Source organism: Rosa chinensis, chromosome 7 (assembly GCF_002994745.2).
Source record: "Rosa chinensis cultivar Old Blush chromosome 7, RchiOBHm-V2, whole genome shotgun sequence".
In the NCBI taxonomy this organism is placed as follows: Eukaryota; Viridiplantae; Streptophyta; class Magnoliopsida; order Rosales; family Rosaceae; genus Rosa; species Rosa chinensis.
Window position 1 is genome coordinate 23,364,378 of NC_037094.1, and position 72,089 is coordinate 23,436,466.

The 72,089-nt window shown below is 38.3% G+C and overlaps 3 protein-coding genes and 1 long non-coding RNA gene across 19 annotated transcripts; 2 read left to right on the forward strand and 2 right to left on the reverse strand.

Moving 5' to 3' along the window:
* The first annotated feature begins 4,680 nt into the window (after positions 1 to 4,680).
* Positions 4,681 to 7,643, forward strand: LOC112175410 (OVARIAN TUMOR DOMAIN-containing deubiquitinating enzyme 1-like). The gene is made up of 7 exons (XM_040511375.1): positions 4,681 to 4,791; positions 5,902 to 5,970; positions 6,060 to 6,143; positions 6,278 to 6,400; positions 7,035 to 7,087; positions 7,202 to 7,251; positions 7,332 to 7,643. Exons 1-7 carry the CDS (start codon positions 4,681 to 4,683, stop codon positions 7,388 to 7,390), a joined length of 549 nt encoding a protein of 182 aa, XP_040367309.1. The 3' UTR covers positions 7,391 to 7,643.
* Positions 7,644 to 13,156: 5,513 nt separating this feature from the next.
* LOC112180815 lies at positions 13,157 to 19,847 on the reverse strand. Of its 15 annotated transcripts, none has more exons than XR_005804237.1 (12): positions 19,593 to 19,847; positions 19,312 to 19,486; positions 19,072 to 19,181; positions 18,078 to 18,164; positions 17,337 to 17,378; positions 16,887 to 16,955; positions 16,732 to 16,803; positions 16,553 to 16,624; positions 16,315 to 16,421; positions 15,674 to 15,840; positions 13,562 to 13,865; positions 13,157 to 13,484 (listed from the first exon to the last, which is right to left on the reverse strand). It is a non-coding gene; the product is annotated as an uncharacterized LOC112180815 (long non-coding RNA). The 15 variants fall into 15 exon arrangements; XR_005804240.1 differs by having other exon boundaries at positions 13,796 to 13,865; positions 19,593 to 19,846; XR_005804242.1 differs by having other exon boundaries at positions 13,698 to 13,865; positions 19,593 to 19,846.
* A 10,669-nt stretch (positions 19,848 to 30,516) lies between these two features.
* Positions 30,517 to 32,689, forward strand: LOC121050577 (protein hunchback-like). 2 transcript variants are annotated; one of them, XM_040511190.1, is made up of 5 exons: positions 30,517 to 30,784; positions 30,872 to 31,192; positions 31,598 to 31,777; positions 31,868 to 31,951; positions 32,539 to 32,689. In XM_040511190.1, exons 1-4 carry the CDS (start codon positions 30,770 to 30,772, stop codon positions 31,925 to 31,927), a joined length of 576 nt encoding a protein of 191 aa, XP_040367124.1. In that variant the 5' UTR covers positions 30,517 to 30,769; the 3' UTR covers positions 31,928 to 31,951; positions 32,539 to 32,689. The 2 variants fall into 2 exon arrangements, with proteins under 2 accessions (XP_040367124.1, XP_040367123.1); XM_040511189.1 differs by having other exon boundaries at positions 31,868 to 31,923.
* Positions 32,621 to 54,595, reverse strand: LOC112179805. The gene is made up of 35 exons (XM_024318286.2): positions 54,321 to 54,595; positions 52,956 to 53,049; positions 52,258 to 52,352; positions 51,641 to 52,143; positions 51,338 to 51,548; positions 50,938 to 51,246; positions 50,376 to 50,529; positions 50,115 to 50,252; positions 49,322 to 49,403; positions 47,910 to 48,187; positions 47,677 to 47,790; positions 46,224 to 46,480; positions 45,783 to 46,031; positions 45,529 to 45,690; positions 44,854 to 44,991; positions 44,476 to 44,712; positions 44,029 to 44,156; positions 43,567 to 43,690; positions 41,861 to 42,022; positions 41,429 to 41,576; positions 41,229 to 41,329; positions 40,619 to 40,780; positions 39,041 to 39,088; positions 38,619 to 38,726; positions 37,822 to 37,896; positions 36,566 to 36,616; positions 36,349 to 36,492; positions 36,121 to 36,251; positions 35,407 to 35,494; positions 34,759 to 34,818; positions 34,444 to 34,687; positions 34,026 to 34,177; positions 33,855 to 33,925; positions 33,219 to 33,375; positions 32,621 to 32,816 (listed from the first exon to the last, which is right to left on the reverse strand). The coding sequence occupies exons 1-35, from the start codon at positions 54,495 to 54,497 to the stop codon at positions 32,652 to 32,654; spliced, it is 5,517 nt and encodes a 1,838-aa protein (XP_024174054.1). The 5' UTR covers positions 54,498 to 54,595; the 3' UTR covers positions 32,621 to 32,651.
* Positions 54,596 to 72,089: the final 17,494 nt, after the last annotated feature.

Below are 72,089 nucleotides of genomic sequence, written 5' to 3' on the forward strand. Positions count from 1 at the left end.
CAAACCCTAAAACCCACATCAGTTAGCACAAACACAGATCTAGCCTATTCTCACATCAGTTATAGCCAAGGACATCAAGAACAAAAACCCAGAAAATGCCAAAACACGAACAAACGCACTCAACCCAGATTCGGCCATCTAAATCCCTAACCACTAACGCTTTGCCAACCGCAATTCAACCCCAACCCAAAAATCTCATTTTACACCTCAGAACACGCCCAACAAAACCAGCAATCATTCCAAAAAAAAAGACAAAAACAAGACCCAGAAAGTAGCAGATCCAATGAAACAGGAAAAATAAATCCAGATACCAACCTCGGTGGTGAAGCCTACGATGCGATGATACACGGTAATCCTAGGGGGCCGCTATCGCCGTTTCTCCGGGAACGATATCTCCAAGCTCCGGCAACCTCTTTCTTCAGTCTCGGACAAGTAGAGAGATAAGAACACGACTGTGGGTAGAGCGATAAGAACACGACTGTGGGTTTGAAGCTTTTACCAAAGTGTCAAATCTCGCTAGCTTTCCCCCCCTTTTATGTCAACATCAGTGCGTCCTCCGCCGTCCGCTGCAAAACGACATCACACGACAGCCGTACACGTGTCACAGACCTCCACTTACTACCCGGATTAACCGAGGCGTCGCTTCGATTGCGAAACCCGTAATTACTATCATTTATGACAAGCAGACGGCCAGGCTTAGGGGACAGGCCTCCGCACGCTAACCCCCTGCGGGTTGGACACGTGTCTACTACCACCAGACGAAGCGTCTGGTGGAAGTAACCACCGCGATAACTTCACCAACCGTCCGAGTCTCGGCTGAGCGAAACCCCGCCAGCGGAAACTTCTCCCTTGTCATCCTCCAAGCGACGAAGCCTCCGCTGAGCGAAACCCCGCCAGCGGAACTTCTCCCTTGTCCTCTTCCAAGTGACGAAGCCTCCGCTGAGCGAAACCCCGCCAGCGGAACTTCTCCCTTGTTCTCTTCCAAGTGACGAAGTCTCCGCTGAGCGAAACCCCACCAGCAGAACTTCTCCCTTGTCCTCTTCCAAGTGACGAAGTCTCCGCTGAGCGAAACCCCGCCAGCGGAACTTCTCCCTTGTCCTCTTCCAAGTGACGAAGTCTCCGCTGAGCGAAACCCCGCCAGCAGAACTTCTCCCTTGTTCTCTTCCAAGTGATGAAGTCTCCGCTGAGCGAAACCCCGCCAGCGGAACTTCTCCCTTGTCCTCTTCCAAGTGAGGAAGTCTCATAGCGGAACATCTCCAAGTGAGGAATTCTCACAGCGGAACTTCTCCAAGTGAGGAAGTCTCACAGCGGAACTTCTCCCTTGTCCTCTTCCAAGTGAGGAACCCCGACAGCGGAACTTCTCCACAGCCATCCTGCAAGCGGGGTGTCTTCCGCTATACATCTCTGGCGGAACCCCCTTTCATCTTGCAAACTGCGTGCTTTGCTCAACGCAATATCGTTCAACAAAATACCGCCAGCCGCGTCTACAGGACGCTACTTCCTGCTACATTTAGCGGGGGGATATCCGCCAAACTGCGAATCCCGAGGCCACGCCTCACTCTGACAACGACCGCCACGCGGCGTTACCGTCAGACCGTCCCTACGGGACACGGGGACTAGTCAACAGTCTACGACGGCCCTGATCAGGCACGTTGACCCCCGTCATTTGGGTGTCACATTGGGCTCGCTACCCAACACCCTCTGCTCCGTGCAGCTCCCCCTCAACAAACAATTTGCCGACCATCCGGAGGTCTATCTTCGCCGGGGAGTGGGGGACTCCCTAGGGGGCCCAGCAGGGGCCCGCCCGAAAGGGTATAAAGCGTTTACTCAGTAAAACCAACGGTTGACAACGCACTGACGCTAATTATGCTCTTGCAAGTCTAGCGGAAGAAAACGCTTCAAACCGCCGAACAACTCCCCAACCAAGATTGCCCTCCTTGACTGGGGACTTGGGGACTTGTACATACATGTACATTTGCAAACATAATTAGCTATAATGGGCCACGCTCATTGTACCACCGAAGGTACTAATTCCAACTAAAGGAATGACACGCAGACACACCGCCAGGCAGGCTACAGCCTCAGCGTCGGACCATCTCTAGATCACCGTCGACGCGCCGCCACGCGCCACGCCAAGATGGCGTCAGAAGCTTCTGAAACTGGGAACTGAAGCATATCAGTCCCACATCGAAAACAAAGAGAAGATCAACCTCTTCCTCACCTATAAAAGGTTCTCTCCTCTCTCCTCATTAAGGACGCATTCAATACTCATCTACTGTTACTCTGTCAACACAAATACATTGACTAACTTAGGCATCGGAGAGCAGAAGACCGCCCGGCGCGGTCTCCCTCTGACGTCCGTTGTGGTTCACTTGACAGGTAACGGGAGCCTCGAGAACAACACAAGTACCGATCCGCCCACCGGATCAACGTTAGCTAGGGTCCAGCTACCGTTGGACTTTCAGACATCAACACTACTAATTCAACAGAAGGAGAGAAGAAATGTGAAAAGTGCAACATGACAAACCATAGCACGAAAAATTGCAGGGCACATCTCAAATGTACCTATTGTAATGGCAAAGGGCATACCTACGAATATTGTCGTAGGAGAAAAAATGCAATGGAAGGAGGGCAACGAGCAAGGGTCAACCATTCAGCTTCTTCAAGTGACAACAAAGAAGGAACGACAACCTTTCCCTTTTCCCAAGAGGAGTGTAATCAAATGCTTGGTCTTCTAAGCAAATTTAAGACCGTTGTTAACAACCAAGATGAGTATCACCAAATGCTAGGAGCCTTGAACAAGCCTAACTCATCTGCAGTCAACCTTGTTGGTAAAAGTTTCAGGTAAAAGTTTCAGTCTTTCTCATGCTAATAATGGACCAACACTACTACAAAAATTGAATCAGACGACACATCATAGTTTTCTGTCGTCTGATTGATTTTTATTTTTTTGTACATCGCTTTTATAAAACCTGTCGTCTGATATGGTATAATGAACTAGTTCAAAAGACGTTTAAGAATAAAACTGTTGTATGACCCTAAAATAATTGAGCGGCAAGTTTCCCACCATTTCTGTGATGCCAAACCCTATCTCAAACCCAAATTTGTTCCCTTAACATGTAGTAATAGTACGACGAGAAACAATAAAACTGTGGTCTGATTAATATGTTTGGAAGAAAGCAAGAAGATTTCCCATCATCATTTTTCTCCAACTCCCCAACGAGGGAAGTCAAATTGATAAGAGACAATTTCAAATTTAAAACTCATGTACTCAGACCACATTGTTATAAAATTCTGTTGTGTGAGTCTTTGTAGGGCTTGTCCAAATTCATAGGACAGAGCTGCTTGAAACCCACATTTAGGCAAAAAAAAAAAAAACTTTTCACCCAAAAACCAAAACCCTCACTCCTCACTCTTGACAGCTCCCCACTCTCTCTCGACACAAAGCCAAAACCAAAACCAAAACCCTTGCTCTCTTCTTCGACATAGCTCTCTCTCTCTCTCTCTCTCTCTCTCTCTCTCTCTCTCTCTCTCTCTCTCTCTCTCTCTCTCTCTCTCTCTCTCTCTCTCTCTCTCTCTCTCTCTCTCTCTCTCTCTCGCTTTCTTTATCCCCCCTCGACAAACCCCGACCTCTCTCTCTCTTTGACAAACCCTATCTCTTCTTCCACAAACCCCAACGAAAGCTAGCTCTCTCTCTCTCTCCCCGACAAACCCCGACCAAAACCTAATGGGTTTTCGACCTGGGAAATAGAGAAGGCCTTCATTGACGACCACTTTGAGCTCGTCGTTGACCTCTACACCCAGGCTATCGCCGTCGACCCCAACAAATCTGAGTTCTGCTCCGACGGCGCTCAGGCCAACATCAAATCCAACAATCTCATCGGTAACAACCCCCTCTCTCTTGCAATTTCTGACTCCGGTTCTTCGTCGTCTTCTTGTTTCGTTTCTGAGACCTAAAATTGAAGGAATTAAATTGCGTTTTTTATGTGAACTGATTGGTTTGGGGTTTACTTGTTCAGAGGCTGTAGAAAACCTACTGGGTAGACCTCTAGTGTTCTTCAGATCTTTCGGCAGTGGCGTGTTGCTTTCGGCGGATTCGAAATTCAGCTATGGGTAACAAAGATTTGAATTCGAACATTGGAGCTGTGGATTTGGGATTGAAGCAGGCAAAAATGTCAGAATTGGAGCTAAGAAGATAACTAATAAGGTTTCTATGTAAGTTTTGATTCAAAGTTTTAGTCTTTTGTTCTCATGATCTTAGGTGAAGGATGCACAAATTTATCAGTTTTAGATTTATGTGTTTCTTCTTTTCTTTGATTATTTGGGTAGACTTGTGATCAATTAAAATGGCCTTAGAAGATTAATCATGTGATTCTTGGTTAGATTCTCTGTTGAAATAATCTTGATTTGGATTGGTCTGGCTTTTTTCTACAATATTCTTTTCCTTGTTTTTCCTTCACAGAACATGATTTTGCCTTTATATCAGGACTTTGCTCTGTAAGGCTGTTCTTTGGTGGAAGATATGGGGGTCGAAGATTTGGGATTTGAGAAGGTCCAAGGACCAGTTGGGACTAAAGGAGAGAATTCCGCAAGGAAAATGGGAAACTGGAAGAAGGGTCAGGCCATAATGGCCCATAAAATTTGGATCACATGGTGATGAAATGGCTAAAAAGGAAAGGAATGGGGTCAACAGCTATGGAACTTGTGAGAATTCTCCCTAGTGCAGAAGATGAGGTCAACGTAGCTTGTTTTCATCCTTCTGTCGGAGGTGGCCTTGTTTATGGAACTAAGGTAAGCAACTGGATTTGGTATCCTCCTCTGTTAACATATCTATAGCACATGTTTCCTTGTGTGGTAAGTTGGTGGGATAGGGTGAAAGTGCTTTCATGTTCTAGCTTTTGTGAGAAATAAGCTTTGACAACCATAACTCTTAGTACATATCCCACAGTTCTGGAGTAGATTTATGTAACTTATCTTTTTACCTATATTGACTTGATCTTGTCATTCTTCTTGATTATATCATTCAAATGGGTTTTGAAATGATGAATTATGTTTGTTTGCTTTTTGAAAAATCCAAATTGTGGCCTGTTAGTTGAAGATCATATACTCTTATTAACTGGAACAAATAGTACAAGCCTCAGAGAACTCTGTGGCCATATCTAGTCATTCTTTATACTGCCCAGTAATGTAGGACTTAAAAGTTTGTTCTGGAATTTGCTAGGCCAAACATTCTGCATTTCTTTGCCAGTATTGAGATCCATTTGACAAAATATAGTGAGCTTGATTGATTTTTAAATTTCAGAATTTCAATCTTTTCATTTCATCATAATTTGCCTTTTTCTTTCTTGAATGCATATCCATCGATAGTCAACATCACAACCTCACAACTTGCTTGTTTTGTTTATTTTTACCATGCTTACACTTTCCTTTTTTGTTTAGTGTATGTTAGTAGTCAAACTTCACAACTTGCTCATTTACTTAGTGAGTTTGGCATGTACGTTCCGGTTTGAACTATGAAAGTACTCTTATTTCAGGTTGCTAGTAAACTTTGAATTGCATATGTGGAACATAAGTTGTAGCTGTTATTGGCCATGTTATGTATTGATGTTTTGCTCCAATTTGGATTGTTATTGCAACAATATTGTTGACCTTATAAGCACTCAAGTCTTGATTGTCTCTGTCTCTGTTTTTCCCTTGTTCTTTTCAATGAGAAAAATGATTATGTCAACTAAAATGGATAGGTATAAATGCATGGGACAAGATGCCCACTGCTCCTTGATCATACTGTTTTTAAATGACTGAATCAACCATTGATTCTATCTTTGGGATGGTGCATCATCTCACTTATTTCAAATTCTTGCAGTTGTTTGTATCATGCAATGAAGTTTGTGATTGAATGAACATGAACCACTCTCATCGCTGGCAGCTGAGTATCAATCAGGCAGCACTATTTTGTTGGAGAAAATAAAGGTTATCTTTGTGCTATGTATGTTCTCTAGTGTTTGTTTCATTGATTTTAATATGAGATTCTTAAGGAAGAAATTTTAATGCCCATGCAGGTTCTTGGTGAACAATATGCTGCCATTAGGAGAACCCGGGGCGACGGGAACTGCTTCTTCCGAAGCTTTATGTTTTCATACCTGGTATGCTGTTGTATATATTCTTTGGAACAATTTTGGTTTTTGCATAATGGGAAGTCTGTCTTTAAGCTTCATGTTGGATGCAAGTACCTATTCTAGCTGCTAAAAGAATTAGTTTGTGGGACCTCTATATGTAGGAGCATATTTTGGAATCACAAGATGTAAGTGAAGTTGATCGTATCAAGGCTAATGTTGAACAATGTAGAAAAACACTTCAGACCTTGGGTTATGCAGACTTTACCTTTGAGGACTTCTTTTCGGTAATTATCTTCACTCATACACTCTAAATACTTGGTACCTTTATTTCAATTGTTAATCTTTTAGATGCAATTCTGGTATTGAGAAAAGCCCCTGACTCTCCATGCTAGTCAGCTTTCATATGAGCACAGGTTGACAGTAGATGCAATATGTTTCCTATGTGAACATCATATTGATAGATCTGCATCATGTATTTCTGGCATATGAACTGCAAAGCACATCTTTCTTTTTCTTCATCCATTTTCCATAGCTGTTTTAGACCAAATACTGTTGATATATGCTAAGACATTATGTGAGTATGTCATTGCTGATTAATTAATACATTAGGTGAGGGAAAAAAAATAGTTCATCGGATCATGGTTGTCATTCGATGTTCGCTTGCATCGACTAAAAACTACTAAAGTAATGCATGCACTGAGGTAAATGGAACCTGTCTTAACTAGAGTTGGTGGTCGTTTTATAAATACATGGTTCACATACTGAAATCAATGCATTGTTAATGTTTTTTTCATTTGGATTTCTTGTTCCCCATAACGTTTTTCCCTGCTTAAATAAGAGTTTTGAATATTTAATCCCTTTTATTTTATATGAAGACAAGGTCATATGAATCTTTTTTCCATGTGGAAAATGTTTCAGCTATTTCTTGAGCAACTGGATAGTGTTCTTCAAGGAAATGAAGAATCCATTAGGTACTGATGGTTCCTTTACCTTTTCTTTTTATTGATAGTTCAAAATTGAAATTGTATCCTACTTTTGAGTTCTATGCCTGACTACAATGAACATGATTTTATTATTTTTCAGAGTCATGATGAGCTCATACTTTGGAACCGTGATCAGTCAGTATCCGACTATGGTGAGTGACTTTAATTGACACAAAGTTCTTCATGTGCTGTTTTTCTTCCCTCTGTTACTTGACACATTAGGTTTTGTTAGTTGTGATGTTTTTCAGATTTGTTACCTCTGGTGAAATAAGGAAGCACAAGCATAGGTGATGGTATAGATTCTCATGGCACAAAGAGCAAAGTAAATGAAAGCAAGTGCAAAAAGGTCCTACAGAATTAGTGCTCGGAAGCTTCCAAAGCTAGACTCCAATGAGGTCGTGAGAGCAGCAAAACTTGCAAAGCTACTCTTTTATGTAAATTTCTGGATATACGAATACTATTAGATGTACTTCTTTTGTGGACAAAAAATTACCTTTGTACAATCCATTTTAATGCATGATGTGGATTGTAACAATTTCTTCTATATATTGATCAGTTACTGTTAATTTGGTCATTTTTGATTCCGCATGGATTGAATCATTCTTTTAGTACAACAATAACCACACAAAACTGTCATATATATGTACACAATATTTACAATAGCTTCAAAATTAAAACTGTCGTCTGAATGCAAAACAGATCACGGATGCTATGAAAAAACTGTTGTGTGAATAACAATCACACAATGGTTATTAAAAAAAAAGACTTCTGAATTACAATCACACAACGGGTTTTTAAGTTGCCCGTTGTCTGAGTAACGTTCACACAACAATTAATGTTGTCGACATGGATGCCGAGTTCTTCAGACAACGGTTCTCTAAATCATGTTTCATCAGACGGCAGCGAGATATACGACAGTCAGCTCCATATCAGACGACAGTTTTTAGCCGTCGTCTGATTCAATTTTTGTACTAGTGCAACCTGGATATTAGATAGTGGTGCAAGCGATCATGTCGTTTGCCATTCTCATTTTCTTACATCACTCAAGCCTGTTCATAATCGTCTTGTAAAATTACCTGATGGAAAATCTGCTCCTGTCACTCACATTGGGACTGTTGTTTTTTCCCAACATTTCATCCTCCATAATGTTCTTTGTGTACCATTATTTTACCTGAATCTCATCTCTGTCAGCAAACTTGCATTCGATTCTTTTTATATCACCATTTTTCTTAGACAAGTTTGCTTCATACAGGACCTACGATCGGGGAAGACGATTGGGACGGGAACTAAGAGTGAAGGACTTTACTGCCTTAATCTACCACAAAAAGGAGCATGTAATATGGTGCCCAGCAAACCTCAAAATTTATGGCACCGCAGACTAGGGCACCCCTCCAGCAAAGTATTTCCATTATTTCCTTTCCTTGCAAATAAAACTTGCGATGCAAGTACTTGTTCTGTTTGTCCTGTGGCCAAACTAACCAGACAACCTTTTCCATTAAGTGTTACATTGAGTGAATCTTGTTTTGATCTCATACATGTTGATATCTGGGGTGGCTATCATGTCCCAACATTTTCTGGTGCACAATACTTTTTAACTATTGTTGATGATCACTCCAGAAGCACATGGGTCTATCTAATGAAACACAAGTCAGATACACGCACTCTTCTTGTACACTTTGTTCATTTAGCCGAAAATCAATTTGGGAAAAGAGTGAAGGTTATTAGGAGTGACAATGGGCCAGAGTTTAAACTCACAGAATTTTACTCATCCAAGGGCATTTTGCATCAAACTAGTTGCATCAACACGCCACAACAAAATGGTGTTGTTGAGCGCAAACATAGACACTTGCTAAATATGGCTCGAGTGCTGCTCTTCCAAGCAAATTTACCTAAGCCCTTTTGGGGAGAAGCTATCCTCACTGCTGCCTATTTAATTAACAGAACACCAACCCCACTTCTTCAAGGCAAATCACCCTTTGAAAAACTTTTTCACAAAGAGCCAACCTATTCACATTTACGAGTTTTTGGGTGTCGGTGTTTTATGTCAACTCATCCTCTTCATCCTTCCAAGTTTGATTCTAGATCCACTGAGTGTATATTCATCGGATACCCACGTGGGCAAAAGGGGTACAAAGTTTACAACTTGGTCAGTAAGAAAATTCTTGTATCAAGAGACGTGATTTTCTTTGAAGATGATTTTCCTTTTCAAAACAATTCTCCACGATTTTCTCCTTCCCATCCTGTCCATAATAATCCCTCACATCTCTCACCGTTTTTTCCTTCTTCGGGTCCCTCACCACCGTTTGACTCTGACATTATTCCCACAAATCTCCTACCTAATCCCTCAAATCTCTCTCCACCACATTATGAGATTTTCCCTTCTTCGGGTCCCTCACATTCCTCTCCTCCACACTCTGCGTCACATGGCCTCTCATCACCATGTGAATCTGACACTCTCCCCACTAATCTCTCACCTATTTCTCATCACAAATCCTCCTCTTCCGTTGACATGAATCGCACGGTCCCACCTTCTCCACAAGATCATGCCCTTGTTCCATCACCAGATAATATTCTTTAAAACCCATCTTCATTCCCACACAGTCCAGAAGCTTCACATTCCAGTACCTCACCACCACCTCCACGCCGGTCTTCTCGTCCAACCAAGCCTTCCACCAAGTTGCAGGACTTCCATATTGAGGCGGCTCTTCCCTCACATACTGTCCCGTCGTCTTCTTCAAATGAGGTCACGACTCCTTCCTCAGGTACCATTCATCCTCTCTCCACTGTCCTTGCTTATGATAAGCTTTCCCCTGTTCACAAAGCCTTCACTGTCAAGCTTACTATGCAGCGAGAACCCACTTCTTTTTCACAGGCTGTTCAAGAACCAAAATGGCGAGAGGCCATGCAGAATGAGATTAAAGCCCTTACAGAAAATCGAACATGGAGTTTGGTCCCTCTCCCGGCTCACAAGAAACCTGTTGGATGTAAATGGGTGTACAAAATCAAATACAATCCTGATGGCACAGTTGAGAGATATAAGGCACGCCTCGTTGCTAAAGGGTTTAGTCAAGTTGAGGGTGTTGATTATAGAGAAACCTTCGCTCCAGTTGCTAAGCTAACTACAGTCCGTGTTCTGTTAAGTCTTGCAGCTCTACGAGGTTGGCATCTCCATCAATTAGATGCCAATAACACTTTCCTGAATAGCGATCTCTATGAAGATGTCTACATGCAACTTCCACCTAGTTTCGGATGAAAGGGGGAGTCTCGTGTCTGTAAACTTCATAAGTCCTTATACGGCTTGAAGCAAGCCTCAAGACAATGGTTTTTGAAGCTCTCTACAGCCCTCAAGTCTGCCGGTTTTCAACAGTCTTGGTCAGATTATTCTCTCTTCGTCCGAAACACATCAGGTCACTTCACAGCCTTGTTAGTTTATGTGGATGATGTTATTTTGGCAGGAAGCAGTTTGAAAGCCATCATAGAGACAAAAGAGTTTCTTTCGAAGCAATTTAAACTCAAGGACATGGGGCAACTTCGATACTTTCTTGGAATAGAGGTAGCAAGATCTAAACAAGGGATTGCCTTGTGTCAAAGAAAATATGCTCTGGAAATTCTTGAAGATACTGGATTCTTGGGGGCCAAGCCTTCACGATTCCCACTTGAACAAAACCTAGTTCTTACACAAGGAGACGGAAGCTTATTGAAGGATCCAGCACAGTACCGAAGGCTAGTAGGGAGGCTCATCTATCTCACCATTGCAAGGCCTGATCTTGTGTATCCTGTTCATATCTTGAGTCAATACATGGGCACACCGAGGCAGCCCATCTTGAGGCAGCGCATAGGGTGCTGAGATATATTAAACAAATACCAGGATAAGGTATACTCGTGCCTTCGACGGGAACATTAGAGCTTAAGGCATATTGTGATGCAGATTGGGCTCAATGTAAAGATACAAGGAGGTCCACAACCAGTTACTGTATTTTTCTTGGACAAGCACCCATTTCATGGAAAACCAAGAAGCAAAGCACAGTGTCAAGATCAAGTGCAGAAGCAGAATATCGATCCATGGCCACCACTTGCTGTGAAGTAACGTGGCTGAGAAACATACTCAAGGATCTGAATGTTGGACATACACAACCGGTCAAGCTATTCTGTGATAACCAAGCTGCCATCCACATCGCTTCTAATCCAATGTTCCACGAGCGTACAAAACACATTGAAATAGATTGTCATGTTGTGCGTGAGAAGGTGCAAAGAGGACTGATCAAGACAATGCACATCCGAACCAAGGAGCAACCCGCTGACTTGTTTACCAAACCGTTGAGCTCAAACCAGTTTACTATGCTGCTGAGCAAGTTGAGAGTGATCAACATACACTCCAACTTGAGGGGGAGTATTGAGGGAAAGAATCCCGTGTAATTAGGAATGGAATAATTGTAATATCCTAGATTAGGATTGTAGTTATTCTGATATCCTAGATTGATAGTCTGAGTTGTATTACCATACTGATTCCCTAGAATTGTGGATCGAGTATTAGTATAGTGTGTATAAGTTGTAGATAACTACATTGAAGAATGACACAACAAAATTACTTTCTTCACCACATTGTTTTCTTTTAACATATGCTTTGATACACAGCAATTATCTTTACATGATATGGTAGTAATTGATCACCAGCTACGTGATAAATATATTTCAGGTACCTTGCTGGAAAGATAAGTGGGTATAGGTATCGGTTTATGTGGAGAGGCCAAAGAGAACGCTAGCTTCGTCAACTCATCACCACTACCACCACCACCATCACCACCATCATCATATATATTCATCACACCATCAAGCGAGAGGTTATTTCTCATAGGGATGGTGCTGGTGGCAAAGGCTTTACTACTAGTAGGAGAGCTGCGCTCCTTCAGTACTCTCAACGCCTTCGCCAATCTGCTAGAACAGCTCTAGCATCACCATCACCATCACCATCTATACCCTCTGTTCCAAATCCAAGCCACACCAGCAATCCTCAACCTCAGGCTGAGGTATCTTATTACTAGTCCCTGGTATTGGTGTTGCTCAATACAACTTTCTTGAAGTAACTAGGGTATAATTTACCTGCATAACTAATGGTGTTTGAACAGAAGGTTATTCTAGTATAATGATTAAGCAAAAGAATACAGAAAAGAGTGAGATTGTATAAAACTTGAACTAAAAACTATTTAAAGTAATTTGTTTAGGGTATTCTGTGTACTAAAAAGAAAATTTACATACTTTATTTCAATTTGTAGCCTCTACAATCAGCAATGAACTTCAAAAAAAAATTATTTTTTTATTTTTTTTTATTTTTATAAATTAGGCCTAACGAAGCTACAGAATGCTTACATTTGAACAGTAGTTTGGATAGGTAATGATAGGTCAGATTGATTATGCAATACATTCTCTAATGAAGTTTAGTTGTTAGATTGTCACTGTCCCAACAAAGCCAAAGAAAGCAAAAGCTCCACAACCTGCTTTGGCAACTGCAGAGCACCAACCATATTTGGGCATCTTACAAGTTTCCACGCTAAGAAAGAGAGGAATACAAGAAAGAAACGTCACTACTACAATAATATGATTTAAGGACACGGGAAATGAGTCCTCTATTACATTTAAGGACACCCAAAAAAATGTGTTCTCTATCCGGGTGTCATTATAAGTCACATACAAGAACACTGAAAAAGTGTCATCTTTTCCTTATAAGGACACTTAAAGTGTGTCCTTAAATAACAAAGTAATGTGTCCTTGTATCTAATAGAGGACACATAAAATGTGTTCTCACATTAATAGAAATGTGTCCTCTTTTCCCTACTATGACCCATAAACTGTGTCCTCAAAGGTGCAAAATAAGTGCCCTTGTATCCTTTAGAGGACAATAAAACGTGTTCTCATGTCAATAGAAATGTGTCCTCTTTTCCCTACTAGGACACATTTCTTGTGTCCTCAAAACAAAATGAAAGTGTCATCCTTTGCTTGTAAGAACTCATAATCTATGTCCTTAAAAGTTGAAAACTATCCCAAAAAAAATATCCAAAGCATCTGAAAACCACCAAAAGGACTATATTACTTACTAAAATACATTAATATACATACAAAATAAGTCTTAAGCGACTACAAAATGAACTAGAAAAAATAACTTAATGAATACTCTACTAATCTTCGGTCAATAGATAATTTTCTTCCTCGTCAAGTCTTTCCAACCATTTCTGTCCAAGATCACATCCTGGTTTTGCAGTGATCTGAAACCGCTCTCTTGCCATTCCTGCCTGGTCTCTTACAATGCTTTCTGCATTCGTTCTTGCCTTTCTTGCTAAAGAACCCCTTTTCGAAGTCAAGTTCATCACAGATTCTGGGACTTCAACACCTAAGACATGAAAATATGTTATTAAGACTGAAAGTTCATGACATGGGACGGAAATATAAGTTCTGGCTGCAACAGACCATTATTTCTATTTGAAGAATCACCCTACATATAGATCCATTTCTGGCAAGAACTTAACACATTGCAGTTATTCGTTGGGAATCTTGACGACTATTCTACAATAACATAAAAGAAGCATGGTGGGGAAGAAGAGACCCATATGCGATAGCTGCACCAGCATGTCCCCGCATATATTAAAATAAAAGAACATTTCAAAACAGTGCAATAGTTGATGCGTGTATGAAATCGTATACTTGGTGGCTTCTCTGGATAATCTTTGTCACAGAACAGTTTTAGTTGATATATGCGTCCTTCATGAACAGTCTGAAACAAATTCAAGGAGCAAACCATGAGCATTTTCAGGTTTAGGCTAAACAAAGCCATGATAACCAAAAGTTCATGCTTATAGAATAAAGTACTGGGCAATATAGTCACTGATCATGTCGTGCATTGAACTAGCAATTATAACAATGCAATTTGACCAATCATTTATGCTGACAAGTAAATATGGAAAAATATGGTATATGGTTCAAAAAAAATTAATCATCATTTAACCATCACATAACATATGAAAACTCAATAATACCATTTAACTTAGATAAAAAAAATCCCTAAAAAATGTCATCATAAAGTGTTGATTCAAAAAGCAATGAGAACAAAACACACAAAAAGAAAAACCAAGAGATTTCACTTGACTCATTCCTGTCTTTCCCATCCCAAAATGACTTCTTGTGATCATTATCTCCTCATGACCAATAAGAGCATCCACCTCAATATCACAATGAGAGAGGACTGCTGCAACAATTAGCTAGAAAGTTAGAGTGGGTTGATGCCCAAATCAACCAGCAAATGGAAATGGGGTAGCTGCCAAAATCAAGAATAACTGTGGTTTCCTTCAAATTTGATACACAAATTTTAACCTTCACCTGATATATATATATATATATATATATATATATATATATATATATATATATATATATATATATATATACAGATCCTATCCAGAGCGAGGCATCGCTTTGAAATTTCAGAGCGAGGTTAGGGTTTAGGGTCACTTTTCGGTCGCATATCTACATCTCAACCGTTCAGTTTCTGGGTACTAATGTATAGATCATCTCTGCAAAATTTCAGCCAAATTGATGGTCGTTAAGGCATTGATAACCACCTTAAAGCTAGTATGGTTCAGGTTCAGGTTGGACAGATTCAGTTCGTCCATTGGTTTAAGCGAGTTAGATACCTTAAAGACTATCAATTTCGTTGAAATTTTGCAGAGATGATCTATACATTAGTATCTAAAAACTGAACGGTTGAGATGTGGATATGCGACCGAAAAGTGACCCTAAACCCTAACCTCGCTCTGAAATTTCAAAGCGATGCCTCGCTCTGGATAAGATCTGTATATATATATATATATATATATATATATATATAATGATCATTTACCCAATTTCAGCTTAAAAATTGCCCACTTGCTCCACTAACAGTTTTTTAACCCCCATTTACCCAAAACACTCTAAGAGATTATTTCCCTAATACCCAATTAATTCTTTTTTATTCTTTTTATTTATTTTTAGGACTTTTTTGCCCTCTCCTTCTTTCTCACTTAGAGAGAGAAGTCATCCTCCACCTCGCTGTGCTCCGGTGACCAGTGGCCGGCCGCGGTCTCCGGCGACCGGTGACCGGAGTCCGCGTCCAGTCATCGGAATCCCACAACCAGTCACCGGAATCCCGAATCCGACTGCCAGACTGGTGACCAGATTTTGGCGTCTGATTTTATTACCCCCCTAATAATCATATTATGACCCCCCAATAAACCTAATTATTTTGGTTAATGAATCTAGCGGCATTTTGTTGAAATGACCTGTAATAAATGAACCACAGTTGAGACATTATTGCGGGGCAATAATCTGTCTATTGCCTCCCAATAGACCACCCCAAAAATCACCAGTTTCTATCATTGACATATTATTGTACTTTAATAAACTCAAAACAACGTAAGACTTATCAAAACTCTAATTTCAGTGATTAATTAACCACAGTTAAGAAATTAGGGAGGCAATAATCTGTCTATTGCCCCCCAATAGACCACAGTTTTGACGTTGTCTGAGACCTACAAACGAAGCCCAGACCTGATTCCAGCGTGGAGAGCTTCCCAGAGATCTGACGAACAAAACCGGAGAAGCCCACAGGGGTTGGGATCGTGGAGTTGGATGGCGTCATCCTCTGGTGGTCCGACGGTGGGACAGAGCGGCGGCGGTGGAGGCCGTCATCGACGGTGGAGTAGTGGGCGTGGTAGCTGAGAGAGAGAGAAATCGATGAGGGAGAGGAGAGAGAGATATGAGTGTAATTTGTTAATTAAAATGAGAGCAATACTGTCAAACACTGTTAGATTGGGTAAATGGGGTTAAAAACTCTTGGTGGAGTAAGTGGGCAATTTTTGGGCTAAAATTGGGTAAGTGGTCACCGCCCCCTAAATATATGTACAGCTGGTATATTCCTCTACCTTTATGTGGACAAATAGAGTCTTACTTTTGTTCATATCTCCAGTTTTAAGATTACTAGCAGTACATTATGACACATCACAAAGTGGGAAATCTAACATGTGAACGCAGCATAAGAGTTGCATAAAAGGAACTTCAAAATGTCTAATAGATGAGATCAAGGCAATGTAGTCAAAAGGTTTGGGCTAAAGTTTACAGAAAACATTTTGTGAGGTAGAACACATGCTTATTCCAAAACGTACATTTACATTGTCCGTATAACAAGTTACCTTTTAAGATAGTGTCATAGTATACTGTACGTTCTCTTATCCAAATATGAGCAATGTTTCAATATTGCACATTCAAGCCTTCATACTAATATTCTCTCATGCAGTTCCTGGTTGACATGCCATTAAGTTTTGACACCAGAGCCAACTTATATCAGTTGGTACTTGCTTATTCAACTAGTTAATACTTAAAACAAAAACAAAAAAATGTAAAACAAACTGGGGTTGAAAAGGAGCTTACAGATTTTGCAAGTTAACCAACTTCCCAAGCTCAGGAGGAACAGTTCCAGAAAACATGTTAGTCTCAAGGTTCCTGAAAACATATTCTCCTTTCATCAAAGCAGTCTAAATCAAACAAAAATTAAACTTTGATTTAACAAACACAATGAAGAATTAGATGGAGAGAGAGGTAGAGCATACAAGTATTTTAGAGTGCTGATGTATCCCAAGAAGGCAGAGATTGGTCCAGTTAAGTTGTTCACATAAAAGGACCTACAGTTTACTCAAAGTCTTAGTTCAATCATTCTAAGTCATTATTGGACTACAAAGAATATGGAGTTAAGAATTGAATTTACATATATTCCAACTTTGCAGAAGCCCATTCACTCAGTATATTACCACTAAGAAAATTCCTCGTGAGATCACTGTAAACAAGGCAAACATATTAGTAATAACACTAGCATTTGAGAAAAAGTAAATATTTTCAGATAGTCTCATAGGATGATAGCAAAGAGTATGGCCAGAGTGGGGAGAATGTCTATTAAAAATTAGCTAGTCTTACTGTAAAATCATAATAAATTATTCCACAAATTTTCTTTGACAAGCATGAGATCTACACATTTATTCATAATTCATAAGGTGTGGATCAGTGTCTGTAGTTGGCACAGAGAGAACAAAAAATCATTATTTTGTTTTGTGCCTCCTAACAAGATAAGCACATATATTTGCTTCTATAGGCCACTTGTGCGGAGGGAACTTGTGAGCAACTAGCACAAAGTTATTGCAAGAGAGAAACATCAGCACACCTTGTCCTTCTTCCAATTTCTGACTCCACTGAGTTTTTCTATCTGCAAAACCACCAAGGCATCTTCATTAGTCCTTCAGAGATTAGCGTAATTTTGACGTCGCAAATAAATGAGATGTAGATTAGGTCATGGAGAGCAAGTCTCCTCCATGAAGTGATTCATTCGAGCCTAATCACACAAATGAAGATGATATGCACAAGTGAGCATGCAATAGTCCTCGATGGAGTGAGTCATGGGAGTTCATCTGCTATTCATACTACTACAAAGAATAAGCTTTGACCATCACTACTGGAAACTAAAGTGAGCCAGACCCAAGACTACTTGAATCTTAAATGCTTTAAAGCTTATACAGTTAGACCTAATAGTAATTCATTTCACAAGGAGGCTGCACCAGGGCTTACATACTGGGAATGCAAATCATCCCTCTGTTTTAGTAATAATTAATAGAGATGGAGAGCATAAAATCTATAGTCTAATTAAAAAAAGACCATGCAAGCAACATCCCTAAACGTCCAAAAACTGGACCATTATTTCACTACAAGCCAAAGTTCTCTTGGATTATTTAGACATAAAACAAGTAAGAGAGATTCAAATTTAACTATCATGCAAGTACTGGAGGTCTGCAAATCTACAGCCATTCTGATGTTCAATATAATGTCTCAAACCACAGAGGAAGCATTTCCACATACAAGTTTTACTGCATATCCTCAAAGTTAATGAAAAACCTGACATAATTCTTACCTTGTCGGACCTCTGATCAGGAAGTTTGAAGCGGAGAATTGCCTTTAGGCCAGGAGCAGGTTGATCAATCGTAAGAGTGGTGAGAAACTGTCAGCAAAACAAACCATTAGTCAGCTGACTTTTTCCTAGAAATGGATGTACAGTTTATAAATATTTCCACCACTCAACATACGAATATAGCTTATAGAAATGCAAAAGATATAATCACAAACAAGAGAGAGGAACAAAATATTATCCAGAACTAGAAGTTGTTCTATGCATCAGAATGAATCCAGTAGCAAGAAGAATGAAACCAAAAAAAAAACAGATCTATATGACATCCTTTGCTGCACTATTCTGTTTCTATATCAGTTGATGTCTCTTGGAAAACAGTAAGCTAAAAATGAATAAGCTGTTCTATTTACATAGATACAAATTGCAGACATGAAACAACCTATCTTTAGGCACAAGCAACTTATATTAACCCCAACAGGACATGGGAGCAGAAGTCATAGTCCATGAATATTGAGAGTAGATACTGACTTTATAGTACTGGAGTTACTAATATAGATGGGCATGGTACTGTCTTTCTAAAACTACCAAAATTGATATCTCGGTCCTCGTTTCTACAAAATACCAGCAGAATTGGAACCCCTGCAGACCCTTTCAATCAAACAAAGTCCAAAACTATTGTCATGTAATAGAATTTCTAGCTGCCAATCCATATAATAGAATCTACTATCTATTCAGCAAATTGAAATACCAGCCTCTTGCTTTCCTTAGCAGCAAGATTCTGTGCCTAAATATGACCAGTATGACAAGAATTAACAACAGATAAACTCAAAAACCTAATATTTATGTAGCATTTCTATAACTATTTCTTGAAACTTCCATCAAACACAATGTTTTCTAATATGAACGGACATAATGAATACAACCCATCAAAATAAATAGAATTTTCATCTAAAATCATACTAGGTGAAGCTAATTACAATTACATGAAGAAAATTCACACCTATTCAGAAGGATTGACTTCAATGGCAACATTGGCAACATGGAATTGAGACCTGCTCTTCTTCCCATGAATTCTTAACCCTCCATAAAACTTCGTCCCACAACTCTGCCCTGCAAATCGAGAAAAACAATAGCATATCCTTATCTAAATCCAAAATGGCAAATCAGAAATTCAAAAGATTTCCGGATTCGAATACTAAACATGTATATCAACAGAGGCGAGATCTAACAAGTCACAAACCTTAAGCAAATTAATCGGTCGTGCATAATACGGGGACAAAAACCGATGTTTGTTTCTGGCTAGGAAGTGCCCGGAGATCAGCCATCACCGAGTGACAGATCCAACGATAACTAATATGGCTACGCAATTACAATTCCAATTGAATCAGTTCAAATTTTTCGTTCAGTTAATTCAACTGAAATCAGAAACAGTTCGAAATGAACTATTAGACCTAGCCAAAGCAAGAACAATTAGTTGTACATATCTGGAATGAAATTGAAGAAACTAAGATCGAAAGTTACGGGAGGCGAGAATGGTCTTCAAGTCCTTGGATGAGAGGCTGGCGTTGCCGCCCAAAATAGCGAGCAAATATGCGGCAACAACCTTCATCTCTACTCTAGCTAAGGCTTAGACGCGGCGGTAGATTGGAGGCTCTGATAGAGCTTGTGGGTTTTCGGCAGAATTTAGGTTTATATACATAATGGTTTTGTACGGGAAAAAGAAGTGGGAAGTTTAACTTTTGGCAAAAATATTTCGGCGGGCCAGCATAAGTTTGCTCCTGTTTGTTTTTTTTCCGTCCTTATAAGGTTAGGATTAAATTCAGTTTAGTCCTTCCAACTTTAGGCCAAACATCAGTTTGGTCCCTTATCTTTTTTTTTAATCAAACTCATCCCTGATCTCTCAAATTGCATCAACTTCGTCCAAAATTTGAATCCCGCGCCAAATGTGACGTCATCTGCTGAGCTGGAGCAGACAAGGAGGTCCCACAGGAAGGGCATAATGGACATTTCGTATTTAATCTGATTTCTATTTTTTTTCTCTTATTTTCTCTCTCTTGCTCTCTCTCACTCACATCTGAAACAGAGAGAGGAGCTCTCTCTCTCTCACTCACACATATTCCCAGCCACCGTGAACACCGTCCGGCCACCATGAGAAGCATCCGTTCCCAGTGGCGCCACCACCGCAGTCGACACCATCCCCGCCGATTTTTCTTCGATTATGTCAGCAGGGTTAAGATGTTCAAGTCCAATTTCAGGGAGTTCTTCGATCATCACAACCCGCCAATCCAATACCTAACCAAAATGCAATGCAGACACCACAACCCAAAATTGAAGAAACCCACAACACAGAACCAAGCAATCAACAGCTTCCATTCAACAACCAACAAATTACATCAAAAAAGAAGAAGACAGAAATGAACCGAGCTCCGAGTTTAGCAGACACCTCCCTCGATCTTGCGGGCCTCTCTCCTCGGCTCCTCCCACCCTGATTCCTGTAGCTTCAGATTCGAATCCGTCATTTGGATCTCTCTCCAGTGCGGATCCGGATCGATCCGTTTCGCCTTGTCTGGATGCCTTCTCGTTGATCTGAGAGCATCACTGTTTCCGCATACCGAATCGCTGCCGGGTCAAGTACCTCTGCGCTGCCTCGACGAGTCCAAGTCAGTCACCGGAGAAGAAGACGAGGACGACGCCTATCAAGAGGCAGAGGCGGAGGCGAAGAGAGAGGCTTCGACAGTGGATTTGATCGAGGCCTCCTGTTGCTCCGGTTTTGAGAGGGTGTGGAGTTTGGTTGAGGGTGTGGAGGTGGTCGAGGGTGTGAGCAGAGATTCATGGTGGCCGGCCGGTGTTCACGGTGGCTGGGAATATGTGTGAGTAAGAGAGAGAGAGAGAGAGAGAGAGAGAGAGAGCTCCTCTCTCTGTTTCAGATGTGAGTGAGAGAGAGCAAGAGAGAGAAAATAAGAGAAAAAAAATAGAAATTAGATTAAATACGAAATGTCCATTATGCCCTTCCTGTGGGACCTCCTTGTCTGCTCCAGCTCAGCAGATGACGTCACATTTGGTGCCGGATTCAAATTTTGGATGAAGTTGATGCAATTTGAGAGATCAGGGATGAGTTTGATTAAAAAAAAAGATGAGGGACCAAACTGATGTTTGGCCTAAAGTTTGAGGGACTAAACTGAATTTAATCCATAAGGTTATTAGGACACTATGATAAATATGTGTCCTTGATAGGTGTCCTTATATCATGTTATTGTAGTAGTGCCTGGTGATAATGCCAGCAATAAAATAAAAGCTGCTATCACGTTGCACGGAGTACTCCTACTGTGAAGGGGGTGAGTGGAGCATCATCTTCTGCTGGCAACGTTGTTGGGAAGTATTGGAAGGCTATATGGCAAAGTAATGTTCCACCCAAAGTACGCGCTTTCATTTGGAGGTTGGTGAAAGGCATTGTTCTAATTAAGAAAAATTTGCTCAAAAGGCGTGTTACTTTGCCGGATGGGTTGTGTGTCTTTTGTCATAAGTTTTTGGAGGATGAGTTGCATGTGTTTAAGAATTGTAAAATGGTGGCTCCTTTCTGGTTGAGCTCCCCATTAGCATTAGTTTCTTTTAACTATGCAGCTCTTTCTATGGGGAATTGGGTGTTTGATATGATGGACAAAATGACTTCACAACAAAGGGAGCTTTTCTTTGTCTTGTTGTGGGTTTTGTGGAAGGAGAGGAATAACGTTGTCTGGAAGGCTGGTGTCTTTCAAAGTTGGAGCTCAATATGTTGGGCTGCTCGTTGATTGGAGGAATATCAGCTGGTCCATAAATCAGTCAGCAGAAAGGGAAAGAGGCAGCAGGTATTTTGGCGTTTCCCAACCTAGTGGCAGACTCAAAAATCAAAATTAATGTGGATGGAGCATTCCGAATTGATACGGGGAAGGGTGGTATCGGTGTGCGTGGTGGTTAGGAATGAGCAGGGGTTGTGCTTGGCTGCCCTAGCAAGGCCTTTCAATCATGTGGCTTCAGCCTTACACATCGAGGTAGAAGCATTGAGGGCTAGGCTTCTCATTGCAATTCACCAAGGATGGGATGATGTGGATATAGCGTGACTGTGCAATTCTTGCAGCAGCAGTTGCACATACAGCTGAGAATTTGTCAGATATTGGTCGCCTCGTGGAGGATTGTAAGTCCTATATACAAGCTTTCAGTTCTTTACAATTGCGACAGATTTTTAGAGGAGCAAACAGCGTAGCCAATAGGTTAGCGCATGTTGCTAGTTACTCTTATGTTGATGAGTATTGGTTAGACGAGACTCCTACTATTATACAGGACGTTCTCGATGAGGATATTATTAAAGTTTGAAATGGACACTGTACGTATCGATCCATTTGAATTTACATTGATAAATATTGAGATGCAACACATATTTCATTCAAGTGATACAACTGAAATTGAATTGTAGGAACACCTTCATTTGTCTTTTTGGTTCCCCCCCCGAACACCCTTTTTCAGTTGACAGAGATGGGAGCCATCTGAATTACATGGTGCAAAGGTGCTCCGGTCTTCACTTGAGCAAGTTGTTTGTGTATAGGTAAAAGACTGTGTATGATGTTTAGAAAGAAAAGAAGAAAAAAAATACAAAACAAACTCTAGAGACAGATGGACAATATCTCCGCAATTGTTTCATTGCATCATTTGTCGATGCTCTAATTTCGCTAGTTGGACGTTACTGCCAACCACCAATCCAGACAAGCGCCTTCATCAGAATGGTTGCGTCTGCAGGCAATGCAACTGCAGCTTGGTGAGGAGAGCAGAGATTGCTCCTGTGGTGGCTACAATCCTTTATTGGAGGTTGGTCGTGCTTTCTTGACTACCGGTGATTGATGATCTAGAGGAGCATGATGTTGTGTCACCCTTATGTTCCTTTGTAGCATTTTCTTCCAAATCGTTATCAATTGGCTAATTCCTTCCTTGAACTCATCTTAAAACTGGTGGTGTTTTCCCAAAGATTGATTTTCTGATTTTTAGGATGACGATAGAATAGTCCTCCATGGCTCATTTAGAATGTGAGCTTCTTTCTATGGGTGTAGATACCTCTACTAGCATGACTAGTTTGCTATCTCACCAAGCATAAGTAACACCCTCTTTGGGACACCCACAAGCCATGGTGAGGCCCAACCGCTACTTGCATCTTGTAGCCCTATGTTCAAGCTACGCTACGGTATCCGAAAGTCGCAAATACGTCGCCGGGAAGACACCTTCCCGGCCTTGCCAAGTTGCCTCCATAATAGGCCTTTCTAGACTAGAATAGTGATTTTAGTCATCCCACATCTAAGAAAATGTAAAGGAGAAGCATTCCTTCACCTATAAAAGGAATGCCTCCTCCCACTTAAACACGATCCCATTACATCTTTTGTAATCCCCTTGGGCCGCAAGGCTCAACACACTAGTGTAACATTCAAGTGGACGTAGTTTCTCGCTAAGGCGGGAGACGAACCACTATACATCTCGTGTCACTCTCTCTCTCTCTCTCTCTCTCTCTCTCTCTCTCTCTCTCTCTCTCTCTCTCTCTCTCTCTCTCTCTCTAATGCTAACTAGAGATCCCCTCGGTCACTAACGTTAACATTGGCGCCGTCTGTGGGAAGCCAACACAAAGGCTTCGTCACCTACCACAAACTTTGGCCTGTTGGCGTCAAGTCAACGCTCCGTCAACACTGATCAGCAATGGTCAACATCCCTCAACGCAGGTCAACGCCCATAGGGTCAGTCAAGGTTGGTCAACGCTGACCTACTAAAAAAAAAAAAAATTGGCGCTAACTACTCTGGACACCCAGAAAACCTCTATGGGCACCCATCCTATCTTCAATCATCATCCTCCACTGGCGGGGACTGGCGCCAGTTTCAAATTTCAGCTCGATTGCCACCGCCGAGCTTCTGTCAGGCTGCACCAAGCTTCTGTCAAGCTGCAGCACCTAGTTTCACCGCTAGCCACCTCCGCCAGCAGGCCACCGCTAGGCTACACCGCCAACGCCATCAGCGGATCCCATTCGCCAAGCACGACATAGCCAGCTCCAAGCACTAACAAAGCCTTGACGGAGCATCAATTTCCGACTCTCCGCTGATATCCAAAGGTTCCGCCGGCCATGAGCTCCGTAGTCAATGACCCGCTGACCATGCTCCACTCCATCAACGAGCTCTGCTCCACAGAACTATACACCGGCGGCACACCACCGCTAGCTATGCCCAGCGGTCAGAAACCTCTGCTCCGCTCCGCCAGCCCTCCTCTGCTGGTCTTCACCGATGGGATTCACCGCAGAACTCCGTTAAGAGTCACTGTTGAACTCTGCCGCTGAGCTTCGCTAGCCTCAACTGCTCCGCCAGAGCACCATCAGCGGCACTTCTTCCGCTAATCTCTATCGGACACTGGTCTTTCGATTGATCAAACATGCTCCTCCGCTGACCAGAAAACCTCCGCTAACAACAGCTCCGTTGTCAAGTTCCGGCAAAACCTCCGCTCAGTAAAACTAGCGGCACCAACAGACGGCTGATGATCAGGCTCCATCAACCATCACCTCCGTCGGCCAAACCTCCGCCGAACTTAGTCAGCGGCACCGCCAAGCTTCAAATGGAGAAAACACGAGCTTCGGCCAACATGACCATTCTTCAATCATCACCAGCACCGGCAGCTCCGCCAAGGACTACATCTGCTGAGCAAAACCACCGCTGGGCACCGACTCTCCGCTAAGCTCCAAGCCCCCCGAAGCTACCGCTTCTCGTAACTCCTCTGCCGAACGCCAACCCTCCGGCGGACCAACCAAAGGCCACCGCTAACAAGCAGCGGGTCGACATCACAAACGAGCTCCGCTCCGCCGAACTCCTCCTCTGCTGAGCTGCGCTCCACTGAACTCCTCCTCCGCTGAGCTGCTCCACACCACCGAGCACAACCACTAAGCAAAAGCTCCGCTCTGCTACTGCCAACCATTAGCAAGCTAAGCCTCCGCTGGGCACCGACCCTCCGCCGAGCTTCAATCCTTAACGGAGCCCCAATCTGTAGCGGAGGACTTCTATCCGTAGCTGACACTGGACACCCGCGCACTTCATCTAGGCAGCTAGCGAACAAATTCACAACTGGGAATCTGCAGCGACGTTGCTGGTTCTAGCAGCACAAGATCCTCTGTCAGGAGAGAAGAATGAAGAAAGCTAAGTCTCTCACCTTATTGATACGAACATCACACACCTCTCTTTCAAACTTCAGCTATTGCAATTTAAGAACAGCATGCCTCTTAATTTAACGACATCTATCAATAGCCTGGTGCACTCGTCATACTAGGCTTTGGACTCCTGCTGCCAGCTTTTTGCATGCTTAATTCACATCAATTGGCCGCTTGTCCCAACTATATATATATATATATATATATATACACACACACACACACACACACACCCCTGTGGTACCACATATAGTGCAGCTCCATGCCAATATATGATTCATAAGTATGCCATGTATTAGAACATCATATAATTTATGTGTGCACACCTACAACACATGATTCAGCTACTTTACACATATTCTTTATAGTTTGTACACGACCCACTGCCCAATCAAGGCATATGGCCAATATTCATTACCATGAATCCAAAGTACTATATGGCAGTACACTACAAAAGTCAAGACATCATTATCATGAATATTCAACAGATTACTTGTTGCCATGCAATACATGTAATCACCTTTATCTCATGCATCTATGCCATGACAAATTCATCTCACATACCATGAAACACTTTACTGCTTTGTATGTGCACATGCTACACATGTATCGATGCCCTACACATAAGACAAGCCATACATGACCACAAACTTCTATCGGCTACGTGCATATATAATCACAAAATATAGCAGGCTTCTATCACTTGTCAAAGCATGCTAGCTCATTAAAAGCCTATGTTCCTGTGACAAGTTGAGAACACATCATTAATATACCTCCTTTACTTAGATCTTCTTCTTATTTGGAATTTGCACAAAAACAAATTCTTTTTATTTAGTCAACTAAATCATGTGAATAAATAGCTAGTCACCTATTTTTGTTTTGACTTCGGAGGAAATCAATGAAAAACATTCATATGTAAACAAGGCCAAAACAAAGTATTTGCGATCATTCGCCGATCACATGGAGTGTCATACTTGGACAACTTCAACATGATTTGGGTACCTATGCAAATTTCAACTCCAACTCGCTCCAAATCGGCATAAGATAAGTAACTTTATCTCACTACATGCTCTTTCAATTAGAGCTATTGACATGCCTTGTCATGCTTATAAATAACTTTTAGAGCATGCTTATAACATATGTTATATATTTTTTAGTAGCACACCTACTATGCACACATCCTAGTGCCATGACTATACATGTCTCCATGACCCTTAAGCATACCTACAAAATGTTATTAGCATCCACATCACAAGTACATGCTACACATATGCCATGCTTCTATTTAATTGCAACCCAATTAAATAAACATGGAACACTCAAACAAAATATTATTACTTGCTCTATTTGTTTGTCATGTTTCATACAAGTACAAACTTTACGAGTCTATGGTCACCGCCAAGCGGTAAGGCAACGCCTCATAATGACAATGACCACTACGCGGCATTGCAGTCAAGTTTCTCCTCTGAGAAATAGTAAAGGGACTAGTTAACACAGCCCACGGCAGCCATTGATCCTGCAGTTAACCCCGACGCTTGGGTACCAAAGATTAGGTTCGCTACCTAACACCCACTGCTTCAACGCAGCTCCCCTCATCAAACAATTTTCCGACCATCCGGAGGTCTATAGCTAGGAGTGGGGGACTCCTCGCAGAGCCTAGCAGGGGCCCACTCGAAAGGGCAAAAGCGTTCGCTCCGACCAATTCTAGATGAACTACGCACTCGCACTAATTATGCTTGATATACGGCACAAAGTTACGCTTTGGTATCAACCCGCAAGAACACCCTCGTTGACTGGGGACTTCGGGGACTTGTACACACAGCCCAGCATAATTAGCAACAGTCACGCTCATGCCTCAGGGCATCACCTTCGAACTACCCGTTAAAGCCTCAGCGGCATCCACGAGCTCTCACTCTCTCGCCGCAGCGGCACCGCAGAGCTGTCGTGCTCTCAGCTCAGCGGCATCCCCGAGCTTCCCGCTCATGCCTTCCCAGGCAACCCACGAGCTTCCGCTCATGCCTTCCCAGGCAACCCACGAGCTTCCGCTCATGCCTTCCCGGCAACCCCTGAGCTTCCCGCTCATGCCTTCCCGGCAACCCTTAAGCTTCTCGCTCATGCCTGCCCGGCAACCCACGAGCTTCCCGCTCATGCCTTTCCAGGCAACCCACGAGCTTCCGCTCATGCCTTCTCGGCAACCCACGAGCTTCCCACTCATGCCTTCCCGGCAACCCCAAGTTTCCCGCTCACAAGTTTTCCGCTCATGCCTTCCCGGCAGTCCTCGAGCTTTACACTCATGTCTACTCGACACACCACACGTTAATGGAACATTGAATTCTTCTACCATTTGTCGCTTGCGACAAATTGAATTCTTTTCGCGTTCCATTAATACGAGCGACAACCAAACAAACACAAGCGTTCACATATTCATCATTCACGAATTACAAACGCTTACCTTCGCAGCGCTCATACAACTTACATTTATCATATGCAATCCATATGCTCACACGACCATACACGCTCTCGAATTTGTACGTCATAAGCGATCGTACTCGGCGCCATTCGCGTGTATACATCAACATGTATCACGCACCCCGTACGTTCATATATGCCAACGCATATAAGTGCAACTCACATTTGTTGCCCAATGCAATGAGCATCCTACATATGCCTATTTTTTGTCTTTGTTTTGCAGGTTAACGAGTCCCTTCTTGCTTATGGAGTTTGGGGACTTGTAGGGGCTCCGTGCCGCCCGGTTACTTATGCTTGATGACTTCATGATTATAACTCCCCAACCAAGAAGCTCCTCTTACTTGGGGACTTTGGGGACTTGTAGATACCTCTACTAGCATGACTAGTTTGCTATCTCACCAAGCATAAGTAACACCCTCTTTGGGACACCCACAAGCCATGGTGAGGCCCAACCGCTACTTGCATCTTGTAGCTCTATGTTCAAGCTACGCTACGGTATCCGGAAGTCGCAAATACGTCGCCGGAAAGCCACCTTCCCAGCCTTGCCAAGTTGCCTCCATAATAGGCCTTTCTAGACTAGAATAGTGATTTTAGTCATCCCACATCTAAGAAAATGTAAAGGAGAAGCATTCCTTCACCTATAAAAGGAATGCCTCCTCCCACTTAAACACGATCCCATTACATCTTTTGTAATCCCCTTGGGCCGCAAGGCTCAACACACTAGTGTAACATTCAAGTGGACGTAGTTTCCCGCTAAGGCGGGAGACGAACCACTATACATCTCGTGTCACTCTCTTTCTCTCTCTCTCTCTCTCTCTCTAAAGCTAACTAGAGATCCCCTCGTTCACTAACGTTAACAATGGGTTTTTGGGTTATGGTTTAGGGTTTAGGGAAAATTCTATTATTTAGTACGTTTCAGATATAGTATTCTAGTATTCCTAATATGATCGTTCCAAATCTTCCATTCTTCTGTATTTATTAGATTTCTTACGCACTTTTAAAAGCTAACAATATATTAGAAATATTAGGCATTGCATATGGAAGAAATCACATTCTTCAATAGTGGTTGACAAAGTTTATTATCGTAGTAGAGTATGAACCAAAATCTTTAGAACAACTTTCTTTATTTCTAACCAAAATGTTTTTACCATTTGCTGATTTCATATTTGATTTGCTACCATTTCTAAGCCATATGTTATCCTCAAAAACCCTAAGCCGCCCAAGACCAAAGTTTTCTTCTCTATTTCCTATTGCTCGTCTGGCAGCACTTCTTGTCAACACGGGAGCCGAATCTGAGTGGTGGAGGTAAGGGGTAACGGGTGCTCTCTCTTTATCGTTGATGATCAGTGGCAGTGCGTCAAGGTATGGTAGAGGCCTGTATGGTTGGATTTCTCTATTGAAGATGTCGATGTATCGCGGCGTCTTGTTGTTGACGGTGGTAGGTAGGTCGGCAATAGCTGGTAGGTGATGCGGCGGCGACATTAGTTTTTCCGGAGAAGGGAGGTGTTGGGCTTCTTGCTGCTCTCACTTGGGCTTGGTGATTTGGGCCTGGGTGTTAACCATTGCCAACACACCATATGAATGGTGTGAGTTATGGGATCAAAATCTTTCCTTATCTCACTCCCAATTCTAATTTAATTAAGGTCTAAATTATATGCTTGGATTATGTGGGTAATTTAATTGAGAGGAAGGGGCAAAATGGTAAAACAGGCATGCGGGGCAGAATAGTAATAAACACAACATTAAGGGCAAAATGGTCAAACCACTTGGGGTATTACTATTTATCCCCCGCTAGGGATTTAGAATAGAAAATAAGCTTTATCTATTTTCAATAACTCCCTAGTTTTTTTAAGGGAGCTAGGCATTTTTCTGTGTGCACTCTATGTGATCCAGTAAAATCCTTTGGAGTATTGCCAAAGGAGGATTTAAGCTATATCTACGAATTTGATGTCTAATGAGTGGACTTATTTCTATGTACCATTGTGGTTACTACCACAACTTCTTGATCTGTTTGAAGGCAGCGGGAGGGTATATAATTGTCATTCTAGTTTGTGATGAATGAAATTGGAACTCGATTTGGATTAATTCAAAAAAAAACAAAAAACAAAATCTTATCCCTAGTAGATACTCCTCAAAGCATCTTTAGCAATGTTAACTATTTTTGAGTCAAATTTTAGCGAGTCACTTTAGAAATACGTTTGCATCAATGATCTCTATTTTAACTAGTTTTGAATTTATATTATTTTTTAAATGAAGATTAAATAGTTGAAATGTATTTATAAATTACATAAAACAACTTAAAATGAATGTTTTAAATTATAGAGAGTCTCATCTCGCTCTCTATATTTGTCCCCATATTGATGCATTCTTTGGAGTTAATAAAATTTTCTCTTTGATCAAAAAAAAAAAAAAAAAAAATTATAGAGAGTCTCATCTCGCTCTCTATATTTAGGAGCGAGATAGCTAAAAATTATAATACAGAGCCACTTAGGAGTCTGGTGCATCTGCTAAAATAAACAAAAAGTTAAACATGCTCTCTAAAATAGCTAAGAAGTCAAAATAGAGAGTCTGCTAAATATGCTCTCATAAAATAAAATCTCAATAATTTTGATATAAAATAAGGGCACAAAATTGACTCTCTTGTGCAATGGTTGACAAACCATTCTCTTAAAAATTGTATAAGAATCCCAAATATAAGTTTTAAAGTTTGCTACTTGGTCCATTCCTTTAAAGGACTTTCCTTCTTTAAAAGACTTTGTCATAACATCATAGCATCGTGTCCTTGCCTGTATAGAATTCCATTGTGTCATATTTTCCAGGGTGTGCATTGGACCCTTAATTTGTTTATCATATACAAATTGAATAAGTTCGGTTTCGTTTCAACCAAAGGAACTAGAACTCACTTTTTGGCCTTCTCTGTTTGGCCTCACCTCTCCTTCACCACCTTCTATGATCCTTACTATATTAAAACCTCTCAACTATTAACCATCCCTCAGTGTAGCAATCTTGTTCTCTTCTTCTCATCTCAGCATGCCAACCCAAAGGGTAATAACATATGCTTTGATACACAGCAATTATCTTTACATGATATAGTAGTAATTGATCACCAGCTACGTGATAAATATATTTCAGGTACCTTGCTGGAAAGATAAGCCGGTATTGGTATCGGTTTATGTGGAGAGGCCGAAGAGAAAGCCAGCTTCGTCAACTCATCATCATCATCACCACCACCACCACCACCACCATCATGTTCATCACACCATCAAGCGAGAGGTTATTTCTCATAGGGATGGTTCTAGTGGCAAAGGCTATACTACTAGTAGGAGAGCCGAGCTCCTTCAGTACTCTCAACGCCTTCGCCAATCTGCTAGAACAGCTCTAGCATCACCATTACCATCCATACCCTCTGTTCCAAATCCAAGCCACACCAGCAATCCTCAACCTCAGGCTGAGGTATCTTATTACTAGTTCTTGGTTCTGGTGTTGCTCAATACAACTTTCTTGAAGTAACTAGGGTATAATTTACCTGCATAACTAATGGTGTTTGAACAGAAGGTTATTCTAGTAGAATGATTAAGCAAAAGAATACAGAAAAGAGTGAGACTGTATAAAACTTGAAATAAAAACTACTTGTAATTTGTTTAGGGTATTCTGTGTACTAAAAGCTAAATTTAAATTCCCTAGCTATTTCAATTTGTAGCCTCGACAATCAGCAATGAACTTTAATTTCTTTTCTTTCTTTTTTTAAATTAGGCTTAACGAAGTTACAGAATGGTTACATTTGAACAGTAGTTTGGATAGGTAATTATAAGTCAGATTGATTATGCAATGCATTCTCTAATGAAGTTTCGTTGTTAGGTTGTCACTGTCCCAACAAAGCCAAAGAAAGCAAAAGCCCCAACCTGCTTTGGCAACTGCGAAGTACCAACCATATTTGGGCCTCTTACAAGTTTCCACGCTAAGAAAGCGAGGAATACAAGAAAGAAACGTGGCGGTAATGCCAGCAATAAAATAAAAGCTGCTATCAAAACATTGAAGGTAAGATACTTAAAAGAGCTGAAATTTTGTGATCACATCCCTGGCTAGCTTAGTTCTGAAGTGTATTAATCTAAACTCAAAACCTTTCAGGTGCAAAAGCAACAGGCCTTCTTCTGCAAGTTGTTCTCATCATCAGCAAAGCGAGAGTAAAGCTGTAACAACCGATGTGATTTTGTATAATTTTCTTGTCAACTTTAATATATATATATATACTGAACGGTCGAGATGTGGATATGAGACCGAAAAGTGACCAAAAACTCGAACTTCACACGTTAATTTCAAAGCGGAGCTCCGCTCTGGATAGGATCTGTATATATATATATATATATATATATATATATGCTTCTGTTAACCAGAATATGATTTTTGTTGCTTCTGGAGTAAGAGCAAACTTAATATGAAGAGACTTTCGCTATACAGAAACTTTCCCAATGAGATTCTGAAACACAGAAATCATCAATGTATTTATCACCACCATTAGGCATTCGCCATTACAGAAATCAGATTCATGCGTAGCTGGCAACAGAACTATATTCATGATTTCCAACCGATAATATCTCCCCTATTATTTAGTTATTGAAAATCTAAATCATGTCTACAGCATTTACCTTGGTAATATCTGCTTTCTTTGACAATTATAAGTAGAATATTAAGCAGGCAGGTTTGAAATGGACACTGTATTGATCCAAGTGAATTTACATTGATAAATATTGAGATGCAACACATTTCATACAAGTGATACAACTGAAATTGAATTGTAGGCACACACCAAACCACCCTTTTCAGTTGACAGATGAGAGCCATCTGAATTACATGGTGCAAAGGTGCTCCGGTCTTGTGTATGATGTTCAGAAAGAAAAAAAGAAAAAAAAAGCTACTGGGATCTCTGCTGTCTAGTATACTCCCAAAGAGCAATGGCACCACTGACATGAACATTGAGAGATCTAACAACTCCCAACTGTGGAATCTCAAGGCAAGCATCCAGAATATGTATTATATCAACTGGTATACCTTCCTTCTCTCGCCCAAGAACCAGTACCTGGCCAGAGGATAGAAATAAATAAATCATCAATATTTTATTATGGAAATAGAAGGCATTCTCAGAATTCAATCAAATGAATGGCTGCCACTCTAACTACATATGCAATTCAACTAGAAGCAAATAAAAATCAAAAGACATAGGCTTGGTCGAAAAATACATATCATGGTTCTTTGTATAAATCCAGCACTTCTTTTCTTTTTCTGCTGATAACTACAGCTATTTTTATCCTCTCTTAATTTTTTTCCTTTTTTAAATTAAGCTAGGATTTTCTCAAGTACCACAATGATATAGAAATGCTTAAAACGAGTATAGAGTATTTCAATTGGTCCACTGGAGCTTCCCAAATCCACTCATGATCACCAAAGTAAATATAAAGAATGGGATGACAGAGCGACTTACTGTGTCTTTTGGAAATATATATTGATCAAGAGGTATACTATTTGCAGTCTGCTCTAGTCCTAAAATTGAGAAGCCTTCTCGTTTCTTTTTCTGAAGGAACACCTTCAAACTATTCACTGGGACTTCGATGATAGGAACCCACTTCTCTGCAGTCACACTAGAGGGGGAAAAAAAGAATCGAAACTGAAATTAACTTACTAGATACAACCGAAAAGTCCACAAGTAAAGTCAAATATAGATCATACAATAGGTTGATCCGTTTGATATTAAAACAAAAATAGTGGAAGAGCCATTTGCTTTGCAATGTGGTATGGGGAACCATGCAGGGCACAACACATTGGAAATTTTTCATCAAATATAAACATCTTTTGGAAATTTTATTTGAGCAATGTTTTATTTCATTATTATCATCCTTTTGTTTGGGGAAGGGAATGCAGGATCCCAGCTCAAGGTGTTGTTAAAACCTGAGTTTACCAAGCATGATAGCACAATAGTGTAAACCATATAGATTTCAAGCAACCATAACTCCCTCCAGGTTCCCAAAAACTAAAAAGAGAAAAACACTACAATCAAGTAAAGTATATATGTCCACATGTAATGTAATCATCTATCGATGGTAGAGAACTACTGACAAACCTGATGAGTTGGAACTGTTTGTCATGTAACACGTTCGTATCTGCAATGGCCAAACTTGATGCTTTAAATACCTGAGAAGAACAATGATGTAAGAGAAATCGAGCTGAAAAGCTGGGCAACATAATTGAGAGACACAGTAGTGAAAAATGCTCATCATAACTCATAACAAACCTCACAAGTCCGTGCAAGGCCAGCTAGGTTAGGTATCCGATCAAGCAGAGATGCTACAAGGATAAGATGTTGTCTGCTTGATCTCTCTCTTTCCATTCCTAGAGTTCTAGACTGCAGCACCTGAGCAAGAAGCTTATCGTCCTTTTCTATTTCTGTAATGATTCCACATCAGATTATATCAATTTTAAGTTTTCTATAGAGCAGTTATAAACATAAACAATTGTAAGAACCCAACATTTTAGCAACTGCTACTGTCCCAATCTACCTGGTAGGTTCACAATTGGGTTCATAGCATTACTCTTTTGTAAGTAGTGGGGTTAGCATGTGCAATCTGGTTGGGAGAAATAGTTGGGATACACACAATTTTCTCTATAAGAAATTGGATTTTGTCAAAAAACTTTGAGACGCTTATACATACCCTGAAGTTGTTTGTAAGTTTCTTGGTGAGAATTAACGTTTATGTCTTGCTTCTCGTGTTTAGACAGAGTAATCTTCTTCTGAAAATCTAGTGAGGTATCTTTAGGCAGCCGGGTACTCAATTTTCTTTCATTAGCATTAGACAGTATCGCCATGTGGTCTTGATCTCCATCAGATCTCAAACTCTCATTCTTAATAGTCACAACATCCTTTGCCATTGAATTTCGAAGGTCTTCCCTCACATCCTGTAACACTCAAATTTGAGATACAAATCATAAAAGAAATTAAAGCCTGTAAACCATGAAAATATACTTACATTCAAAAAGTTGAGCACTTGATCCATAAGGGATTTTGGTACACATTCAAACTCGACGTCCTTCAATAAAAGATATGGATTCAGTTATTTACCACTAAACCAGGAAAAAAAAAAAAAAAAGGGAGAAGAAAAAGAAGAAGATAAAGGATGAATAATATGGATCGTCCTATATTGACATGTCTGATAAGCCAAACTTATAAAGGAATTAAATACTATCCTAAACATATATATATATATATATATATATGATACTTAACACTGATTAAATCACTCACATCGTTTTGTATGTATAACTGACAAGTATCCTATTGTATATGGAAAACAGATATGGGTTCTCTTGCTTCATATTTTCAGCCATAATAACAATTTTATTTTGTGTTTTAACTATTAAATCCATGTTTTTCAACCTCGAAGGTTTTCTCGCTCTCTCTTTTTTTTATTTTTTTATTCTTTGGTTGGAGAGTAAAATAATACATTTGTTAGATCTATATTTTTCTTACCCTAAACGGTTAACCCGTTTTGATATAATCTTTAACTAGCAAAAGCGAATAAAAAGACAAATGTACAGGTAAAGAACAGTAGGATGCTAAAAGTATACTTAATGCAAAACAAAGTAGGACTTAATTAACGCCAAACAAAGACCCTGACCTCAACCCGGTTGATGAAAACGCCCGCAGGAGTGACCGAGCTATGGGGACTGTAGGCATCAAGATATCCTTCCATTGATTGTCGTAAGCTGAAATACAAAAAAATTAAAATGATATTATCTGCCTGTAATCATACACATAAGAGGCATGAGAAGAAAAGTGCCTTTATCTAAGTTATGCTTCATTCTAAGCACAAAGACGGATATAAAATGCACATGTTTTGCATGTTCTATGTTCCTGGATGCGTAGTTCTTCCATCTCTTTTGCTGATTTGTAGATTATTTTCTTCTTCCTTGTTGGTGTTGTATTGTAGACATCGACATTGTTCTTCTTTTCAACAAATTACTATAATCCTATCAAACAAATCTCATAGTAGATTTTTCCCTTGGACCCAGAGAATAATTATTTTATAACTATTGAACCGGTAAACTCCACACATATACACAACAACCGTGACCACTACCAGGTTAACTTATCAATTTGCAGGTCATACAAACCAAGGCCCAAATATAACAATCACAGGCTAGTATCAACTGATGAGAAAAGCTCCCCTAGGATATCAGTGTCTAATAGACAGGGGGATTTGAATGTGTTATTTAAATTGCTACTTTCTACAAAGACAAATACTATGAAATACTGACTCAGACTTACATTATACTTAAGTGGGAAAAACAAAATAAAATAAAAAAGCATTCACACACTTGAGATATCATACCGCGTACAATCAGAATTCTTTGCGAGGTAGGATTTGAGATCCTCAAAACACCTCTTCTCTAAAGTCATAGTTTCAGCGGCTTTAGAATCCAATGGAGGGAACAATTTGCAAAGAACTTGGTAAACCAGCAACTGCAAAACAAATGAACTCTCAATAAATACACGAGCATTCAGAAAAAGTAGAGCCAAAATAATATGATACGCAGTAATCGACTTTAGATTAACCAACCTGGGTGAAACCACGTAGACTGTGGTGATGTGAGGTTAATAGTGGAACTATAGGAGGAAGTAATTCATTCAGATGTCGGTGTTGAACAGATTGAGATGCATGGAGGATGACGTTAGCTGCTATAAATACGTAAGAAGAGAGAGCCTGCATTTCATTTCTAAAAGTTAGTATAATGGTGTCCAGTACAAACTCATAACGACTTCAAAAGTGTACATACCTGAGGCCTCATGTCATAATCTCTTAATATAGGAACTAGTTGCTCCCCAACCTGTAGGGATAATGCAAGCATTAATAAGTGTGCCTTGTCCATATTTCAAACAAAGATACACAAAATCTTGCAAGAGATACTCAAGACAAAGAAAAGAAGCCGAAGAGGCATGAATATGTTAATCCTTGAGTTACTTCCTAGAAGCCAACCCAATACAAAATAATGCTCATGCTTAACTCTTCTCTATACAGGACTTCAAGGCTGCACTTTGTGAAAGGTTCAGAAGAAAAGCCAATACAAGTCCAGCTTCATGGTTAACCAGTTAAATTTACTGACTGCTCATTGCAAACCAAACTATCAAACTCTGGTTAATCTGAACTTTTTACTTTTCAGGCAACTTAGAAGTTATTTAGTACAGGCATACAAATTTCATTTTCCGATCTCTGAAGTCTTAACCCAATCCTACCGTATCTATAGGATAATGGAACATGTACTTGATTGGTGTTAACATGTTGTATACATCTTTGCCAAAGGTTTAGCACCTGTTACCCTACTTTTTTGCTTTCATCATCTTTTTTAGAAGAAATAAAGAAAATAACATTTTGAGAGGTCCACAAACTGAAAACAAAAGGCCAAAAACCCAAAGATCCCTCAAAGAGACTAGAGGTCCAAAAGATCTAAAAGAAAAACTCCAAAACCCAATAACCATCACTTCAAAATATCTAGCAAATCTCACATAGATAAAGGGAGCACCCTTTAAAGTTTATACAAAGACAAAGATCTCTCAAAGAGACTAGAGGTTATCAGATCTAAAAGAAAACTCAAAACACAATGACCATCACTTCGAAACAGGTCCCAAATCTCGCATATTATATAAAGGAGAGCATTCAGAGCACCCTTCAAACAAAGACTAAAATCAGTAGCAAAAGAACCCACTACAACTCAAAACCAATTTTGAAAACAAAAGCAAAACAGCTTTCTTTCAACAAGAAACAAAACTAAGACCTACAGCAAGAGACTACTTGTCAACATACAGCTGCCTTCCAATCCATATAAATAACAGAGAAGCAATCCTCAACCAAGTACTGATGCTAGGTAGTTTTTCACTCGTTTGTGAACAAACTCTCAAACTAAACAAGGATAGAATCAAGCCCCCCCCCCCCCCCCCCCCCCAAAAAAAAAAACAACCAAAACAAAACCCACTTCACAGATATTGTGAAAGAGATAGTTGTTGCACCATGAAACCACTAAAGGCAAAATCTTACCAGTGATGGAAACTTTAAGTATATATTAATTGCAAATGTTTCCAAATATTGACGAACTGCAGGTAAGTTGTTCCTCTGCAATAAATAAACAAGCAAATAATTAAACCTTGACAACTAACAAGCAATATTAAGAACTGTAACAAATAGTCAGCCTTCTCATCTCCTGGAGGAAATTATAGTTAAGGGGACAGCTATAACTAGTTTACAACAAAAGTGATATTCCACAGTTTCTTGAAATAGAGAATCTGTTAAGGGGACAGCCTTCTCATCTGTGACTAATTTAGAAAACCGCATTGGATAATGGTCCAAGACCGATGTGTGGTTACCTAAAAACTGTTAGACTGCATATTCAAATTACACAGTAGTCCAAAACAAGGGATTGTAGAAACATGGTCAACTTGCCCCAGGAAAGAAAAACATCAGACTACAACCTAGTTTACATCACCAAAAACATTTTTCAGAGAGGACTAAGGTCAAAGATTGGGACTCCCAATTATCATCCATTGTCATGCTTATTTTATTTTCATAATTAGTGTTTTGATAGGTATTTCATTTTAATGTCAATCTTTAGACTGAGCATGAATGACCAAAAGAGAGACAAAAATTAAGAATCAGGGATGGTAGCTTAAAATGTCAAAGAATATCCAGAAAGCAAAACAAGAATGACATTTCTCAGCAATTCTTGAAAAGTGATCTTAATGGTAGATTCAAAATCTTAAGGACAATAGATTCTATTGTAGTCATTAATTATAGGAGACAACCACAAGGTGATATGGCATGATACAAACTTTACTTACATAGAGGGATGTGTGCAAGCAACGTGCGACTTCAGAAACTATATCTTGACAGACGAAATGCGACAAAATACATATCATTTGCCATGCCCGTACCTTTCTTCTATGAATCTGTAGATAAAATGTGGAAGAACAACCAAATTTAACACAGAGATAAACCAATTCTAAAAAACATAAACAAACAGAGAGGTCGCACCCACCAACCAGCCATCCACAACCCATTGGGTTGATGAACAAGGCTCTACTTATACCTTCAAGCATTTTCTACAGTATTTACAAGATTTTACACCATATAGATGGTTCAAACATCTTCCATAATTATACAGGAGTCCAGTTTTAATTCTTCATTTCTTCCTGGTTCAATAATTTTTGCTCAGAATAAGTGAGGTCCCTTATTCAACAATATGAAGGGAAACAATACTCACTGCACTATACTTCTTATACAACTCTTTTGCAAGATCCTTGTCGTTTACCTACAATAGCAGATGATGTCATCAACATGCAGAAACAATTATAATCTTTATTTATCCTAATAAATAAAATTGTGATGCAAACTATTAAATAAATAGAAGATTGTGTAAGATATAATCGGAAGTCTTTAGCAACCACAACCTTGCAAACTAGCAGTTGCATGATTGATGGATGCAAAATTTTCTAATCAGTGCACGAGTTCTCCAAAAACAGACACTTTTAGAGAAAACAAACAAGAAACTGGAAGGACTGAAGAGGCAAGAGGATTCCATTCTCCATTTACTTTATTTGCAAATGTGTGGCCCTTACACTCAAGGTCTTAATCAACTATTCAACTACATCATACTTAAATGCAACGTTCACTGGACAAGCTCCATGAAATTATAGGAAAGGCATTCAGAATGACAAAGCTATTTTTTTGTTAATAGGACAACTGAGAGTTGCGACACAACAGCTAATTAACAGATAGGATCAACTAAACGTTTTGAGGAACGTAGCAGTCCAGCTATGCTGGTAGGTCAGCTGTTTATCTTTGGGGCCAACTCAAGAATTATCTGAGAGACAAAGAACAAAGTATTTGAAAGATGCCTCCACATATGCAAATGCAAAGAAAACCAAATTCGACCTGCATGTGGCATCTATCCCATTTGGCCTAAGGCGCTGAAGAGTGAAAATAGAAAATGTAAAAATTAATTGCAACAAGCAATGGAGGCGATTGTTGAGAATATATACATCCCACATAGGAAAAATGGGACCTTGCCTATGGGTTTTTAAGGGTTTGGGCCACTCCATCCATTGCCAATTGGTTTTGGATGTGAACCCCAAATTACTTTATCATGGTATCAAAGCCAGGTTACCCACGTGTGCATGCCTAACGGCCACACGGGCTCCAGGTCACCCAAAGTTGTTCACGTGTATGGCTTGAAAATTCGCCACATGTGCGGGGGCATGTTGAGAATATATACATCCCACATGGGAAAAATGGGACCTTGCCTATGGGTTTATAAGGGTTTGGGCCACTCCATCCATGCCAATTGGTTTTGGATGTGAACCCCAAATTACTTTATCAGCGATAAATCTCATAATGCAATTATATATCATTTAACAAAGAATAGGATAAGAGAACTGATAGAGGATTTTTTTTTTTTTCCAGAATTTCCAATTCAATTGAGTTCCAGAATCAGATCTCTTCTATTATTTGTACAACGGTAATATTTTTTTTTTTTTCCCCGGAAAGAGACATTTTCTTAATAGCTCTCGAACATTACTGTAATGAGATTGTTGACAATAATAATAAAGGCTCAGAGTCAGTCTTGCTCCATGCTATCTAATGTAGCATAGATAGAAATTCAAAAGAAATATCGTGCATGCACACATAGGATCGGAAAATCTAATGTAACACAATAAATAATAAAACTAGACAGATTATAACCAATTACGTACTAAGTAAGTGATGCTAAACAAATATAGGAGCACATAGAAAACATAAAAAAGATATAAAGGGTTGGGAAACAAATAAACAAAGCCAATACCGCGGAATCAAGAAGCTCAAGCAAAAACATTTTTCCAGATTCCAAAGCTGCATGGCAATCTGCATTTTCATTAGTCGATCCCACCATGACAGCCATGTCTGCTAGCTTGTAAAACAAAACAGCAACAGAGGCTCGTGCATACAACTCTGTATTAATAAATGCCTGACAAGGAGAAGCCAACAAGATTACAAACTTCCAACTTTCCAAAAAAATAACCTGGTTAAATCATCTAAAATGAATTAGAACCAGGACAAGAAAAACAAAATTCCTGTTCAGTAAGTGCCAAACAAGGCAGATATTAATTATACTATTTCCAATGCAGACCCATGATACTAGTATATGATTACTTAAAAAGCTCATCCCGGCAACGGAATTCTTTTTCTTTTAAAAAAAAAACAGCCCCAGATGACCTGATTCAGAAGATAAACAAGAGAGTTGCTTCTAAACGGAAAACCGACTTATATAGAAGTTTCCTAGTCATCTGGAGAAACTAGCTACCGGCGTTGAAGAAGGCCCAAGGTTAAAGTATATTCATTGCTCAAAGGTAGATGATACATGTCATTGATACAATATATTCCCAACATTAACTCTCAATTATTATATACCATACTTTGGTCAGCTCAGGATCAGGGCCTTTTGCCAACAAAGAAACTTCAGCCCTGGTATCACGATTATCAGCTAATTCACCTTCGAAGTCCTCATCAAATGCAACTGGAGATGGAAAAAATCAGGTTAAAACTGATCTATTATGACAATGGAAAGCAATATAAAAGTATCAACAACTCAAGCATATGAGAGCGTAAGACTGACCGGAACCATGTAGAGATAGCAGCTTCAGCTCCTTCACATAGTACTTTATAATCCTAGGATATGATAGCCACAGCCCTGTTAAGTGTAATGCAGCAAGACGAATTGTACGGGGACTTTTCGTGCCTTCCTCTAGAATTTTCTCAACAAACTGCCAGACAAAGATGTTAACAGATGCTCAATAACCTTTTTGTAACTGTAACCAGCAGAAAATTCACGCACACACAAGTGTGTTACCACAGCATAGACATGCATACAATATTATAAAAATCGCTAGGCGCTAGTCCATGTATCAAATATATCTATATATATATATATATATATATATATATATATCTATATATATATATATATATATATGTATGTATGTATGTATGTATTTATGTGTGTATATATAATATGTCTGAGAGAGAGAGAGAGAGAGAGACTACACACCCACTTCAGAGGCCCAGGTGCACCATCAATTATGTGCATGCTCTCATCACTAAATAGAGATGAATGGAGAACGGAAGACAAAAGTGCAGCAATAGGTGCAACCTTCCGCTTGTTGCAACTGACATGCAATATCCAAGAAGAATGAACCAAATGCCACAGCATCTGAATTAACAAATAGTCAAAGGAGTGTGAACATTGTTAACTATGTGACTTAAACAGTACATAATCTGAAGCAAAGTGCATAAAATGGTAATATTTATCAACGCATACTTGAGACATTTATTTTGATGCCATTATTTAATGAGACTTAATATTCTATTGTTTCTTAATCTCTGAAGATGCTCAACTTTATCAACGCATACTTGAGACATTTATTTTGAACATTCCCTCAGTTCACCAAGAAGTCATTTTACCATTTGACAGTGACAGAAACAAACATGCAAAGCTTACATTATGTCATAAGGATGAAAGCTTTTCTATGCCCCAGTTAATAAAACTAAATTAAAAGTTCACATCAAACTTATATGTCTCCATAACCCACATCAAGAATTCCTTAACCATGACGTCTGCACTGAAAGAAGTACCATTAAAGTTGAAAGAACAACTGAAATAAGTCATGTCGGTGATCATACAAATGATGAGAGATATAGCAGGCTTGACATAATTTTCATGCAATTATTCTCTTTAAGAAGGGAAAAATTTCTTGCTTCGAAAAGAAATTCTCCAACATATTTTTTTCTGAAAAGTAACAGCTTTTTACCTGCTAAACAAAAAGTACAATACGAAGAACCGGACAAGAAGTCTGCATAAGAAAGACAGTTTGAGCAACAGAACAAGCTGCTCAACTGACACTATAACACTTAAATTTCTAACCCAACAATAGAAATTCCCCCCACCCCCCGGTTCTTAAAAACCGCATCTAATTAGTGTGTTCTCTCAATAACCACTATATGTGAAATTTTGAAGAGTATACAAAATGGCCGACAAACATTTCAGTCAAATACAAAGGGATAAGCACCTCATTTAGGTAGCCATATATGGCAAATTGTTTCAGAGTGGGACTGCAGTGTACATACAGAGCACTTGTACCCCCACTATCCCAGTAAACATCCTGATAAAGTAATATGGGGTTCACATCCAAAACTAATTGAGGCATGCACACGTGGGTAACCCGCTCTGATACCATGATAAAGTAATCTGGGGTTCACATCCAAAACCAATTGGTAATGGATGGAGTGGCCCAAAGCCTTACAAACTCTTAGGCAAGGTCCCATTTTTCCCATGTGGGATGTATATATTCTCAACACGCCCCCGCACGTGTGGCGAATTTTCAAGTCATTCACGTGGACAACTTTTGGGTGACGTGGAGCCCGTGTGGCCATTAGGCATACACACGTGGGTAACCCGCTCTGATACCATGATAAAGTAATCTGGGGTTCACATCCAAAACCAATTGGCAATGGATGGAGTGGCCCAAACCCTTATAAACCCATAGGCAAGGTCCCATTTTTCTCATGTGGGATGTATATATTCTCAACACATCCCACCCCCAAAAAGGAAATTAAAAGGAACAAAGTACTAATAGTTAGATTATGACTTATGGGTGAAATTCCACAGCAGTAAAACCAGATTGCTGTTCAGCTGGTGTCAGAACTATATTGCAACCTATCATCGACAGAATGCAATAAATGGAGTTAGAAATGTACCTGGGAATCCACCCCATCACATAAGCAGACAAGTGAACCAGACTTTCCTTGGGCAAATAAGTCCAAAACTAATCGGACAGATCTGAGCATCGGTAAAACAGAACCTTCCCCAGCATTCTCAAGGCTGCAGATTATAAAGTGAAAGTGGCAAGTCAACAAGGAAAAAGAAAAGATCCATCAGCATTGGCTATTATTATTACTATAAGACACACTTAGACCTCAGACTACAATAGAGTATCTAAATTACACTTATCCACTATTCAAAGAAGCCAAGCAAAGAGATCTTCAGCAAGATTAATACATAATTTACACACACACACACACATAATTTACAAGCTGCTGGATTTGGACAAAACAATATTGCTAGATTACAGTCCTCTCCCCCAACCCCAAATGGTAAACCCAACAAAACTTATATAGGTTTAATGAAAACATACAAATATAACTGTTCTTGCGTCTTACCTCTCAAGAATATCAGAAAAAATACATCGGAGAGCAGCACCTGAGAAGACAAAATTATTTGCCTCTAGAAGAAGCCCATTCCTAAGAGCATAGCAAGGAATTGACAGTAGAGATTCTAGGCAAATCCACTGCATCAGATACAGAAAAAAATTGGAATAAGTTAGAACACCCACAACTATCCATGGTTAGAATAAAGTGAGCTTTATGCAAATGGAAGTACTAGTCTAACAATGCAATAGAAACTTAGGAATAAAAAAAAAAATTGCTTGATTTATTAGGAGGAAGAAACGACTCAGCTACTTAACACAGAATAACAAAATTGCTAAACATTTGAATATATCATTTATCCTTTATGAAATTCCAATTTTCAAGATCAATTTCACTGCTAGCAGGAACAAAAATCTTAAATAAATATTGATATTAAAAATGTTATATAATATTTCTCACCTTCCAATTCATTAAAATTGCACGTCGAGATCGTACAAATACTCCAACTGTAAGGAGCTTATTTATGTTCTGAAGAAAAGAAAGCACCAAAGAATCCAACAGAGGTTTGCCATCTGATAGTAATGAGCTGTCATTTTTCTTAAGTATATCCAAAGTTTGAGGAGAACACACAGACACTAGTGCTGTGAGAGTAGGAGCTAATGCTTCATATGCTGCAAGACGTATTTCTGCTCCAGTCTGCGTTGCAGCAGACGCATAAACACCACAATTAGCTCAAGACAAACAATGAAGCTTTAAAAATAAATCTTCATTACAAGTTAGAACTAAACTCTACAACTTAATTTACAATGAAAAAGATCCAATCGACTTGCAAAGTACCTCTGAATCACAAGCTGGAGACGAAATAGTCTTCCAGAAGAAATCCCACAAAAAATTAATAGGAAGATCAAGTGAAACATCAGTTTTAACTCGTGCACAGAATGAGGAGATAGTTGCAACAGCTTTCATGGACATAATCTGTTCATACACAGAACAAAAAACAAGAAAAAGGAAGTAGCAATTATCAATAATGAAAATGCAATAAATTCAATGGCTAGAAAAAGCATCACCAAATAAAAATTGCCCATATCCAAAACCACGAGGGAGTTTCTTTCTGTATATAAAGCACAAAAGAGACGAGCAAAGAAGCACACTAGACCAAATCCAAAAATTGCTACTTACCACTAAAAAAATTTAGGTGCTGTATTTAACTAAAAAGATGCAGCCAAGGTGAATGAACAAATATATTGACTGACGTAAACTGTAAACATTTGATTACCGGTACAAAATAAAACAAAAGGTGAAGAAAAGTACAAAAGGATCATTCCTAAGCTTCACCATGCGTGAACAATAAAATCATTTACTCATACTAACACAGAACTGCACCAACCTAAATGTTGCATTAAGTACATAATAATTACAAGTAAAATAGAGATTACAGAAACAATGTGCCTGATATTCTTCAGCACTTAACTGAACCAAAGATAGCTATAAGTACAAAGAATCAAATCATACTGCTTGCAATACAGCAGTAGTGGTAGAAGATGACAACCGGCGTTGACTAGGTCCTCCAAGTTTTCCGGTTACAGAACCAGGAAGGGTTGCATCTCTCATCGTAGTGGTATTGTTATTTGAGAATATGGAACAAGACAAGTTTGCAAAAGAGACCAACTCCTCCTGCAATCCAAACAAACATACGAGCCATTAATAGCAAGTTGACAGGGAAGCCCATATAAATCTTCCAAACTTGTGGCAATTCTTTCACATACCAATATGAGAAGAAAAATGTCAGTGAACTTTTGGTATAAATTAGGAACATCTGCATGACTAAATTCATTCATTGATTCTGGCACAAAAAACTCTGATTTGGTTCTAAGCTTAGAACCATGTTTGGCAACTCTTTCTTGCATCATCTGAAGCTCCAGAACTAGACTCAAGATGAGGATGAAAAACTTCACAGGAAATAGGTCCATCTTATTGTTTTGTTTGCAGACATCACTACCGTGATTTTGAATAAACTGGACAAATCATCAAAACAAAGAGTCAAACCTTGTATTGAGAAAAATAATAAAAGAAATAGCAATGCCTAATAATAGGACAATGTCCCAAACAAAAAGCTTTGATTTGTCAGAATATACTAAAATTTTAAAGTATCAAAGATAAAGAAGGAGCATATAAAAAGTTGCAGGGAAAAAAAAAAAAAGGCATACCATCAGTATGGGTAACAATTGATATTCCTCCATGCATGCAATAAAGAGCACTCTTGCCCACCGCTTCGCTTCAAATTCCCATGCATCCAAATCTTCATCGTCAAAAGTGGTTGAAGCATCATCATTGCAATGGCTCGTAAACCTATTTGGAAAGTCATAAAGACTCTTCAGGAGCTTCATCTCAGTACTGCAGCAGTTGACACTACAACGCTTACCACACCCCATAAGCCATTGTCGTATTTTCTCTCTTAAGGGACCTAGAATTAAGAGGGGGAGAGCGAGGAAGAGAGAGAGAGAGAGAGATGTGTGTTATAGACTGCTGAAAAGCGACTTGGAGAACATGCATCAAATTTCAATATCAAATGTTGGTAACTCTAAGACTACTTGGACTTCTTCCTTATTTTATTTATTAATTTGGCAAAGTAGATTTATTGTTCACATATTCAGTCCAAAAGAAATATAGGTCCATCTAGATTTTTATAGGCATATCTGTTACATATACACAAACTCATGAATGGTGGTGTATTAGTGAATTTACTCTATAGTAGAAAGGAAATATTTCATTAGTAAAAAAGAAGAAATTATAGTAAGTGGATAAGACCCATAGACTAACAGAAAGAACCTACAAAAACTCAGAAAATAACAAAGTCCCAAAGACACAGCCAAAACCAGCCTCACTTCACTACAGCTAAACAAATTCAAAATAAAAGAAGAACGGCAAATCCCCAAAATGGTACCTGTAAGACATATATCCCCAAATTGGTACCTATAGTATGTCTCCATTGACCAGATTGGTGCCTCCCCCATACTTCCGTGAGAATTGAGCACATAGGAAAACAAATTTTACTAGGTATAGGTACCACTAGGGGCATTGACCCCATTAGAAAAAGTGTTCAATTAAATGGTCAGAGGTACCAATTCTGGCCAATAGAGATACTATAGGTTCCAATTTGGGGAAATCTCTCTCTCAGGTATGGCTTTTCGCCAATTCATAATAGTACAGGTATCATTTTGGGAATTTACCCACTGAAGAAAGGGAATAGTCTCTTGAGTCAGTACTCAGTAGTAGCCAATGCCTATAAAGCAAACCAAAACCACACCCAACCCCAAATTCTCATAAATAGTTCTGTAACCCTTCCAGAGTCAGTGTATGCATGTATGTCTTATTATTTTTCTAAGAGAAAAATAATTTATGCATCAAAAGAACGATAAAGTAAGTGGACAAGAGGTCTTGCCCTGAAAAATAATAAATAAAAACGACCCAAGAAACAACAGCAACTCAACTAGGAAACAAACAACTTATCCTAATAAAACCAATAAACCTAGACTACAGCTGCTGTACACTCGTGATGTGTGTGTATGACATGCACATGCATACAATGGATAAGTTCTAGTATTTCAGAGATCAATAGGAATAAAGCCGGACATAAAATGTGACAAGGGAAAAACTTACCGTCGTGATCAGTGAACTCCCATGGAAATGTTGAAATGAAGTGCAAAAGTACATCAAGAGGTAGATCACATGTACACACCACTGAAGCAGCAGAGTCAAGGACTTTCTCACAAACTGGAGCCAGGAAAATGATAAACCATCAGTTATGCTCCGCCCTTAACGAATAAATATTAGAATGTAAATAACCACTTGTAAAGATGTAATATTATAATCTAACCAGATTAGTTATAGACCTCGAAGACGATAATTAGAATTGAAATGTTGTTTGCTGCTCTCAATAATAAATCTCAAGGCATCAAGCAAAACAATTTTGTCATTGTGAGGAGACTTTCCCACTTTGATCACGTCATGAACTCCATCTTCAAAGAACTGTGCACCAATTTCACTATTATTCTTTCTGACTAGACAAGCAGCAGAAGAAATGCATTCAGCAAGGCACATCAATCCAACTCTACCAAGAGGTTGCCGCTTAGCAGCAGATGCTAAGTCACTCAAAAACATAATGCACTTCCTGTAGCCATAAGCAAGATAATAAGAAACATATATCAACCTCTTTTGAAAGAAATCTCTAAAAGAATCGCGTTCAAACTGAACAAAAGGTTGTATGAATAAAGAATGAATGACACAATTAAAGTTGAAACTCCATCACTAGGAGAGTATACAAAAGAAAGACCAGAACTGAAGTATGTGAATTAGCAGAATAAAGAAAGCCATCAAGAAGAAACGGAAAGGCAGTGCAAGCAAAACATCCAACAATAAAGAAAATACAAAGTGTTTTGAAGGATTGTGTTCCAACGGAATAAATGAGGAAGATTTTCACAATCCACTTGCTTAGGGAAAAGATAAATAAATAAACTAATACATAAAAAGAGTACAACCCCTAACTTAAGGTTTGTATTACAACTTTCAACAGTGGATCACACATAACAAACAAGAACAAATACAAATGAATTGAATGAGGAGTCCATTACCCTAACAAAAAAAATTTTAAAAAAAAATTAAAATAGTAGCTATCAAAGAGGCTAAAGATTAAAAGATCGAGAAAATAAGAAATAGTAAACTTGTCCCAAACAAGCATCAGTTCATGTCATCTAGCGGATCAAGCATACTATTTGAGAGTGAGCACACCCTAAAATCAGTAGTAATCGACACCCAGAAAGCTGACCGAAACTTGCATTTGAATACTAAGTAGCATAGACATTCTATAAGTAATAATTTATGACATATCCAAACAACACGAGCAGAAATCAATTTTAAAGCAGGGGGGCGTTCAACGCAGATGGCACTAAATAACTTGTATAGGAATCTAACAACCTAAGGAAGAACTTTTTTTGTCCTGAAAGAAAAGAAATCTGAACTCATATATTACATGGCTGTGTCTACAACGTAATGAAGCGAATCGGTAGCATGTCACATGTTTATACCAAACCGTATGAGCACATTATAATCAAATTCCAATACTTTTAACTAAAGCAGAGAATAAGTCTGAGCTCCATGCATTTACCGACATTAACCTAGTTCATGTGAAACACATTTTTATCACTGAAACTGAAATGTAATCAGCCTTCCCATGAAGACAAGTCACTTCTGCAATTCTCTCTTAACACTATATTTCAGAAATTACAAAGCATATCATGGCACATACCTCACATTCAGATAACTTGTATATTCGCTTAGAAAGTTAGCTGCACCTTCTATTGTCATTGAAGAGTATATTCCTTTTACACCTAAAGTGAAACAACAAAATAGTATGTCAACCTAGTGGAATGTGCCACTCCTAAGCAATAATTTTTCTTGTAAAATTAGCAGAGTGAAGACAAAGCAGTGAATCATCCTACTTAAACGAATTATATAAGGGACACATGGAAGCAGATGAAATGAGAGTCACATATCTGAAAAATTAATAATAATTGCAAAACTTATAATATTGGAGACTTAGGAGCATGCCATATATGATAAAGAACCTCGCCTTATAAGATTAGTGATGACTTGTACATATCACTATGGGGTTGTCATGTGCTAGCTGTGATATGGGTGGTCTTGATGGAAAGAAACAGAAGGGGTTTTGAAGTCTATACTAGTGCACAAATGGAAGAGTGTTGGTTATGTGCATCTTTTTGAAAGCAGGATGTAAAGATTACACTCTCCTCTATTGTTTTATATTGAAAGCAGCTGTCCTTTAGGGCTCCTGCCTTATTTAGGCTGGTTCGGTAGCAGTTGAGGCCTTGTCTATTGCTCTATCTGTCTTCTCTAGTTTTTTTTTCTGTGGACTATGCATTCTATGATTTTATCAATAAAAGTTATATTCAACATAAAATAAAATAAAAGATTAATAATGACCTATAGTCCTAGCAAAAAAAATAATGATGACCTATACTATGATACAAAATGGTCAAGTACGCTCAATTCTGTTGAAAAGTCAAAGTCAAAAGGATTACCAAATTCTTTGTGATGCACAGGGTCATTTAGCCCTTGTATAAATGAACCAAGAACAAAATATCCAGGCACCGTTCTTGCATGTGTACCGTAATTCTTCCAATCAATCCCTAAAAATGACTGCATGATCAAGCACCTAACTGCATTATACACAAAAAGGGAGTTATCTGTGAATTCAATTGTTAGACGAATAAGTAAGAAAAAGAGATTAAGGGTAAACATTTTAACACAATAAACACCAGATGGTGGAACATTCACTTCACCTTGAGGATTGTCATGATTAAAACCCCGTTCCCACAAAATTGCTAACCAGTTAAAGATTTCTCCTGGACTTTCGATCTGGTTTTGATGAACTGCTCCACTGATAGAGGTTTTATTATTAGCATCTGAGCTAGAGTTTCGAAGTAACAAGGATACCTGGGGAACAAATACATGAAAAAGTCAGTAATACAGAGTCTTAATAAGAATGTAACCTCATTAATGTCAAACATTCATTTTGCTTCTCTAGAAGTGTAGTGAGTTATGCACATATGTACATTGCCTGTTTGGGACTGCTTCTGAAAGGCCTAAGAGCGCTTTTCAAATTTGATGAGTGCTTCTCAAAACCACTTCCAAGTGCTTCTAAAACTACCCAAGACACATTCTAAAATTTTTGCAATTTTTTAATATTTATAACTAATTTCTATTATGAATTCAAAAGCGCTTCTGGCCCTCCCAGAAGAAACCCCAAACAGGCTAGTCCAGCCTATAATAACAACCTGGCCTGGATGAAATTCAGTACAGGTACATGACGACATGAAGAACACAATAACCATGAAAATAAACCTGGTAATTCCAAGCTGCTTCAACGAGGTGAGTTCCATACTCTTCAAGCATTTCATACAGCAATACAAATGCCTCCCACTTGTTCTGGCTGTCCGGAGAAGACTCAACTTGGCTACATATTTTCCCCACACCCAGAGATTTAGCTTCCTTATCAGCCCACAGCTCCCTCTTTGTCATGCTGTGAGGCATTGAATTATTTTCAGCCGATATATCCTCTAAAACACCGGAGGGTTGGGCTGCTCCATTTACGCGTAGTGCTATCTTTAAGATGTGTAACGATTGCTTCCTCACTAAGCTCTCCTTATCAACCTGAACAGTAAAACCCCAAAAATAAAGAGAAATATCCTGAAAATCAATAGTATTTTAAACAGTAACTGATGAAGTCATAGTTTTCAAGTACCAGGCCTCTTTTAATCTCGTCCCAAAATTTTGTTTCAGCTCTTATATCAAAACATTCCACTTTATCACTCATGTTGGTATCTCCACTTTCTTCTGTAAAAGGAAAAAAAGACAGGTACAAGGAGAGTATGCCAAAAGCATCTCGTCTCTCCACGGTTCCAAGAGAAAACAGTGTCCCACAGCACTTCCAAATTTTCATAAAGAAGTTGTTCCTGGAAGCCAATTAAATATATTCAGTTATCACATTCTATATAGGTAAAATATCTGAAAGACTAATGAGGTTTGTAGAAATTGTAATATCTACCTTGAAAGTGTAAAGGTCTGCCCATCTATTGAGATTTGAAAAGAGCAATAGGAAGAAAATGCTTTGAAAATGATTGGGAGAAGAAAGGCAGTAGCACAGGACCGGTGTTCCAAATTTTGTAAAAGCAATTGCTCAGTCAAGCTACAAAGGCCCCAAGTCAATTTACCAGCAAAATTCTCACCAAAACACCCATTTGCAATTATTGATTCAGAGGAGGCAGCTATTTTCTGGCTTTGAAGGACAGCATCAAGCATTAAGGTTAGGATATGGCATGAAATTGGCAGCGAAGGTGATCCAGGTGGCGAAAGGATGTTTTTTGTAGTCATTTCTATATGATTTACCCAGTCATTAGATCCCAACATTAACTGAAAAGTATCTGATACTTCCTTTTCAGGCATACCAATAGAACTGGCAACTAATGTTAGAAAAATTGGCACCAGTGTTGCCTCCACAACTACCCAGGTGTTTGTCTCAGTCACAGCATTAATAAATGATTCTGTAATCTGTTACCAAATTTGTGCCAAACCAATCACAGTGTGCACAGCAAGCAACAATTAGTTACGGGTTGATAGGCTTAAATGATGTGAATTTGACAATGTTACACTTTAAAACTTTACCTGGTTAAGCATATTGCGGCTGAACATGTGTGCCATCTTTATCAATGGAAGAAAACATTTCCATATAAATGATTCCAAAGCACCAAGATTAGTGTCTGCAGAGAAAAAACATTTTGTTGAACAGAATATTTAGACCCATGACATTATTATAATACTCTGATGGCAAATGCTTTTAGGCTTTAAAAGGCGCTGAGCCGCTAGATTGAATCAAAGATACTAGCCTATGTGTTATTGCTATTTAAAACATGGGTTGAAATTAACAACACTTATAATAAAGTATCCTTAGACGTTTAAACAATGGGTTACTACAATATAACAGTACAGAAAGACACAAGATGAAAGTGTGTATTTGAAATTACAAACTTGGCTGAGCAAAATAAAAAAACTTCAAAGATCACTCAACAATTTTCATTTTCAATACATAATAAAGATCCATATCATCATACAACTTCTTGGCAACCAAGCAGAACCTCATAGTTCAAAAACCCTAATAGCATTACTACTTGGAAAAAGATTACAGAAACCATTTTCTTTTTAGAAGGAACGACGATATATTAGTTAAGAAGAGAACACTATTAGAAACAAGATTTTATTAAAACAATCTATAAATGGTGGATAAAATTCTGTATAAATAAGAACCCAGTTCTAAGTAACAAAAATAACCATTTGTGAGATGGAAATTTGGGATCATGAGTTACCAAATTTCTTTAGAAGGTGACAGAGTGCCCCAACCAATGATGCCAGATAGTTACAGTCATGGGAGTCCAACTTCTGGTCGTTTTTCATGACACCCTATCGTCCAAAACAACAAAAACGAAGATAAACATTATCTCAAATTTAACCACCCCATGTTCACTAAGCTAGTGAACTGGGAGACATATTAATAATGCAGTTATGAAAAACAGGCATAATTTAATTTTCATATACTAAAACTAAAAGTCCACCAAATCTAAACCAAAATAATCACAATAGAAACAGGGTACCGTTCAAATTGCAGATAACATTAATCCGTTAAATACAAAAGAGACCCCTTATTTACTTTCCAAATTTGTGACAAGCACACTGTTACATGTGCAGACTTATCTTGAATGCATGGTGTGTTTAATTTGAGTAGAAATAGGACAGTTAAATAAGTCTGCTTTCCTTGACTTTTAGTCTTCCTAATGTTTGGCTATGGCACCTAATTTTGTTACACTCTCCCTACTTGTGTGGCATTTACCATTGTATCAGTTATTTTATGACGTGGACTGTATAGTGTATACTGAAGGCAAGGATCAGATTCTCATTTCTGCAAAATCGGAAGACTTGGATTCCCTTGAAGAACCCAACTTGTCTAAAGTCTATTGTGTATTCTAGACAGGTGAAAGAAAAAATGGTCAGTTTGTACCAATGTCTTACTGGAGATCGGGCACGCACAGCTGAGTGGAGCAGTTACAGAAAACCTATAACATTACTATCCACTGGTGACCAGGGCTTTTGAATCCAGTGGCTGAGTGTTTGATAAACTCACCACATCAGTTATCAATTTGTCATTTATTCTGTTAAAGAGGTGCATCACTACCATCATCCCACCTTGAGGGTGGCAGTTAGTCATGGTATAATTTTTCTTATTTCTGCAGTGGGAGAGCTGCTTTTTAGTGAAGCTTCAGACTCGAGTATTATAATGTAATCTAAAGTCTGATGCTTAGCTTCTGCTATCGGTTTTCCATAGACAACTTATCCTCAGCTTGTTCTTATTAGTTTTACATAAAGCATGTTTCTTACTAAAACATGGACATCACATTGCCAATTGCACTAATCCTTTGATGTAAGACCGCCTCTCTATATCATGTTTTCTTCGGCATTCAAGATTGGTTCTTTTTACACTAATCACCAAAGAAAAGCCAACTCAACTACATTAAAACTCATTCTAAGACACTGGTATGAGTTGAATTCCAATGAACAACATTCCATCACATGCAAAAGAGTGCCTTTATACAATTCAATTAGGATTTTCTAACCAACCCAACAGAGCCATACAGCAATTCACAAACTGGGTATTGCTCAAAGTAAACCAATCATACCTCAGAGAGCTTGGTGAAAGTGTCGAGAAGCGAAGCGAATAGCGAAGACCGAGATACGCCGGTAGAGGCCAAAATGCAATCCAAGACGGCAGGAACAGCCGCCGGAGGGACTTGGCTGAAGCTGGTGGAGAGTGAAGTGATAAGAGTAGCCATAGAGTGGGTTTCTTGTGTAGACATATTGAAGAGACAGAGAGAGGTTCAGTTGGGGAAGGGGTTCAATTCAAATGAGTGTTACAAACCCTAACGTCTATAATGGTCGAACACTTAAACCCTGATATCAGTTTGCACTGTGTCCCAATTTTTCTACACAATTACTTAAACCCTGCAATGGTATCCTTTGTTTTTTTTTTTTTTTTTCCTTCCTTTTCACATGTTTTATCTAAAGGGAATGTCTTTATCTTAAAACAATAAAAAAACACTAGTGTTCCATTCACGTGCTCTCATCTCATGTGCATAGTTACTAATTAACGCGACGTGTATAGTACGTGAAAAATATGTATATGTATTATTCGCACATTTCATTAAATAGTTCATTGAAAAGTTTGGCAAATATTTTTAATATAAATTTTTTTAGTTTTAAAATATTAATTTATAATCAACTTTGTTCAATAATGTGTAAAATACCCAAAAAAAAAAGTAAAATTCGTGTATAATACATGTACAATACTTTTGACTTTAAAATACGAAAAATTTAACGAGTCCTTATCAAATATACGAAGTACAAAAATATTTTTATTAAGGATGAAGGAAACTACAACTTAAAAGCCTCGAAACATCCAATCAATCAAAAGGTAACAATCAAGGATGAGGAAGCATCAAGAGGTAATAATGAATGATGTTGCACTTAAATTTTCACTGAGAAACATGTATTTGCAATAGCATCTGCCAAAAAATTAACTACATAAAGTTGAACTTAAAAAAAAAAAAACAAAAAAACAAAAAACACGTATGTATTAGTCTTCAACTAAGAAATTGATAGTAGGGTTGTAGTAGGGCTGGGTGTTTTAGTATAAAAGCTCGGCTCTACCCATTTGGACTAGACTGTCCGGTCTCTTTTAAGTTTTTTAAAATTTATGTAAAATTCAGACTGAATTATATATCAAACGGTTTGAGCCCAGTCCATAGGACTTAAAAAAAAAAAAAAAAAAACTAATCCCAATATAACCGATTTATTGACCAAAGCACGTCATGTCATATAATTGGCCTTCAAAATGAGTTCAAATTATTTTGGTGCGCTTGACTTCAATCGATCCATACGGCATACAACTTAGTCGATCCTCGATTCATTCAGTCTTCATCTTTAACTCTCAGCCCTAAACCTTAAGTCCTCAAATTCTCAATCAGTCTTCATCTTCGATTCCAATCTCTCTATCCCATACTTTGTCTTTGTCTCCGACTCTCATCGTCTTCAATGCCAAACTTCTTTGACCCATACTTAGTCCCAAGCCTAATGATAAACATGTTGGGGTCACCCCGCGCCCAACCCTAATTGATAGGTCAATGAGCGTCATCATTGATTAGGATAAGTATCACTTTATGTAGTTAATTTTTTAATCAAATAGGAATATCAACTTTACAACAAATGTTTTTTGCAATATAAATTAGGATTAATTTCAGTTTACCCCCCTGAAGTTTGGGGGTGTCATCATTTCATCTCCCCCCCCCCCCCCCCGACTCTCAATTTCACTTTTTTACCCCCTAAGCTTTCCAATTTTTGTCTTCCGTGCCCAATCTCTGATGCTCCGTCTAAATTGGACGTTAAATCTGACCATTGAGGGCTAAAATAGTCATTTCAAGCTGGTATTTCGACTCGGCTACTGTACAAACTTCTGTATACCACCGAAATATACATATACCAACCGACATACGTATATATCCCACTAAACCATTATGCAAAATGATTTAACTTGTGCAAGAGGGGCAAGACTCGAAGCTCTCACCTCTAGGACTCAGACCTCAAACCACTAGGCCACAAGCTCTCCTTGTTATACTATATACAAAAGTTAAATTTAGGGGGGTGTATTGTATATGGAATTAGTGGAATTTTTAAAGAAATCTATGGAATTTAAAAGTCTGGGTGTATTCAATATAGACTTTTAACAGTCCATGAAAGTTTTGAGGTATTCAATTAGGATTTTTAAAGACTTCATGAATTCCACCAAAATCTAGGGGTATTCAATTAGGACTTTTAAAAATGAATAAAAGTACAGAGGTATTCAAAATATCATTCATACTTATGGAATTACAAAATCATGGATAATCATGGACTTTGTAGTGTTAACTATACATACCAAACTCCAATAATTTTCCAGCCTCCAGACCAAAGATTTCAAAAAGTCTATCAAAGTTTCCTCTTCAACAAAAAAAAAAATCTATAAAAGTTCTTCTCTCTACGCACGAAGAAGTTTGTCTTTCATCATCTCTCTTTCTTAATTTTTTGTCTTTTCTCTAATTTTTTATGATATCAACTTTTTATGATACCCAACATGTTCATTGTAGTTGTTGAATGTGATTTTTGTTTTTTTTTTTTCAATTGTGATACTTCGAACCATAATAGCAATAAAAATTATTTATGAAACCTTAAAACTCAAACCTTGTGGACTAACCCTAAGACCTTGAACCATACTAAATTTTATCTTATTAATTAATTATTCTCATTAATTTGAATTTATATTATGGTTCAAAAAAAGGTTGAACAATTGAATTTCAATTGATTGATTATAGATCAAGACATTGACCAATATTGCTACAATATATGTTAATCGGCGAAAACAAAATTGATGAGAATAATTAACCATAAACATCAAGTGATCTATATTGTATATTTATGTTGTTGGGAGATTAGGAATGAAAACAAACTCGCTAAACAGACTAACAATCATTTATTTGAGTAAATTTCTATTAGAAGATACTGGAGCATTGAAGAGACAACAAGTTATTATTTTGTTTTGTGTTTGGGCTGCATTTGTTTTTTTTTATATATATTTTTTGTACATCCTAGGAAATCTGTAGAAGTCATTCATAATAAAGTATATAGATTTTCATGAATCAATAAAAGTCTGTTGCTAAAATCAATGGTTTTAATAAATCTATAACAGTCTATCAACTTTTTAAAGAGTCTGTGGACTTTTTGAAAAGTCTGTAATTTAAAAAAAGTCTGCACAAATCCAAATACAATACACCCCCCTTATTGTCTTCTATACAATACAAGTTAAAAAGAAGTCAATGACTTTCTCCATCAGTAATGTTAACTGGAGGAACTACTTCTACTGTTTTCCCATCTTCTTCGTTTCTCTCTCACTTCTTCTTCGTCTTTCCTTCAATCATTCTCCTCCTAATCATTCTGCATGACTCATCTTCTTCATTTTTTTCATACATATGAGGCTTATAAAGCTCACGATCTATAGATCGAAGGCTTAACCCTCTATATATCCAGATATGCAATTTAAACTTCTCCTGATCTTTGTGCTCCACTTCTGGCAGTCGGAATTCTCCGTCCCGTCGTTCCCGACGTCCCTATGGTACGGGTTTGGCCGATTGTTGATAGTGGAAAAAGAATCGAAGCCCGAAAGCTTCAGATTTTTGTGCGAAGCTTCTGCAGTTTTCGGTAATCGTCGGGGTTGGATGAGGTACCGAATTTGATCCTCTCGTCGTGTTCTACTTTCCTGTGTAATTAGTTTTTGGAATTGATCGATTTTTCTTGATTTTCGTTTCTGGGTTATTCTGGCTATTTTGGAATTCTCCCCGAGTTCAGATTGATTTTGATTCCACCTTCCAGAGTTCCAGGCTCCAGCCACCGAGCCACCTTGCTCCTTGAACTCTTGAAGGCTTCAAATGTTCAATCCCTGAATCTCAGATTCTCAGGTAAACACCGTATACCCAATACCCATGTTGAATTGATGTCTTGCTAATGATGTTTGAATCGTGATTTTGTGATGTTTGGTGTTTAGGGTGAGGTCGTAATTGGGAATTGAGAATGGCCGAATAGGTTGATGAATGATGACTTGATGTTGATAATTGGGAATGGGTAATGGGTTGATATCGATAATTGGGAATGGGTTAATGTTGAATACTTGAATTGTTGATAATTGGGAATGGGTTGAATCGGCTGATGAATGGTGTTTGATGTTTGGTGTCCAGATTCCCACATAATTGGGATTTAGTTAGAAGAATAATTTGACATAGAAAACCACGATTTATGATTTTGCAGATCAAAGACAAGCTGGCGGAGTTGCCCGAGGAGGTATGTAGAACAGTAGAAGCTAGAGAGGGAGTTGCAGAAGAGAAGAGAGAGAGAGAGGGAGTTTTTTTCTTTTCTTTTCTTTTTTTTTTGGTTTTTTTTTTAATATTGAAATGACCATTTTAGCCCTCAATGGTCGGATTTAACGTCCAATTTGGACGGAACATCAGACATTGGGCACGGAAGACAAAAATTGGAAAGCTTAGGGGGTAAAAAAGTGAAATTGAGAGTCGGGGGTGAAATGATGACACCCCCAAACTTCAAGGGAGTAAACTGAAATTAATTCTATAAATTAGAATGAAAAATAGTAGATCTTTTAATTTGATATATTGTTGAAACTCACTAGAACAACGCATTTAAAGATTTAGAAGTCATTTCACTAAAAGACAAACCAAATCAAAGCAATTAGAAGCAAAAAGTTTGGAAAATCATTGTTCATAAACTTTGTAACTTTGATTTGTGAATCCACTCGCACACCGTTACGTTAGCAATACCCAACAACACTAAACGAACCACAACCACACCCCCAACTTCATATACAGAGATATTATAGTAATAGTATAACACGAATTATGATATCAATACACATAGTGAACATATTGTGTTAATCTATGTGTTTGATCTTAACGCGTCATGTTAATCAAGTGAAATCTCTCAAAGAATCCCTCAGTACAAAAGATAATATTATATCCAGTGGGTAAATATATCCAGTGGTGGATCCAGAATGTAAATTTGATACAAATCATGTTATAAACTCGCCTCGTGACATAAGGCTTCTCTCAACGCTCTGGAATCGACTATGAAGAGACATATTCTCCCATAATGGAAATCATTATGTTCCAGTACCTTGTCATTTTGGTAATTTCCGAATAACTGAACATGTAATTTATGAATGTGGTCACAGCGTATCTTTATGGGGATTTAGACATTTTTTTCCCAGGAATTATAATCACCCGCCTTGGTGCAGAATAAATTGTAGAATTTCGTTGATAGCATCAAAAATTTGTTACTCACATCTGAAACTGGTGATCAATCATAACGGTCAGAGTTTTATCATGCAAATTACTCAACAAAAAAAAAACAACTATAACATAGTTTACCTATCTGATTAAAATCATCTGTGAGATTTCACAAGACTAACGTGGGCATTAAGATCATACAACCTGAAAAGATAATTGATTAGGATAAGTATCACTTTACCCATAATTAGAAGTTCAATTTTCGTACATTAAAAAAAAAAAAAAAGAGTTACAGTTTTCATACAAAGATTGAACTAAATCAATCATTAAAGGCTCCTTTAAATCTCCTTGGATCCTTCTTTTTACCAAAAGTATCTCTTCTAATTTGAAAATGACACAAAATCTGCCTAAAACTAGAGAAATATTGGTGAAGCATTTGAGAGCAAAAAATGGTTGGGGATGCAGGCTAGGGCTGTCAATGGGTCGTGTTGGGTTGGGTTCGTGTCGGGTCAAGGTATTTGTCGTGTGGCAAGATACAAACCCAAACCCAACCCATTTAATAATCGTGTCAAAAATTTAAACCCAAACCCAACCTATTTATTAAACGGGTTACCCGTTTCCAACCCGCTTAACCCATTTAATAAATAGGTTGTGTCGTGTTTGACAAAATGACCCATTTAAGGGTTAACAATGCGACCAATTTAACTAAAAAAATGCATAAATTGATTAAATTCACTAAAAGCTCTACGAGACGAAGAATATAAATAATTTAATTCATAAATAATTAAATCCAATAATTATAAAGTAAAATATTTCAAATTGTCTAATCCTATGATCAAATACTCTCAACGTCTAAAATTTCAGGATGAAGTATAGCATAATCGGGTTATACGGGTTCACTTCGTGTTGTCGGATTGACCCGTAGCCGACCCATTTATTAAATGGGTCATGGCGGGTTGACCCATGGCTGACCCGCTTTTTAATCGTGCGGGTTCAACCCGCTTTATTTCGTGCGGGTTTCGAGTCGTGTTATCGGGTCGTGTCGGAATTGACAGCCCTAATGCAGGCTAAAGAAAGCTTTGGGACAAATGGATCATAATAACTTATTAAAATCTTTTTCTACAAGGCAACACATTGAAACAATTTAATAAGTCTACAAACTCCCTTCCACTCTATCCACTCCCTCCATCGATCCCCAGTTAAGTCCTAATATTTTTGCCAATCTTTATATCAGCACTTGTTGGGTGATTGAAGAACTTATACATATGAATATCATTATCAATGCAGTAAGTGAACACTTGGAGGATACCTCTGGTAAAACTGAGGTTATGGCCTTCTCTGTGTCATAAAAAGTCATCCAATCCAAATCTCTATGTCTGCATATCTAACCTATTTTGATTTCGTCGTTCGTATACCTGAGACTATTCCTTGTCAGCTTCAACTTATCATATGCACTGTCATCATATATCTTCCTTAGGTGAATTGTTAAAACAAGTTCGATAAGAGAATACCTTAAGCAGACACACCGCTTAGACCTCATTTCAAGTTTATGAGTATAAGGAAGTAAATATGGATAACATTCACATCCGAAAACTCGTAAAAAATCATATGAAGGAAATCTACGAAACAATTTTTCATAAGGAGAAACATAATGAAGGACACAAGATGGGAAACAATTAGTCACATATAAACCAATATTGAGAGACTCAACCCAACAACTAGATGTCATTGAGGCATTAGCAAGCATAGTTAAAGCAGTTTGCATAAGATGACGGTTTTTTCGTTTGGCTAAACCATTATGTTTAAGGTGATGCGGACAAGATAAACGATGAGTGATTCCATTTGTAGCCAATTTATTTTTGAAGACCTTAATTGGACATGTAAACAATTTTTCAAAATGAGTATGAAAGTGAACAAAATGAGGAAACACTTCATGCTTAAATTTCCTGGGATAAATGCAAGAATATCAAGAGAAATCACAAAAATAACATAATATTAAATCCATAAACATCAGACCTCCAGACATCCAAATGTATAAGTTTCAATAGAAATTGGGAAACACTCTAACAAATTAAAAGGTAATTTATGATTCTTGCCTAAGGAATAAAACTGTTCTAAAAATAAGAGCTTGAAAGTGGTAATAATTTATTGGAGAACAGACGCTTCATGATAGGTAAGGACAGATGACCAAGCTGAGAGTGTGAATTCAACTTGAGCAATGACTCGAACACCAACTACATCGAACAATTTATGTGACAAATAACTATTGGAATGAGAAGAGAAAGGAAAGAGTCCATCATCAATCTACCTACAAAAAAGTGTTCTCTATGTCAAGCAATCCTTCACAAAAAATAATTGGGATAAAGAACCAAATAACAAGAATTATCATTCATAAACTTATTGGCTGAAAAAAGACTAGAAGTAGCATTAGGGCAATGAAGACATCTTTCAACAAAAAAGATTTAGAATTAAGAGAAATAGAAGAATTTTCAATATTTGGAATTTTCAAACCTGATCCACTTGCAATACCATCAATAGTAGCATGATATTCTTGAGGATAAGCTAGCGACCCAAGTTATTAGTGATGTGAGCATTTGCTCCAGTATCAAGCAACCATGTAGAAGAACTTAGGCGAGAAGATGCCTGATCGAGCAGCCATGGCAGTAAGACGTTGGGTTGGAATGTGTCCCTCACAATTCATATGTTGAAAGCAATCTAAAGCACCATGGTCAGACCATCCACAAATTTGACAAGGAACATGACCCGCACTAGAAAAAGACTGAGATGAGCCAGGCACAATATTTTGATGAGAAGGTGCAAGACCAAGAAGAGAGTCACTACTATGGTTGTTGGAACTAGAAAGAGAACTGTCGTCGAGATTATTGGAGCGGGCACCACCATAACCACGACTACTAGCAGAATAAATAATACCACTAAAAAAAGGACCACGATCCCTACCTCAGACACTAGCACGAGATCGAGATGCAACAAGAGTTGTGAGAACAATGTCAATAGCAAGACTTGTGTTATTTGTCAACGTGCGCTCAGCATTGAGTAAAAGTGCTTCAAGAGTATCATAAGTAATAGGAGTATCACAGGCTTGCGCCGAGCTAACAATTGTTTCATACAAAGGACCAACATTATGCATGATAATAGAGACGATCCTTGTTAGTAATAAGATTACCTTCAAGAGCCAAGTTATCAGCAATGACATTTATTTTTCCTAGAAAATCAAAGATAGACAAATTACCTCAAGTAGTGCAAAAAAATTCACTATGTAAATGTCAAATATGATTTTGAGATTGTGAGGCATAAAGTTTTTCCAAGGCCAACCAAGTAGTACGAGAAGGAGTAGAGCGGGCTACTATTGCGAAGACAAAAGGAGTTAGGAGCCATTGATCCAACTGAAAATCATTTGATCTTTGAGAATCCATGCTTCATACTCTGGGTACGTTCACAACATCAATTGCTTTTTGTTTATCATCCTTGAGGTTAGCAAGAGGACAAGGAAGAGTGTCTTCAGCGATGCCCATCAAACCACGACTCTTTAGGATGAGAACAATTTGAGCAAGCCAGAGAGGATAGTTGTTACGACAAGCTTGATAAATAAGAAATTAGTCACGGTGGGAACAGAACTAGAGGAAGAGGTATGGTAGTTAGCCATGAGAGAAAAAGTAGGGAAAAAATTATTATTAAGTTGTCTGCCGCATATAGCTCTAATACACATAAGAAGCAGAATGAATGATATCAAAAGCACACTGTTAGCACTATGATCCTATTCAGCTCAATTACATCATCTAATCATGCACAAGTTTTCTCTATGTGTAATAATTAATGTTAGCTACAACAGTTACTAATTAGTTAGTCTGCTGCCTACTTATCTGTATGGTTAATAAGCTTGTGGCCTACAGCTGTAGTCCACGTGTAAGCAATCTACAGCATAAGTACGGAGTTAGTATATATAAGCTAGTAGCTACCTCAGTTTTTTATCATTGTATCACAGCCTCATCTTCCATCAATAGAAATTCTTTTCTCTCTAAATTCTCTGTTCTTCACACAAAGCTTTCACACACTAGCTTTGATCATATATTACGGTATTTATACAGAGATTTTGATTCCTATACAAATTAAATCTTAGCATGCTTGATACTTAAGTATAATTGTATAAATATAAAGAGAAATATAGAACTTGGAGAGCAAGCATAATTATTAAGAACTTGGAGAGCGAGTAGCAGTTTAAAATTTTCAGGAATATGTGCAAACGTGGAACTTTCCTTAGAGTGTTCATTATTCCCTCCATTGAGTGTATCATCATCATAAAGTGTCTTGTTTAGGGGGCAAGTAATCAATTCTATCTCTTACATTGTTCGCTTCTTCTCAATCGTGAGGAAAAGACTTGCAATCTTGTGTAAATGTCTTCAGTCCATGCTTGTTTAGCTAGAAATTGTATATTGTACGTCAAAGCCCTCTGCATATCATATTGCAAGTGGGATGGTTCCGCATGACTCAACATCTCTCACAACCATTATTTTTGTGATGGTCTATACGGCTGGTAAATCCACAGTTTATTTAGGGATATCAACTTAATTAAGGCCACCCAAGACGTGCTCGAGGACGCGAGAAAGTCCAATAAATGATGGTTTCAATTTTCAAAGATGAATGATGAGTGTTACATGTAACTGTGGACTGGTAGTGTTCTGTTGTCTAACGTGTCCATGGACATGAAATGAACACTTGCTTCTCCTTGGAAAGATCTAGCAGCTAGTATGATATTGCCTTTGACATGTGGACCAACAAGTAAAAGATGTTCTGAATATTTACATCATAATGTGGTAAACTGTTCAAAATCTCGAAAATGTAGCACAGATTTAGCCTTAAGTCCTTAACATTAACATCTTTAACATCATAATTAAGGTTCTATCTTTACTTTCTTGCTAGGTTGAAAATTAACAGGGTTTGAGTCACCATGGGAGCAGGAGTGAAACTCTTTGATTATCTTTCCAAAAATTAAAATTAATAGGGTTTGAGTCACCATGCTAGGTTGAAAATTAATAGGGTTCGAGTCACCATAGGAGTAAGAGTGAAACCATTTGATCATCTTTTCCAAAAATGAACAACCAAAAAAAAAAAAAAAGTTGAAAATTAATGTCTTCTTTATCTTGTATTATTCACTCGATCCATGTTTCAGCGGTGGAACGTAACTCTTACTCAAATAAACATGCATAAAAATATTCATAAAAACGGCGCTAATGTTTTAGACGCCTCAAGTCGACTCAACCTGTCGAGATTATATCAGCCTTGTAGCTAGGTTGATATTTCTCTAATAAGGCGTATCTGGCGGTAGTCTCAAGATATTGCCCATTGAGCCTATCACAATAATATGCTTCTAGTACGTACATTGTATGAAAGTAGACTGAACTGTTCGTTCAAGGTTTGCTTCATCATCAGAGATACTCTTTCTATCAATAATTTTGAGTTGTTTCTTAATGGGCCAAGCAATGACAACCTCAGTGTCTGTTCATGTGTCAAAAGACTCTTCTGTAGAAGCTTTTAAGCTCAGACTAAGGCCAAGTCATTCTCTGTCGGAATGTATATGATTTGGACTAGCCAACCTTCAGTAACTTGATCCCTTCTCGTTCCAAATCTCGTGCAATTTCATCATCCACAAATTCCTGCCATGAGCCCATGACCGTTTACTTCCTCTAGCTGAATCATCTTGCATGTCTTCAGTTGGCACCTCATGAATACTACAAGTCTACAATGATTCTCCCACAAACCTTTCAGACAAGATCTTGAGCAAAAGAAGCTTTTGGTTTCCAAATTCGAATTGAATCAAGAGAGGCACTCAACTCTTGCTTCTTTCTGAGGGTACCGGGTGCACTGGACCGAGTTTACTTGGTACCTATCCATAAAAAGCCCTCATTTGGCAACTCAAACGGATCCTCTTATGTTTCTAGAGTACTAATATAAGGCACTCAATTGTTGCAACAGTTATTCCCTGATCATTCAATTATGTACACAAATGCATTGTAATATACGGGGGCGGATCTAGGTAGTGGCTTGGGCGGGCTGGAGCCCGTCCAAGATTTTTAGGCTTAAAAAAAATAGTAGATGTATTCTTTAATTGATGTGGGTAAGTGGGTTTAATTGATTTCAAAACTTATCAAGGTCAATCAGTGGGTCTTCTTTCTGCTGTGCAATTGTTGTGGGTTTAATTGATTTCAATACTTATCATTTTATCAATTGTTGTGCTATCTCAGTATCTCGGTTAGGAGCTTGGCCTCATTCGAATGCCGAGTAATCAGTTCAAGTTTATAGAGTTAACTTTGCAGATTGGGCTTGGGTTTATTTGCTAGCTATTTCGTCCTATCCATGGCTTTATATTCAGAACAAACTTTTGGGTTGAAAAAAAAAACTATATATGTGATGTATATTTTTTGTTTATATGTATGTTTGTTTCACGAAGCTCACTCTAATTCTCAAATTATCGAAGTCAAACTCCTCTCTGGCTCTCCCATTCTCTCTGTCCATCACAAATTCTCATTCTTCTTGTTTTTCTTCTTCACAAAAAGGCCTAAATTACGGACTAAATTCAATCTTTGAACACTTGAACTCTCAGGTTCTCATCTCCCCACTCTTGCATTCGCACACCTGCGCATAATTGTATAAAAAAAAAAAATTGGCCTTCGTCCAAAGGGACACATAAATATGTAGCCCTCCCTATTTTCGAATCATAGATCCGCCCCTGTAATATACCTAGGAGTTTTGTACATGAAGGTGCTTATGATGATATAGTAAAGATGGCAGCATGAAATCGGTCCCTGAAAACGAAATGTCGACAGCCATCTGCTTTTGTCCCTCACATTGCCAAATTTCATTATCTCTCTAGACTGTCAGTAAGCTTTCCAGTTGAATGAATGAATTGCTTATTGCGACGTTTTGTTTAAATCATGCCTTCAACGTCTGAACGTACTTACTCATGCCCCGAGTTTCTTTTAGGATTTAGGGTTTATCTGCATGAAATAGACGTTGCTAATTAAAGCATTGGGGATCATAACTTTTCCCCAAGCATGTTAGAGAATTTAGAATCACTATCGAGTTATCCTCGTACCTTTTCCCAGATGAAAACCCTAGCTAGCAGCCCACCAATATATCAAATAGTAATGGTGGGAATCGATCATAGATGAGCCTATGGTTTATAGACCCTCACGATTCAGTTGATGGTAGGCATGAAAGAAACTTGGGCCCACAAACATAATGTGATGACTGAGAGCACCATGACCAGCACCACCAGAAGCCACCACCATCACACCATATCACCACTACTACCGACCCATTCTCTCCACCACTCCTTTACCCCAAGTTTTCCATTAGGCTAGATTGTGTGGGATGCCCTCCAAATCAGCCAGCCTTTCCAAAATGGGAATATTGGGATAAACATTATCTTCTTTTCTACCCAAAAATAGATTTTCACTTTTGTTTATCTAACAGCAACTTCTTCTAAAGCTAGCTTGGTGGTAGTGGCATTATTTTGTCACGAAATTCCCTCCTTCTTTTCCCGAAAGGTTTTTCTTCTGGGTCATCAAACTCTGTTGCAATAGCTTCCTCGTCATTAATTCTAGCTTCTGACTAAAACAAAAGGTGGTTTATCTTAACTAAAAGAATTTAGGGTTTCTGTTTCTGAGACTTCAGTGCCCTTGTTGTCTAAGTAGTTGTATGTAAGCAATACATCATGATCACCTTACTTGATCATATCTTATGAAATCAAATTTAGGCAGCCAATGCCAATAACTTTTGAAAGCATCGGTCTTTTCGGTAAAAAATAAAATAAATAAATAATTTTTTTTTTTTTGGCTTAATCCGTCTTCACTAAAAATAGATTCACAAGGGTTTAATTACTGAACTACGTCCCAATGGTATGGATGTTTCGAGTTCGTTCTGAGCCAGCTGAGCTTTGTTGAGTAATGCCCTAAGGATCTGTCTTAAAGTCGTCTTTGCATTACGTACTCGATTGGAAGTCAATTGGTTTCATTTTCTTTCAAATACTTAATACGCACCGTTCATTCTTCTTTCCCAAAATCTTAAAGGAAAACCTTTGTTATCAGAGAGTCAAACTCAAACAACAGAAACCTAATGGAAACCAAATCGATCTGATAAACATAGAATACATTCTGGAATTGTACCTGTACTTTGAGGTGGAAGAAAGTGTCGTTAATTTGCATCTTAATTATGAGTCAAAGAGGCTGGTCGTACGTACTCATTTTTATAAATTAGCTAATGGTGCTAGCTGGAATAATTGAAAGTACACGAACATATTCTAAGAGGACCAAATGACCAATATAGGTAATCTTGTGAAAGAGAATGCACTTTTGCTTTTGTATATTGAAATTACGAATTTCAGACATGCAAAAGATTATTAATGCTTTTTTGTTTGGTCAGAAAAAGATAATTAATGCTTAGTTCGGAAAAGCTGGGAATTATCTAATCTTATATGTTAAATCTATGCCAATTGCTGACAGCTGTATTTCATTAAAAGATTCTTCATATTTTAAGTAAAACAACGAACTTAAACCCTAGATATATCTGATAGATTCTAAAATTTTCTAACACGTCCACGCTTTTAATCGAAACCCTAAAGCCCAGCTCAGTCCCTTCCCTCAGAAGTTGTGCCCGAAAGAAATGGACTAGAATAGAGCACGAAGGCCATTATTGCAAAGAATACTCCAAATCTAGCTACTTCCTTTCGTAGATGATAGCCGAGGGTAGTTTCAATTCTACTTTTCAGATCGATGAGTAGTGTTTGTGTGATGGATTAAAAATAACCGTAAAGAATGAAAGGCAACGGCCAACGGTACTATACTATTCTTCAACCCATCATCATTAGTATCAACCATCCATGTATCAACCACATGCACATAAGCACATTAATAGATATGGATGTTTATATAAACACGATTCCACATTAATCAAATCATAGAAGTTATATCAAACATATATATACAGATCCTATCTAGAGCGGAGCTCCGTTTTGAAATTAACGTGTGAAGTTCGAGTGTTTGGTCACTTTTCGGTCGCATATCCACATTTCGACCATTCATTTTTTAGGTACTATTGAATAGATCATCTCTGAAAAATTTCAGCCAAAATAATGATCGTTAAGGCATTGATAACTGCCTTAAAGCTAGTACGGTTCAGGTTGACAGATTCAGTCCGTCCATTGGTTTAAGCGAGTTAGATACCTTACCGATCATTAATTTTGCTGAAAATTTGCAGAGATGATCTATACACTAGTACCTTAAAACTGAACGGTCGAGATGTGGATATGCGACCGAAAAGTGACCCAAAACTCGAACTTCACACATTAATTTCAAAGCGGAGCTCCGCTCTGGATAGGATTTGTGTATGTATGTATGTATGTATGTATGTATGTATGTATATATACAGATCCTATCCAGAGCGAAGCTCCGCTTTGAAAATTAACGTGTGAAGTTCGAGTTTTGGGTCACTTTTCGGTCGCATATCTACATCTCGACCGTTCAGTTTTTAGGTACTAGTGTATAGATCGTCTCTGTAAATTCTCAGCCAAAATGATGATCGTTAAGACATTGATAACTGCCTTAAAGCTAGTACGGTTCAGGTTGACAGATTTAGTCCGTCCATTAGTTTAAGCGAGGTAGATACCTTAACGATCATCATTTTGGCTGAAAATTTGCAGAGATGATCTATACACTAGTACCTAAAAACTGAACGGTCGAGATGTAGATATGCGACCGAAAAGTGACTCAAAACTAGAACTTCACAAGTTAATTTCAAAGCGGAGCTCCGCTCTGGATAGGATCTGTGTGTATATATATATATATATATATATATATATATATATGTATATAGACACACACACTTACATTGTATTATTATTACTGCGTACCTATTGACGTGCTGATATATATGATAAGTTGGTAATGGATATATTTGAGAATTAGGGTGATGGATTGGAGAGAGGAATAACTGCTCTTTGCATCCACGCCTGATTATCAGTGATGATCAATCCTCATAATTCATGTCTTACATGAGAAGTATTTTGCAGAGTTTCTGCACATGATTCATGTTCACATGCATATATATAATCCATGCCTCTCAAGACTAGGCTAGGTAGATTTTATTGCGTATTCTACACAAAATCTTATGATTAAGATTTTTTTTTTTTTTTTTGAGGAGTATGATTAAGATTGATTGGTCGTCTAGATCATGAAACACATGACACAAAGTAAGTTTGCTGATTGCTAATTTATATTAATGACTTTTCATGCATATAAGGGAATTAGGGTATGACTTTGACACTTTCCATGGATGATACCACGCATGGGATAAAGAAATTACTTATTTACATGGCGTGGATCATGAGAAGAGTATTTTAACAGTGAACTTTTTGTTTTTGCAAGTATAGAAAATTTGACAATGGTAGCCTCCTTTTCAATGATGGCAGACCATCTTGAGAAATAAGATCAATTTCTTGAATTTACACGTTGGGATGTTACAAAAAGGAAATACTTAATTTGATAGGTTTTTCTCTTTCGGTTTTTGTCTTCTGTCATTCTTGGACCTTTTATCTTTTCCATTTTGTTTTCATATGCCAACAATTACCCCATCTCGATCTTAAAACAAAATTTTAAATATACAGCAGAAGGAGGGTTATTTACACAGGAAGCCAATTAATTAATTAGCATATGAAAACAAAAGAAAAAACAGTTGTAGGGCACAAAAATGACAGAAGACAAAAAGCTCAAAAGAGAACCTACATATTTTGATACACGCACAGATATATATATATATATATACACACACACACACATATATATATATGTATGTATATATATATATATATATATATATGTATGTATGTGTATGTATATATGTATTATATATATATATTTATATATATAGTTTGCTCTTGTGGTGAGTGCGCTACTAGAATTTTACACCTATTGTTAGAATTATCAATCATGACACAACTTAACTGAAGCAAAATGCAATGAAATTTGGGAAGAGAATATAGATCTAATAGTAAAAGTATACATAAATTACGTGGATTCATGTTGCTGATTCTGTTCACAGGCACGATACATATAAAAGCTTCCATTATGTAAATATCCTGGAGTTAAAAATTATGCTCCTTACAATTGGATCAGAGGAAAACCACGATACTGCCAAAATTGCGATGTATGCAACTTCTACTTAATGTGCTTTTCTGGTATTAAATTGCTCGGTCGGTTGTTAAATTAATGTGAGATATTAGCTATAGAGGTGTAAAATGGATTGGACATGCATGCATAACCTAATTCCGTCTTGACCGATTACAATGCAATACCTGGGGCGCACAGGAACCCTGGCTAGATTTAGTTAAGCTAATATGGTCTCTTCTTAATCTTCTTAATTTATTAAGTAGGTTGTTCTTCGCGAAACTAGCAACTCACTTGATCGTTAGAGGGTTTTTGACAGAGACCGGCCGCATCGGCCCATTTTTGCAATATTAACATCTGAGCAGAGCCGAGTGTAGACTAGCCGACTTTGGCTAAGATGAAGGGGGACCATAAATACTTGTTATGTACGTGACGTATATCGTTCGAACGGTGAAGCAATTTTGCTAAATTCCACCTCTGAACCACTTAAGTTGGTGTACACACACACATAACTTCTATATATATGTTTATATTCTGAGAAGGTTATGATCTAATTGTTCATTAATTACAAATGAAGTCAAAGAGAAGAAGATTTTGGACTCCAAATACCAACTACCAACTACCACTATAGTCAAATTTGTTCTAATTAATAAGATGAACAAAACTAAAATTTCGCATTAATTAAGTTTAAACGATGAGAAATTCTATAGTGCATTAACATATCGATACATAAATATAGATCCCGATTTCATGTAATAATAAATGATATATTATTGTTAAGACTAGTCTATCACCACATAGAATAATTTCCACTATATAGAATAGATCTACTACTAGTACTATTACATGGAGTTGGTTTACATTAATGCATTGATGTACTAATACACCAAAAAGTACCAAGAAACAATAATCATCAATCAAGCCCAAGATTTTTGCAGCATTCTACTACTCTTACATTTTGTGCAGTTTTCCTTCCTTAATTTCTCTGAAATCTTAGTATGAATTCAACGAAAAGAAAATGAGGGGTTTGAAAATCAATTCAGTTGCATTCTCCATTAAGGCCTCGTATGATGACTCAATCCATTTCCGGCCACACCTTAAATATTGGCTTTTGATTAGAGAAAATGAATGTAGAACATCAACTGTAATTTAATCATATCCGAACAAATTAGTGCTTTAATTCTGACCTTTTAAGTGGGAGTATGTGGATTAATAACCCAACCACATTGGCGGCTGGAAGCCATAATGCGAATTTTGCTTGAATGCATCTGGATCGGTGGATCCTAGCTAAAAAGATTTATATGATAGCACTACAAAATAGGAAATCTTTCGTCTTAAAGTGAAAACCTATAGCTAGCTAGTTTTAGGAAATCAAAGCTTATTCATACTTATT

Coding starts and splice junctions, on each gene's coding strand:
- LOC112175410 (XM_040511375.1), top strand. CDS start 4,681: ATGGGGTCAACAGCTATGGAACTTGTGAGAATTCTCCCTAGTGCAGAA. Junction 4,792..5,901: donor GCCTTGTTTATGGAACTAAG/GTAAGCAACTGG, acceptor TGATTGAATGAA/CATGAACCACTCTCATCGCT. Junction 7,088..7,201: donor GGAAATGAAGAATCCATTAG/GTACTGATGGTT, acceptor TATTTTTCAGAG/TCATGATGAGCTCATACTTT.
- LOC112179805 (XM_024318286.2), bottom strand. CDS start 54,497: ATGTCTACACAAGAAACCCACTCTATGGCTACTCTTATCACTTCACTC. Junction 50,530..50,937: donor AAGCAGCTTGGAATTACCAG/GTTTATTTTCAT, acceptor TTTGTTCCCCAG/GTATCCTTGTTACTTCGAAA. Junction 34,178..34,443: donor AACTTACAAACAACTTCAGG/GTATGTATAAGC, acceptor GAATCATTACAG/AAATAGAAAAGGACGATAAG.
- LOC121050577 (XM_040511189.1), top strand. Junction 31,193..31,597: donor ATCCTCAACCTCAGGCTGAG/GTATCTTATTAC, acceptor TTTCGTTGTTAG/GTTGTCACTGTCCCAACAAA. Junction 31,778..31,867: donor CTGCTATCAAAACATTGAAG/GTAAGATACTTA, acceptor AAAACCTTTCAG/GTGCAAAAGCAACAGGCCTT.